General features: G+C 39.3%; 3 protein-coding genes across 8 annotated transcripts in view; all 3 read left to right on the top strand.

Moving 5' to 3' along the window:
- Positions 1-22,062, top strand: part of hs6st3 (heparan sulfate 6-O-sulfotransferase 3) — a 58,656-nt gene extending 36,594 nt beyond the window's left edge. The window contains exon 2 of the mRNA XM_022741381.1: positions 21,300-22,062. Coding sequence (XP_022597102.1) covers positions 21,300-22,062 — 763 coding nt within the window. The remainder of the gene's footprint in view (positions 1-21,299) is intronic.
- An 8,116-nt stretch (positions 22,063-30,178) lies between these two features.
- LOC111218449 (muscleblind-like protein 2a) lies at positions 30,179-49,101 on the top strand. 6 transcript variants are annotated; one of them, XM_022740762.1, is made up of 10 exons: positions 30,179-30,411; positions 34,153-34,845; positions 39,378-39,542; positions 39,656-39,862; positions 39,988-40,239; positions 41,282-41,335; positions 42,141-42,297; positions 43,433-43,468; positions 44,264-44,316; positions 44,933-45,030. In XM_022740762.1, exons 2-10 carry the CDS (start codon positions 34,648-34,650, stop codon positions 44,945-44,947), a joined length of 1,137 nt encoding a protein of 378 aa, XP_022596483.1. In that variant the 5' UTR covers positions 30,179-30,411; positions 34,153-34,647; the 3' UTR covers positions 44,948-45,030. The 6 variants fall into 6 exon arrangements, with proteins under 6 accessions (XP_022596483.1, XP_022596482.1, XP_022596480.1 ...); XM_022740761.1 differs by having other exon boundaries at positions 44,222-44,316; XM_022740759.1 differs by lacking the exon at positions 44,264-44,316 and having other exon boundaries at positions 44,933-49,101.
- Positions 49,102-49,842: 741 nt separating this feature from the next.
- On the top strand, positions 49,843-61,793 carry rap2a (RAP2A, member of RAS oncogene family). Its single transcript, XM_022740765.1, has 2 exons — positions 49,843-50,770; positions 61,511-61,793. The coding sequence occupies exons 1-2, from the start codon at positions 50,457-50,459 to the stop codon at positions 61,746-61,748; spliced, it is 552 nt and encodes a 183-aa protein (XP_022596486.1). The 5' UTR covers positions 49,843-50,456; the 3' UTR covers positions 61,749-61,793.
- Positions 61,794-72,089: the final 10,296 nt, after the last annotated feature.

Here is a 72,089-nt window from a genome sequence, read left to right as displayed (position 1 = left end):
TTAGAGGGTTAAGGGTTATGGGTGTTCTCAGTCTTAGAACTTTGAGTTCATGAAAGGCCTTGTCCTTGGACAAATGAGTCTTATATCCACTTGAGCCGATCACGTTTAGAACCAACAGAACCCATTCTGCTGATAATGCAAGAGAAGTCTTGAGAAAATTGAGCATAATGATTAAAATAGCTCAATCTCACCCCCCAAAAAAATCTCTAGATTGCCCAAACTGAGCCTATTTTATTCTTTCATTGAAGAGACACACAGCAACTTGCAGGCACACACACACACACATACACACACACAAACACACACACACACACACACACACACACATGTCACCATCTTGATCCCCAGCCCTTCTCAGAAAGTCTTAACTGTTGTGAATAATTTATCCGTCTCTATCTGACCCAAATAGCTGTCTATTGTTTGATTAACCTGCTGATCTGATGGACTGAAGAGGAGTTTTCTGCCCGGTGTCTGTAAATACAGGCTGTAGGTTGCTGCTTGGCACAGCTCGGGTGTCTCAGCTTGCACATCCTGCTCACGCAGTGCCAGAAACATCTCAGAGGGCAGCTGGGCACGATGCCACAGCCGAGCTATTGTAGGTTTTGTGTTTCTTCCACTAAGCTTTTCATTTCATTTTTGAGTTATTGTGACACTAATACAATACAGTTTTAATTAATCTGTGGAGCTGAATGCTGAAAAATGTTTTATTAAATGTTTTTAATCTGAGTTAAGTAAGTAAGGAAAAAAAATATATGGTTTTACTCTCTAAGAAAATTCAAAGGAATGATTCACAGATCTGCGTTTCAGCATTTGATTTAATGAATGTGAATCCGCAATCTTATGACAATATGTTTTACAAGCCGATGTTTTCTACAGTTTACTCTTGTTTGACTACAACTCAGTAAAAGCACCTTCTCAAGTCAGTTATTAGCAATGCCTGTTTCACCATGAAAGGTATCTGTTTTTCCTGTAATTGTACATCTATTGGAAGCAAAGTAGGACCCACACTGTCTTTTGCACACAAGATACAGTTCATAGTTAAAGCCATCTTATTACTATCTTAAGTTTTCACGTCACAAAAAGGCCAGGCTTTGAGATGTTGGCTAACTGTATGGAACAAATGTGTTTACATGAGTGGCCTTTGATCATTCTTCATAGGCAGGCCTTTCCAGAGAAGGCTGACAGAAACCGTCACTCTTTGATCACAGCTATGGTTCCTTAAACATGAGAGCAATGATCTCTGATGAATAATTTACTCTCTAGTTATCATATTAGTGATAAAAGCAAATCAAGATATGAACTGTGAGGCAAAACTCTGAGAGTCTGCGCTAGAATTAGAGATAAAGTGGTGGGTATGCAGCTGAGAAGCTTGGAATAGCCCCACTATATCATCGAACACTGTGCTCATTAGACTAATAAGTAGCTGTATCGATGAATACTGAAGAGACCAGGCAGAACTGCTTTGTTGCTCCACTTAGCTCTGACAGCGGGTGACCTCAACCTCTATCTATCTATTTCTATTTATCTGTCTAACATGTAATAAATGGTTTATATCAAACTATAATATAGTTGTACACAGCTATAGGAAATTTTTTAAGTGTTTATTAATATACAGTAATACAGCAATTATACTTTCTTCTTATTACAACAAATTTTTACTACATTGTCATTCATTATCTGTTTAATCACCAGCATCCACTTATGGGTGCCCACAGAAGGAGTTAACAAATACATCAATAAACCACTTATTAAATGTGTATATGCTGATTATGAAAGCTACAGAAAAGTGGTGCAGATTTATCTGTTGATTATTTTTGAATTCATTCTTAAGCCTATTAAATGCCAGAAGATGGTGAAACAACAACATCCCAGGCTAAAAAATGTTTAGTTTAGTTTAGTTTATTATAGGCAAAGAAAAGCTGAACATCTGAGACAATGGAACCAGAGAATATATGTTTGTTTGTGTTTTGCGCTGGTATGTACATATTTTCCTGTTGAGTTTTTGTGTATCATGAAACCCATCTGGGGACGGCTACTGCACACAAGCATAGGCTATGAATGCTGCTGTGGCATTGGTTCATGCTATATTGTCCCTACAGATAAGCATTAAATGAAATAAATTGATGAATAGAATAAGACTCTTGGGTATTTTTTCTTTAAAAAGTGATTCTACTTGTCAATCCATTCATTTTTGGCTATCGACTAATCGACTAGCTCTATAACCCTGAATTAACAATAGAATCAACGTTGTACACCATGAATGTTCACTATATCTTCTCATTATCTATTTATCCTTGATTTTTTCTCCCAACATCCTTTCTTCTCTTGCCCTCCCCTTCTCTCAGTCATGCACTAACACACACACACACACACACACACACACACACACACACACACACTTTCCTCCAATTCCACAGACTCTCGGCAGGGCAGGGATTATAGCCATGGTTAAAACCTTTCCAATGCTGCTGGCGTGATCCTCTGTGCCAAACAGAGACTAAAATGAGCTTCAGAAAGTTAGATAATCTGCCTCATCTACATGACTCTCTCTCTCAGCCACACTAATATTTAAGAGGCACTCACTTTGTAATATTTCAGGTCCCACCTGGCTGGAAATTTTGGTTCAAACACTGAAATGCAGCATTGTTATAAGTCCAGTGTCCAAAGGGGCAGCTTTTGGTATATTTACATATACCAAAAGCAGCCCATTCCCGCATAACATGGAAGAACCAAGCAAAAGTAGAGCCAATTCAGTATTAGGTCATTTAGTGCTGGAAAATGTTTCCACATCAATTTTCCTTCAATTTACCCAACATGGCCGACAGCTAAATTGGCAACCCATTAGAAATGTGCATTAAAGGAAATTAAAACTTTTATATATCATGATTACAGCTACTATACAATTTGGAAGAGCTGCATAAAAAGTGATCACTGAAAGAAGAAGCTATATTGACCATAGTATAATGGAATAACATGAAAATATTTATTAGTAGTATTACAATCTCTTTCTCACAGAGGTCATAAACTCTTTGCCGATGCAGTTCAAATAAAGCCAAGTGCTGCAGACCACCCAGTTTCTTACACTAAAATCATAACGTCATAAAATCAGCGCCAGCTCTTCTGCTCTTGATTAAAGGTATTCATCACAACTTTGTCTGGCTCAATAGGCAGGAACCATAAAAGCACTTCAGATTGTGGAAGTTATTGTAAGAATTATCTGGAGATTGTCCCCGTCAGCTTTATGGATTTAAAGATTATTAACTCTGAGTGTGTACTGGTATAGTTGACTCAGAGAAGCATGTCCATTGTTGAGTTACTTAGTGCAACTACAGTATGTAATGTAATTATTAATATCTCACATTATCTAATGTCAGCCATCAACCAGAAAAAATACATATGTGCAAATCTGGAGCAGTGTCCTTAGTCCAAGTATTTCATGAGCGGGTGCACTGACTTCCTGGAGTCAACGTAAGGTTTCCAAGCAACCAGCGGAGACGTGAGATGTGAGATGTAACGTGTTAATTAGTGAGCTTTAGAAGTGCTAGCAGGCGGATTTTGTTACCTTTGGACAGAGCAAGGCTTTGTCTGTCTTTGTCTGGCTGTTGCTTCAGATTCAACTGACAGACATGAGAGTGGTGTCAGTCTACTCATCTAACTCCACTAATGGTGTTTTGTTTAATTTAACAACGTATCAAATGCTTTTATCCAGCATTTTAGTGTCTTGTAGCACACAATGATTATCATCATTATTACTATTATTACTTTATAGCATGCACATTAACAGTTTTTTATTTGTTCAGTCTTATGGCTCTTATCAGCGTTGTTTCCAGCCACAGCAGACTGCTGTTATAAATGAAAATCCTCTGATAAACCCAAGCTACCTGCTCAGCACCAAACAACAGACAGACAAAAGTATTGACTAGCTACGTAGTAAACATAGCGGAGTATTCCACAGCTAAAGAGCCAAGTATTTTTCTCAGGCATTAAAGAGAGCTAAATGGAGGGGAAAAAAAAAAGGGTGTCTGTGTTGGACTGACATTTACCAGGTGGCCCTTGTGATAGGTTTTATAGTGGAAGGTGAGGTGAAAAGTAACATGCTCGATTGTGGTTAAGCTCACAATTACTGATACAGCTCTGTGTCTGCTGGATGTGTAAATAAGCATCATTAATTTTATATGGTGATAATATTTCAGTGTCGTGGTTGCGGGTTGTTGCACTGTCATCAATGGGCCAAAAACATTAGTTCATGTCGGTTTCGGTTCAGCTTTGACTAAAATAAGCAAGCCTTCATGAGTCAAGTATGTAGCCACGTGAGCAGCTCTGAGAGGTCCTTAGCCGCAGCAGTGCTTAAGGCTGAATGCTAACATCAGCACATTAACACTCTCACTGTGACATAACATGCTGATGTTTAACAGATATAATGTTTATCGCATTTACCATCTTAGTTTAGCATGTGAGCATGTGATAATTAGCGCACAAAGCTGAGGCTGCACTTCACAGGTTCTTTTGAACCAATAGCACATGATGGAAAGTCAGTATCACCAAAGTTACTGTTTTAGAATCCATGCTGAGTAGGACATGGACGTGTGCACCAGATTTCATGGTAATCCATCCCAGGGTTGTGGAGACATTTCACTTGAAAACCAAAAATGTTGGGTGCTGGATGCTAGCTCATCTGGTAGAGCACATACCATTAAGACTGAGTCTTTACTGCAGCCAGGGTTTGAATCTCTCTCTCACTGCATCTATCATAATAAAGGCAAAAAATGCCCCCCAAAATAAGGTTTGGAAAACAATAATGTCAACCTCATGTTGGCGCTAGAGAAAAAGTTAGTCCCTAGGATTTATCCTCTGTGATCCTGTACCAAATATCATGGCAAGCCATCTAATAGTCGTTGACATATTTCATTTTGGGCCAAAGTGAAGAACATACCGACATTTCCGTCCCATAGCCGTGTCTCTAGAGTGGATTGAAACTGCGTGTGTGTAGAGATACAATAACAGTAAACCACCATGTAGAAGTATCACTACATAGTATTTTTTATGTCAGCGCCTGTGGGTGATATTAATAATTCCCCATCCCTCCCTTTTTTCACGCAGGAACCAGAGATTGCTACCTCAGCATTCACAGTGTCTCTCAAACAACCACGGTGATGATGATGGTGATGATGGTCATGGTCATGATGAAAATGAACTTCCATAATGAGGATAAAAAACAATTCATGCTTAATGTGAACGATATTTTTGGGACATTAACTGCATATGGTGAGGGACTAAGTGGATGAAATGCTGTTGAACTGAAGTTGTGTGAGTGGAAATATTGGAGAGACGTAAGACTCTCATGGCAGCATGCAAAGCTCTCAGTGTCTTCAGCTCTGTGTTATGTGATGTGACACGTACTGTGGTTTCCACTGCCAGTCTGTGTACTTGCGCCTCTCCTCTGGCTGTATTATTAATTCAGAGACCACGCGAGTACACGCCTTGTCTCCTCCTCCGCTGTCTGCTGAAGAGATCTTTGAAAGAGAAAGATTAAAAGGAGAGCATAATTAGACAGGAGGATTTCCACTATCATGGTAATTGAAGCCCAGCCGTCATATTACAGTGTCTAATTGGTTTCAAATTATAGCGAGGCAGTTAGGACAGCAGGGAGCCGCTTACCAATGTAAAGGGACATTCAGATTTCTTTTCCAACTTATACTTTATACATATCTTGTACAGTTATTGTGCTGTCTCTTACAGTCATTTTTCCTGTTGAGTATCCACACACCACATTCAGAAGTCCTTTCATGGCAGTAAAGAAGAATCAGAAGAATTAGAAAGTAGCGTATGAGATCTATTATAATTCTAGTACAGTTTTATAGCTGTATCAGCACAGCATTATTGCCACTTAAATCTTTGTTCTCTGGAGCCTGACAAGCAGAGGAGGTCAAACAGGTGCTTGTCCCAGGAGCTGAAATGAGACGACAGATCTCAGTGAAGATACGCAGCCACTCAGATTTGAATGAAGATGGTGCCATCCCATTCCTGAGCTGCATCCTTAGCTGGTACAGGTATATTCACCTTCGCAGAGGATACAGCTTGTTATTAAGGTCTTGCCCCTGGTAAAGATTTTTCCTCTTACATGATGCTACTCTTATATGTTGCCGCTCATTGCAGCAAGGTTACATTTTATGTCTGTGAATCAGGCACCTTTGTGTCAGTCTGCAGGGTGCATGAACATCACAAAGAGCATACAGGCGGAGAGGCATGTGATTACCCAGCTTGCGGGGGTAATTCATATCTGAGCAGTGAGTGTGTGCTGATTTCACCTCTAACGACGTTATATTCTGTTAAAGCATCCAGCTACCTGAGACTTCACTCCACACTCACTGTGTTCAGGTTGTTACGTGGCTCTGGTTATCATCGCTACCATCCTTAAAGTGGTTTCTTGTGTCTCAGCTCGGGGAGGTTGTCCTGTGAGCTGTGCTGCGTAGTAATCTTGACTTCATGAAAACCAAAAGACGAAGGGATAGCTGGTTCAGTCTCAAGGTGTACGCGGTGACACACAGGATTAATGGCAAATGCAGTTTAATGCAACAGGAAATGCGAGCCGAGGAGCTATTTTATCAAAAATAAATCAGGAGAGTAGCTGCTGTTTGTTTTGTTGAAACTCAGATTGTTTTATTATCAGTCAAAAGTAATTACAACTGTGAGCTGATTTCATGCTGCACACAGCTTGATGAGGCCAGCAGCAGCAGCAGCAGCAGCGCCACAGAAAAGTTTGTTACCTGAGAGGTTTGAGGCTGCAGCCTGTTGCCTGCAACTCTTCATCTAACAGCCCGCTGTGACTGCTCTCTCCTTAATGAAAAAATGCCAAAAATGTCTGTTGTCCCATTTTGGAGATGCATTTTTGATTAGCCTGCCCCAGCGACCAATACGCTGTGCCTCCCTGCAACTATTTCACAATAAAAGCCACCACATGTTTATGAGATGACATAAAATTAAAAACAGTAACAGTGGATTACATGCACGTATGATTCCCTGTGAATCATCCCCCTGCGCATGATTGCTGTTTAAATCGTTGGAATCACTCAGCCACGAACAAAGTAAACTACCATACAGAGATAATAACAGAATGTAAATTCAATGAATGACTTTTGTGGAAAAAATGCAAATCATAAATAGTATTAAAAAAATCTGGATTTCTTTTTTAATTATTAGTGCTGACAATTATGTGATGAATGAGCCCTCAATTTCTCCTTTGGACGTGTGACATTGTTATCCTTTGTTTTTGTAGCGTAAAGGAAAGATTGAAATGTTTCTCTTTTAAAGCGCAATTTTTTTTCCCCCTTGTTATCTGCCACTCCTTGCACGAGCACTCTCTGTATGCACACCATGTCAAGTGCTAGCAATGCCAGTTTCCTGACAAGTAAATGAAAGGTCCCATCGTTCTTCTTGTTTCTTCCCAGGTGACACTCACTGTCCCCATTCCGTCACCATCAAAAAGCCGAACAAGATGCCGAGAACCTCAAAAACGGTCCATTATGGGCTGCCAGGGGGAACGCAGACACCATTAAGGAATGGTATCAGTTACAAATAATGCATGTCTCCAGTCTCATTCTCATCTTGTCTGAGAGAAGCGGGACAGCGCAGAGATGCACAGCTGCACCGCAGAGACCTTGCATGCTGAATAACGCACGTGGTCTCACAGACCAAGGACATCTACTCACCAGGGACACAGTGAAGGCAAGAGCTTGCCACATAATCCCAGGTTCAAGCCATTCAACAACTGTATGAACAACCGAAACAAATCTATTGTGCTGATGTTCAAAACACACCACATTTGAATATCTGTATCGTTCTGCTTTGGGAATACAGCGTATACGTAACCTTACAGTTCAAGTGGACTGATAAAGTAGAGTCCCCATCAGTCTCCATCACCTTACCGCTGGTAATATCAATGTCACTTTTCATGACTGCTGAAATTAAAGACCTCAGGGATGGAGGAAGTCATTACCTGGAGAAGTGATTTCTCTTTAAGCATCTTTACTCATAGTGTATGGTGCAGCACTCAGGGGGTTTTTTTTCTTCACCTTTTTTTCACAAGGTTAAGCACATGTCACCTGCTGTAACATCTCTAAAGTGGTAAATGATAGCACTAATCAAGATGAATTATAATCCACCACCAATGCTGCTTGGAAACCAAGCATATTCAGGAAAGTTCTTTTCACAAAGCCTACACTACAATGCGTTATTCCCATGTGATAGATTTTATAGTAAAAGGCGCTGTGAAAGGTAACATGCTGGGTTGTGGGTAATCTCATGATTACTGATACAGTTTGTGAAGATTTTATATGTTATTTGACTAAAACACCTGAATTACATATATTCTGTCACAAGCACAGCTAAAACTGCTTGCAACTATTAATAGCAATTGCAGCAAAATGCAAACTTTTACCAAATACACACAACGTCTGAGTACATCCGTACTTCACAGTATTCTCTTGTCCATTTTCATTCAAACAGTGGTGATACCAGCAGTTCCGCTTTTTTTTTTTTTTATTTTGCGTGACAAGATGTAAGATGTAATCTCAAAACTCCAAAGGCTCACTCTTTTACTGTGAGATGCCATTAAGTTCTGAGGCGGTTATGTCTTTTTAATGAGAGAGCTAAATTGCCTTCATACGCGGTGATTTTTGTGCAAATGAAAGCCTTGCAGACTATGAATGTAAAGTAGACGACTAAATGTTCCTTGGCACATTGTGGGCCACGGGCAACCGCATCAGGATTCACACTGACGACCGCGTGACGAAGCCGAGTGGTATTCTCTACTGGAAAATATTTCAAATGTAAAGAACAAAATGCAGATTCATACCAGCAACACAACAGTGTCATTACAGTTCACGTCGGAAACAGTCATACTCCTACGTAATATCTACACTGCTGTATCCTTTTGATCACGAATGGCTGGTATCCTGCAGAAGATGATTCCTCTGGCGCAAGTAATATCTGCAACATCAGAAACAGCCAGGTTTGTGACAGTGACAGCACAGGATATCACTTGGTTCATATATTTTCTAAGAGCAAATATCCCCAAATCACATCTCTACTTTTTACACTTTCTGTGGTCTGACAGCTGCATCAGTGCTGAGACTAGCAATATCTGTTTCTCCAGCTCAAAATAGCACAATAGGGTCTCACCTCGTGGTAAATGGCCAGTTACGGTGTTCTGGGCAAACAGATCAAAATAATGTTACTTCAAGGTCCACGGATTAGCGGAGGGAGTTTGTTCGGTTGTCATGGAGCTGGCTCAGTTGTCGTCATGTGTCCTACGTGTGGGTCATATGTCACATAACAACAACTGGTGGTATATGGGGGGAGATTACAACCCCTGTTGATCCTCACAAGTCATTTTTTGCAAGTCAAGTCTCAAGTCTTTGAGCTATAGAGTCCAGGTCAAGTCTCTAATGTTTGTAATGAGTATTCCATCATCTCCTGCATTGCCATATATAAGGGATTCAAAGCATGTACTGCATTATCGCCACTCCTTTATCACTATAGGTATGCATGTTAATAAGGGAGGGGATGACATTCAACTCATCAGACATTTCCTTTATGTTAATGTGCCAAAAAAAAAAAAAAAAAAAAGCTCAGTAGAGCGCAGAGCTCTGCCAAGGCCAAAAACCCATCTGGAAACACCATCACACAGGCTTGTGTCGCACAAGAAGGAATCATGTAAACAGAGGATAAATGAATTAGAACAATACATGAAATAGAGCAATCTGCACTTTTTTCACTTTTCTCTGTATAAGTAAGTAGAGCTCAGACTGAACAGTACAGCAGTAAATACAGCACCAAACATATTTTAGTTTTAGTAGTTTTTCTCCCTTCACAAGGTGTTTACTTCAATAGAATTCTGTAGATCTGAGTTAATCACACAGAAGACGAAGCTATTCAACATTATCCCGTTAAATCAACTCACACCAGATTCCTGTTGCCTTCTGCCTACTGCTTATTCTGTAAAACTGGACTCACTGCCAGTTGAGGTCCTAAACTCACTCTGCTGCTCTGATCCTGTCTGTCGCCGCACGGGACCAAACTAATTGTCGTTTGCTGGGGAGGCAGACGTGAGGTGGATGATGGCCACGCAGAGCCACAGTGGGCCGTGCGGCCTGCTCCACTGGGCCGATCATCACGACACATCTCTCTCTCTCTCTTGCTCGCTCCCTCTTCTCTTTCGTCTTTGCCCTTGCAGCCCAACAGCCAGCTCGGCCAACCTGGAATCTTTTCATGCCTTTTGATTAGCCACTCCTCATAATTGCTGTGTGACGTCTTGAGTAATGGCCAAAAAGTGATTTGTGAGGTCACACTGAGTTTGACCTTGGACCTTTGACCACCAAAATCTAATCAGTTTGTCCTTGAATCCAAGTGAATGTTTGTGCTAAATTTGAAGATGTTCCGTCAACGTGTTACTGAGATATCCATGAGAATAGTACGGATGGACGGACGGACGGACGGACGAACAGACAGACAGTCGGAGGGACAGACTGGCCGTCACATAAAAATTCAAAGTCAAAGAAAATGATCCAGGTCTGCCCTAAATTGTAATGTGTTCTTCCCTGGTCCATGGCCCAGCCCTCCACCAAGTTCAGTGCAAATCATCACTTTTTGTATAATCCTGCTGACAAATAAACAGACAGAAATCTGTGAACACATTACTTCCGCAGGGGAGGTAATAAGTTAAAGATGGTTCACCAGTCCCAAATTTCTAGTCGAGGCTCAAGTCTCTTGAGGACGAGTCTCAAGTTAGTAAGTGCTGAAGCCTCGAGTTCCCATCTCTGCCCGAGTCTATCATTAAAGATGTCCTTTGGATGTGAATGTCCTACTCGACATTTCTGCAGCTGTCCCCTGACTCCTGGTTGATGACTTTTGACCTTTTCGAGTTGATGCTGTGACAGCTGGTGCTGACTGTTTCTGGTGTTCATTCAGACTCTTCTCCAAGCTCCTTTTTCACAGATGTAAAAGTCCTGTATTTGGCATTTTACTGAATATTATGCATACGTTTTGTCAGCAAAATACACTTAAAGTATGAGGAGTAAAAGTATTCATTACACAGAATCACCCTTTTAAGAGGCTATATCATCCTACTGTATATATTAAATTACTGGAATATTATAATTATTGATGCATCAATTTATAAGCAGTGTTTTGATGTTGAAGCTAGAGAGATTTTTAACTACTTTACATCCTGTTTGCTTTTATGTTTATTTTGTTTTGTATTTCTGTTATTCGGTTATTTTTAGTATTTTCCTCTGAAATATATTGGAGTTGAAGTTTGAAGTATCATACGGTAAAATGGAAATATTCAAGTTATTTGCTTATTATTTGCTTTTCAGCATCAAAACATGCAAAAAAAAGGATCATTGTACAATTGTTTTTAAGCCATAAGAACCATTATGCTGTATTGCTCAATTCAATTCAATTCAATTTTATTTGTATAGCTCCAAATCATAACATATATTATCTCAAGGCACTTTACAGGGTAAGGTCAAGACCTTACAATGTTTCAGAGAGAAATCCAGCAGTTCCCACAATTATCAAGCACTTAGCAAAAGTGGGGAGGAAAAACTTTCTTCTAACAGTAAGGACCCTCCAACAGAAGCAGACAGTTTATGTGTTAGCAAAGGATCTGGCCCTTCTGGCCCTTCTAAATGAAATAGCATACACTGGGTATAAGTGAACATTAAACAATAGCTGGAATGCTAATATAATAAGAAACTTATTCAGCCATGCTAAATTGTAAGCAGTAAGTTAGTATATTTACTTAAATGTAATATTACAAAATAAAAACATAAAATTAAGTGATGAAATGCAATGTTTGGTCCAAACAGTTTGTTTTTTTTTAACAGAAAATGAGTCATGTTCCAACATTTTGTAGGCAAATATGCAACCCAAGTACAACTTTCTGGCTTGTGCTAATGAACAGTGAATTATGATAATTTGATTCATGTTCAAATTTGACAAGAATTTATATTATAACGTAAATGTCAAGTACATTCTTTATACCAGTCCCACATAAAGCCGCACAAAGGCTTTGTGTAGCAAAATAGACCCTAAAATATGCAGAATCTACTCTTTGTATGCACCAAGCCTACTGAGAGTTTAGTTCACAATACATCTATCTGCCTCCTGTGTTTGTAGCGTTCTTATCATCTCTTCTCGGTCAGTACTGATAAAAGCTGTCACTTGCATAACTTGAACCAGGGGCAAGCTGAGACATGTCGAGCGAGTCTGACTACATAACCCAGTGAGTCATCATACACATTAAGCCACATCTCATATATGAACCTGGCCTGATTTTCTCTCACTCAAGTGATGAAAACCCTGCCTTTACATAAACAGGTTAGATTTGATGTGGCAGTCCCTTCAATTAAAATCTCTATCCTGTCCATGTAGAATGTCTCAGTATATTTTAAAACGCACTTAAGTGAAACCTCCCTCTATAAAGCAGCAGCTCCAAACACTTTATTTTTCTCACTAAATGGGGCATTATAATTAGCTGCTATATAATAGATTAGAAACATTTTTCTAGTCAAGTGTTTTCCTTTCTCCTCTACATGTAATTTCAGTGAGGCAAGCTTACGTGTGTCAAAGTCTAACTGTAAAGAAACCAAGGTTAGTTTTTTTTCAGTGGTATAGGGACGGATACAATATACATTGACGAAGTGGATTCAATAAAACATACATTTTGTAGTAACATATAATTGCCAGAAGGTTTCGCTTTTATTTTCATCATGTCAAATTTCTTACAATACCTGTCAAGGTGTGAAGGGCTTTTCAACTTATAACCTGATGTCCTATCTTTATTGAATGAGAGGAGGAATTAAATGGACAGTTGCCTCTTTATTTAAAGTTATTTGATTTACCATTAAAGAATCAGTTAATGTCACTGTGTTGTTTAAAAGACAACATTAGACATTCGTCAAGCAGTCCCAAACTGAAGAAGCTGTTAATTGGAATATACTGTATTTGTATCTTGTGTAAGTCTTACATAGCATTGTATACTGTGAAATGCAGAGCAAATAAATGTCTTGTTTTATGGTGTTAAGTGAGATGAGTTTTTACGTACTGTGATCTAAAACCGATGAGCAGTTCAATCTGACATTGTTTGTCTGCACTGCAGATCCTGTTAGGTAACACATATTTTTAAATCATTATTTCTTCCTTTCTTTCTCAAGGGGCTGTGAATTCAAACTTCCTCAGAGAGCTGTGTTCTGATTGTTTTGACTGGTACTGCTTTTCCTTAGAATAATAGAAGCAGCACGATGTGTATTAGATGTTGGAAAAAAAACACAATTAGATGTGGGCATACATCATTCTGGAAGGCTTTTCATTTGACCTAATGTCAGAAATGGTTAAAAAAAAAAAAGGAAAAGGTTTGAATAGGAGCAGAGGAGTATATGGAGCCTCACACAGGTTACATGGCCATAATAATCTCTTTCCCTTCAATACTCAGGAACACACTTATGGAGAGATATTAATTAAAGAGGTAATAGTCACTCAGTATTACAGTATGTGTTTCATGATCTGCAAATAAAAAATAGGTTTAAAAATGTACACGATGATTTGTGAGCTACTTATGGTGTTCACAAATGCATTGTCTGTGGTATTTATTCAAGTTGGAATCATTTTATATAAATAAATTCATTCCAACTTGAATAAATATCAGTATTTTACATATATATTTGCTTCTGAAGAGCTTCCTGTGCCTATAAATGCCTAAAAATATGTATTTTTTGCATCTATTTACACATTGTTAGATGTGTGTGCACAGATCACCTGAAGTGTGGATTGGGTTACTTTTGTGTTGAGTTTTAAGACTCTTTTCAAATTCTCCACAAATGCATGTTGCTTTTTCTGTTCACTGTAAAACATCCAGCGTTCCATCACATTCATTTGGAATTTCAAAAGATAGCATAACTCGTCACCCTTTCATTAGATCATATATTTAATTAGCCTCATTCACATTTGTAAATCTTGTAAATCTTGTTGATATTTGTAGAAATTAAACATGCATTTGTCACCATTATTGAGTCCAGTGACTCATACTCTTATTCAGCGAAAAGCCATATGACAGTGTTTTCAGCCTTTACTTCTTAAACATCCACTTAGGTATTGTGTTCCTCTAACATAAAGCTTTACAGATGAGTCGTACAGCAACAGCATGCAGTCATATCTGCTGTAGAACAAATTTCTTCCTCATGATTCAAAACTAGAACACTTTGTCCTTTACATTGACTTTTGTGTTTCAAACCTCTGCATGAAGCCAAGCTTTCAACAACTCTACACTGTAATACATAGTGAATGAGGGGTACTCATGCTCAGTGCATCCATACACCTGTGCATTTTTGAAGTGCTTGCGTTGCAACCCTACAGCTGTTTATTGGTTAAGGGGGAGCACTGGGGCCAGCTCACTGAGAGCTGAGGTAGTTTAGCTGAAGGCAGTGCCACTGGCATAACCACATTCCCATTCAGGCCTGCTGTTGACTGCTAAAAATCAACTGTGATCAAATGTACTGCTCAGATCATGTCTGAGAGACAACACAACCTGATAACTGTCTGTTGGGACTTCTCAGATATGTTTATAATGTTCATCATTCTCTACACTAAACTTAACTTTGTTAATTAAGAAAATGTCATCATTATTTTAACAGAAAATGTAATCTAATCGGCATTATTTTCCCTTCAGAACACATTTCCTGTTGCAGATTTAGAGTATATAAACATAATTTCAAGGAAACAGGGTTATATGAAGTGTATATTTGCACTCAGTAAACCTGTTTTAATACACTGTATGGTCCATGGTCACCATGGTGTTTAATAATGTGTCTTCAGAAGCAGCTTGCAAGAGTTCTTGTTTATTGTTAATTTCAGATCTTAAAATACAAAACTATACCAGACTGAAATTGTTTCTTGAGATAGAATCAAACTCACCATGTTGCCTTCCTGTCTCATCAACACTTATCATTACCATGATTTACCTGAATGAGGAGTCACTCGGAAAAGGCTATAAAACAAAGGAAGGAGAGCGTGTTTATATGCAGTGCCTCAAGTGGAGGGAAGTGAAGACGGGCCATGCACAGCATAACGAGAGATAAACACAAGAGATACAGGGGGAGATTGACGAGTGAAATCAGCAGCGTGATTAATGTGACAACCTTTAAGAAAAGGTTATAGATCCGTAGGGAACACAAATGTCTGTAGGACATGGAGGAGAAGCAGAGTAGAGAAAAGGGCAGGAGTCAAGTAAGGTGCAAAGTTACAGGAATACCCCGTTCTCATGGGGTACTGTACCCTGTACTATGTCTTCAGGAGACTACCCCTGGAAACATTCCTCTAATGATTGGTATGTTTTTCATCTGGAGCGAAGGTACTGAATGTTATAGCAGTGATTTTAACACACTGCCCTATTCCAACATCATTGATTTGAATCACACTGACTCATAATGTGTTGTCAGAAAAGCTGTACTGGGCTTTGTCATAAAAATGTGAGAAAATAAAACATTAAATGAAGGGCAAATTACTGATAGCAGCATTTTTACCAGAACACTTCACAAGTATTTGACTATGTCAATAAATATTCATTAGTTAAAGATCAACAATTTGGTCATAGGTACGAGGCCGCAATCACAGACATGCTGATATTCAGAACAACATCATGATGTTGAGTGTGATATTGCTTTTATACAACAGTTCTACAAGCGCCATATTAGTTGAATAAGCAACAACAGATTATAATTAGTTTGTTTATTTCATCACTTATTTGTTCACGCCAAGACAAATAGTTCCGCAACTGGACTGGTACTGGATTGTTGCTAAGCAACACATAAACATTTTCCTGGCCCGCACAGTGCATACTAGCTTGCTACTTTGTCTACATATTACCTCAGGTGTGCACTGAAGTATCTAGACTTCTTCCCTTCATCCTTTTTCGACAATCATACATAGTTTAATTCAAATGTTATTTCTGGAAATATTTTTTATCTTTGCAAAGTTTGTAACAATCTAAGATAGACACCAACCATTAATGTAACCCTAATTAACGGTTAAGAGAGCACCTGTAAGGCGGAGTGATGTAGTTTAAAGTCCCAGTGCTGTTTTACTCCATATCAGCACTTATGGAATGACTCTCGTCCAATAAAATTACTTGGTCGGAACTAACTGTTGTGTAACTGTGGTTAAGACTGTGGGATGGACATGGACAAAATAAACTATTAGCTGACTAGCTATTGGTTTAAAAACTATAGGTTTGTTTGGTCGACCCATCCACCCATCCCAACCTACTCCAAACACGGACTTTGTCGCACCATACACAAATCAGCCACAACATTAAAACCGGTAACTAATTTTAATGCAGATCTGTATACTGAAGTATGTTACATCACCTTTTGCCAACTGAACTCAGCTCGCTTTAAACCAGTGGGTTAGGGTCAGGATGAGTAAGATGAGCACAGACAAAACAACACCTGCAGAAATCTCCCATGTGAAAGCAACAAAACTGTTCTAACTTCAGCTGAAAATTGTTTTTTAATGTAGAATCTCATTAGCCATAGAATGAAGTTGATTAAGAGTCCCTTTAATGGCTCTATGTTGAGTGAAAAGCAGGGTGCATCATTATAACATAGACTCTCTCCCACCACAGTTCCTGTTTGCTTCTCTGCTGTACTGTACTCCATCAAATAGAGGCAAAAAAAAGAAAGAAAGAAAGAACTGTACATTGCTGAGAGCCTCAAAATGCCAATGGGGAAATAAACAGTATAGAGTATACAGTCGGGAACACAGCAGGAATTTTAAAATGAATATAAAAATCAAAATAATATTAAAACAACAGAAAACAATTAAATAGACATTAAATGTGACAGCTCTTTGTTAGATTTAATGGTGTTAATGCACTGCTCAAATTCTATAGGAAACTCAGACCACACACACACACACACACACACACACACACACACACACACACACACACAGTGTCTATCATATTGCATCCCAAGATCAGTCAGTCCCACTGTTGTACTGGGACATGGTCTGTCTCTACTTATTTACTGCTCACTGTATTTGCCTTTGCTCTAAACAACTTTCTGCACAGCTCAGAGAGAGATATTGTTTTGCTTTTCCCCATTGTCTCGGCCATCCTCAATCACCTGCAACAACATCCAGCTCCCACACATGAATGTCTTAATGAGAGGATTCAGTTCATACACTTCCAAACACCATGTGCTCAGGCTGCAAGTACAATGTCCCTTTTAGCAGCCTGCAATCAGGGGGAAGCAGTGGGCTGAAATCATGTCATTGAGGCTAATTATGGGCAATTAAAAGCCAGTTGCCTGTTGCACTGATATGTACTGGGTATAAAATGCAGTGCAAAGACTTTCCATTTGTGTTGCATGGGTTTAGGGAGTGTTTTAGTGACAATTCAGACTATACAGACACATACTGTTTTTTTTTTGTTTTTTTTTTTGGGGGGGGGGCTGGTGTGGCTCTGTAGCGATGGAAATGTCTCATTAGATGGGTCCACAACTTTGGTCCAGGCTGAAATATCTAACGATATCTAAGGATTGCCATGGAATTTTGTAAAGATGTTCCCAAAGGATGAATCCTAAAATGATTTTGGTGATCCCGTGACTTTTCATCCAGCATCACCATAAAATTGACATTTTTCTTTCTTCACGATGAACTGTAATAAACTGATTCTCTTACTTTTCAGTTAGTGCCATCATCAAGTCAAACATTTTATTTGTCCTGCAAAAATGACATTCCCATCAACATCTGTTGCACATTGTGTTTAGTGCTAATTAGCAGATTTTTGGATGCAAACACTCTAAACTAAGATGGTGAACCTGGTAAACATTATACCAGTTAATCATCAGCATTGTCATCACAATGACAATGCTGATGATTAGTGCAGTGTATGTTAATATGCTGACTTCAGCTCAAAGCCTCACAGAGTTGTTAGTACGACTGTAGGCTAAGCTGTGTCCCAATTCTGTACTAAATACTAACTGTATACAGTATATATTAATACTGCGATAGATTTTATTTTCAGATAGTAGCCTACACAGGAAATAAACTTAAGCCTCCTAAACTGGTGACGTGTGACGTGCAAAGGAAAACAAGCTGTGAATTGGGGACGCTGCTGCAAACGGAACCTAGCAAATCAACAGCAAAGTGTTTTTACTGAACAGTTATCTTTTGTCTGTTGAGGTCTTCCTGGAATTATGTCACTATCCATTACATAGTAGAAAAATAGTGTCTATCAACAGCACACTCAAGAATGAATGATTTTTTTAGTGAGCACACTGACTTTTGAGTGTACCTGTTTGGCAGTTTTCCAGTTTAAACACACTAAAAACCTGCTTAGAATTAGTAAGTAGTATGGATTTGTGATTGGTGCGAGTTGTTTCCTTAATGCTCAAAGTAGCTCTTTAGTTTATAACTGAAAAAAATGTGTCATCTCAAATTGCTGTAATATTGCTTTAATGACATAACTATCAAAAATGTCTTCCATCCATGTATTTATCAAAAGCTAGCCGTATCCATTAACTGCATCTATTTAAATTACACCAAGCTTTAGTATTCCTATCTGCAGCCGCGCATTCATCTGCTCTACTCATCATTCCTTGCTTTAGTTTCCATTTTTATCCATACTTTCGAATTCCTCTTCCATCTCTGTTTAATGACCCCTATTTAGTTTGTGCTCCAGTAAAGACTGGCTGATGTGCTGCTGCTGTAGAGATGAGTATTCTGGGGCAGGATAAGTTGCGATGTGCCTCCTATCCATTATTGATCCATGATTAACTAGAGTTCAGCTGGGTTCTCGACTTCACCACACTAAAATAGGCAGGGAAAAATCTTTGGAAGGGGATGTGGCTCTGTCACAGCGTTGCCATACAAAACAGTACAATATTAGTCTTATCAAAGCTGCTTCCAATGGTATTTGCTGTGGATTTTACAATAACAATAACATTTACTGGAAAACAGCATCACGGTAAACTTCTCACAGTGGTTTTGATAGTGAGTGTGAAATGACTGTAGGGGTGGTATTGATGATAACACAGGCCAGAGGTAAGAGAGGCCTGTTAGCTTGCCCCCTCCCTCTTCGACAGCCATCTGTATCACTCCGGGAAAGCCTCCTCAAGACAGCTCCACGGGCCCGTTGATGCTGATGCATTTTGACACTGATGGTGCACACAACTGACCTTTGGGCTGTCGAGTGCACTCAAACAACACTTGCTGCATGTGTTTATGTCCCAGAGACAGTCTAATGAGGATGTATCTGCAGTCAGCCAACTCCAGGAGCAAGTGCCAGGATACAGCTGCTGCCACCAGGGCTCTAATCACAGCTTCTTGCCTGACTCACACTGGGTAACATTGTCAGTGATGGCATTCTCGCGGCAGTGTTTGGACAAATCTCCAGATAAACTCAAGACATATTTTTGGTACAGACAGATAATATTACTATTTGTGCACAAAAATACACCCAAATATTTTCCTGTTAATGGTGTGTGCTCATCTCAAACCACGTCCATCAATGTGATATCAAAGAAAAGGTTTGATTCATACCATGCATATCATCCTATGCGTGGTTACTGCACTAAACCAGTGTTAAGTTTTGGGTTAAAGTGACTAGACGAGGTTGAGGTTAGAGAAATGCGTAGATCATGGGTAAAAAAAAAAAAAACATTACACACAAATGTTTTCAATTTTCAATTAATATATTAATTGTTTATCTCACACCGAAAAATATCCAAAGGTACCAAATGTGCAATCGCACAACACAAACAAAAGCAGTAAATCCACATATTGGAGAAGCCACAACCAGAGAATATTTAAGTTTTTGCTTGAAAACAGGCCAAAGTGATTAATCAGTCATCAAAACAGCTGGTGATGAATATTCTGTTGATCGACTAATCATTTAATTGACTCTCAGCTCTAAAATTGATTTCCCTCCTCAACTTAACCTCTAATCATTCCCATGATGTAATCACAGTGTTTTATTAGTGGGTCCATACAGCTCATTTTTCAGGACAAGTAAGGACAAAAATTGAACAGGAAGTAAATAAAGTTGGGGCAAAATATTCTACTGAGTGCACAATTTCAGAATCCAACCCTGAAGGACAAGCAAGTATGAGCACAGGGGAGTGTGTTTGTGAAGCTCTTTTATTTCCACTTCTGGGTGAGTCTGTGTGGATGTTTTTGCTGTGTTAAAGCAACTGATGCAGCACTGAGAGCAGCTTTGGAGTCAGTGGGAAATCTCAGTGCCACACTCCACTTTATCTGCCCAGACTGCTCTCTAGGGAAGGGGGGGGTCGCATCATTAAATATTCACATGGCACTCACAGGACTTCATCTTAGGAGAGGTTTACCTGGCTAACACCTGTCCAATCTTTGTTTTCCATCAGAATGCGCTCTGACATACCTGTGGTTCAGCAGAGCGGATCTCTTTGAAGGTCCTCAACCTGGCCATCAAGGGCAGATGTAGCTTCACTCCCGAACAAAATATCAACTTCAGAATCAGACATAAATTATACCCTTGCTGTTATTTGATATTTTTCGGCGTTTTTTGTTCTAGTAATATTGCTATTAATTTTATGGTAGAAACTGCTTCTCCAGCCAAAAAGCTTTATCATATTTAAATGATGAAGTTCAGCTTCCTCGTTTGTCTTCCATGTCCAGTGACTGTTCTTTAGCGATGATTCTCGGCGTATTCACTCCGAGGGGGAGAGGTAATTGTGTGTACATATAAGGATAGTGCTCATTTACCAGTTCTACACTGCCAAAATGCCAGCCAAATGTGTTTTCTCCTGCAAAATGCCCTGCTGCGATTGGCTGACAAAGGATGGGTAGAAGTTTAGCAGATTTGCGTTACAAAAACGAAATCCTCATTATTTTGTATCAGTGACATGTTTGGGATTTAGTTGGGTCATTTGAACTCACTTCCTCTATGTCCAACGGTTATGATCATGGCTTAATTCCCAATTATTGTCCATCATGGCAGGTGGCAGATATCTGTGGGGGAAGAAAACTGTCCTAGCCCAGTTCTGTAAAATCGTTGTTTTGATGTAAGGCTTTAGTTTTCAAGGGCAATATATAGACATTCTATAACAATCTCATTAGTGAGACTTTCAGTTTGCCAATTAGCATTCAACCTTGAAGTTTCATACACAGACAAAAGTCACCATCTGTCAGCACAATGCAGGGCAGCCCTCTGTGATGATGATGTGCTCACAGCTCTCTAACTGTGTTTGTTTTGGCTGCAGGAACTTCTACTACATCACCATGCTGCGCGACCCAGTCTCCCGCTACCTGAGTGAGTGGAAGCACGTCCAGCGTGGAGCCACATGGAAGACAGCCCTCCATATGTGTGATGGACGCTCGCCCACCCAAGACGAGCTGCCCACCTGCTACAGTGGGGACGACTGGTCTGGTGTCACCCTGACAGAGTTCATGAACTGCCCATCCAACCTGGCCAATAACCGCCAGGTCCGTATGCTGGCTGACCTGAGCCTGGTTGGCTGCTACAACCTGTCCTCTATGAACGAGAGCCAGCGTAACCACATCCTTTTGAGCAGCGCCATGAGTAACTTGAAGAACATGGCTTTCTACGGCCTGACTGAGTTTCAACGCAAGACGCAGTACCTGTTTGAGCGGACGTTCAGCCTGCGTTTCATCTCCGCTTTCACGCAGATCAACAGCACGCGAGCTGCCAACGTGGACCTGAGCGAGCCCGTGCGCAGACGCATCGAGGAGCTCAACTTCTTGGACGTGCAGTTGTACGAGTACGCGAAGGACCTGTTCCTCCAGCGTTTCCAGTTCACCCGCCAAAGGGAGCACCAGGAAGTGCGTTTGAAGAGGCGCGAGGAGAGGCGTTGGCTGAGGGAGCAAAGAGAGCAGGGCAGGCCATGGCCGCCCAAACACAGAGTGAGCGGAAATAGAGGCGGGAGAGGAGGTTTCGAGAAAGCGACTGATGGTGACTTCCCCACCACCACTGAGGATTACACAAGCCAAGTGGCCCGCTGGTGAAGCTTTGGTCCCATAAAGAGAGAGGAGTAAGAGAGAGAGCACCTGATGGAGATTCCTCAAAGACTAAAAGAAACATTTCCTTTGACTCTCTCTCTCTCTCTCTCTCTCTCTCTCTCTCGCACACATCATCTGTGTCTCTCTCTCTGTCTCACCATTACTCTGTCTCCTGCATCTATCTTTCTCAGCTTCAGTGTGATCCAAGTGCTCTGCTGTTTCTTTATGAAAACTGCCAAGTCTGTGAGTCTCACAGCAGCTCTGCCTTGGAGTGCCCTTTGGTGTCTTAAATCTTTAAATGCTGTTTATAATTTTTTTTTTGTTTTTTTTGTCATTTAATTTTTGCCTTGGTTGTTTATCATTCGTTGAAAAAGACTGAGATGAAACTGAGGTGAGAGGAGAAAAAAAAAACTAATCAAAAGGAGCTGCCATAGACTGCATTTCTTTTAATTTTGGCATTCACTGCAAAACTAAAGAATGTCATTGAAGTCATTGTCATTGTTGCAACTGATAGAAGGATGTAGTTGTAGAAGAACCCATGGTTGCATGTCACACATCCACATTATACTTACAATTGAGGATAATTATTTCCAAAAGATATACAGTACTGTAAACCAAAGTGAATAAAGAACACAATATATCTATTTGTTTTCATTTCATGCCAATGAAACCCTCTCCAAGGACAATGTCGTATGCATGCAGTACCCATTTTGAAGCCAAATTATAGACAGATGCTGATATTTTGGTTGGAGTGCAATATATACAGTATTGTTTTCTAAGTGCAATACCTTGCAGATTTTAACACCTTTCCCAAAGACAACATTGTCACAAAGCCAGTCACAGTCACAAAGGGGACGTCCTGCTGAACAAAATAACCTCGGTCTTTCCCTATACTGTCAGTAGAACATTGTGTTTTTTTTTTTTGTTTGTTTTTTTTTTTATATGAGAAATGGAAACAAGTAGTCTGCAATGAAAAAAGCATATTTTGTGCGTAATTCATTTTTGAAGTAGTGGGATGCAGATAAAAAAAAAGTTGGTAAATAGTACAGGTGATGAAATGTGTCAGTGTGGCTGGTGTGTGGCTTGACTGTAAATGAGATGATCAGCATTCAGTTCTCATGCCCCTCCCCGTCACACTGGCTGCTTTTACATGTTTGTAGAGCTGACGGCCACTCCACTGTGGCCAGCGAGAGGGCTCTAATGCCAGCAGAGTGCCAGCCCTACAAAGACCAGCCTCAAAGCAGATAGTTGTGAAATAAAACATGCCCGTCATTTCTCCTGCCCGATAGCTTCCAGTCCCTCCAATCCAATCAGCACGCCTATCCGTGAGGATGACAGAGGGCTTGCTTTTATCTGGTTAAATAAGCGTCAGTGATGTGTTTTATGCCTCTTATCTCATATTCACTCAAAATCCCTGCTTATCAAATTAAATGTTCACTAAATGTCAACACTGAAGTCATATAGCTGCTGCTGCTGCTGCTGCTGCTGCTGCTCCAACGGTTATTTCTCATGTTTCTTCTCTGATTGCAGTTACTTATAAAATACCTCAGATGGAACAGTTTTGTTTCATTTTAAAGAATAAGCCGTGTTTTGTCTTGTTTGAGTGATTCATCCACTGGTACAGTGAATGAGTTGAATGAATACAGGATTGATTGAGCAGTATTGGTGCATTTAGGTCTGCATGAGTTCAGTGAGTGTGTGGATGGATGGGGGCAGAACAAAGACAAGGTGTATAGCACGTTGATAACACTTCATCAAGTGTTTCAAGTGATGCTATCAGTTAGAGCTCTGAGTACTGAGTCATTCTGTGTTTAAATACGAAATATGTTCATGTAGCCATTTGTAATGTAGCAGTCAAACAGCATGTTGACAGCATCTGATTTAACTCCAAATGTGTAAATTGGGATACATAGTATTACTGTGAACTTTTGTTATAATTTTTTATGCTACTTCATTCTTGTAATGCAGTACCTTTCAAAGGGAAATATTGTACTTTAAGTTTCACTACATTTATTTGACAATAGTTGTTGGTTACATGCAGCATTTAATTGCTGGTTATATGCTGATGTATCATTAACAATAACCAATTATATTAAATACATTTTATATGTTCTTCTTAATGAGAATCTCTATGTTTGAGAATAATAATAATAATAATAATACTTTTAACCCTCAAAAAGCTATACATCATCAGGACTGTGTGGGTGTCCCAACTGTACCGATACAACAACACGCTCTGTTACAAGGAAAAGACATATTATTGTATATGACATTATTAGATGTTCAAGCAGCATTTTATTGTTATAGCTGGTCGAAGTGAAGCTAGATTTCACCGCTAACAGCTTCCTGAAATCTGACACATAGAAGAGAGTTAGGAATCACAAACCAAAAACATTGGCAACCACTGGTTTAATCTCACCAATGTGTTGTATTTTATCAACATATTATGTGTTTTATGTACAATCTTAGTCTGTAAAGTAACCACTAATATCTCTGTCAAATAAATGTAGTCAGGTAAAAAGTAAAATCCCCCTGAAATGTAGCGAGTAGGAGAAGCAGAATAAAGTGGCATAAAATACAAATACAAAGTGGAAGTACCTCAAAATGCAACTTACATACAGTACTTAAGTAAATGTACTTAGTTACTTTCAACCACTGGATTTAATTGGCAGTTGCCTAGCCAGAAGGCGACGAAACAGACCCATCATTATTATATTATTCGTAACACTTGTGCTTTTCCTACTAGTGAAAATGTCTGTCCATTGTTATATTGTTCCTTTTACTCAGACAAAAAAAAAATCTGTGAACTTCTATAATCACATATAACCTACACTGTTTTGCATTTACTGCTAATTCTATTGCTACTTGAACACGGAACTTTTCATTTTAAAATGGAAATTGCCAAAAGGCCGTTTATTTTGGAAATTTCTTTTAATAAACCGACATGCTTCACTGCTGTGTGACAAGCTGTAGGAATTACAATGTTCCCCAGTGACAGATGGCATAAGCACTGCATGAGCAGTAGAAGTGCCGTACAGCTATTAATGAAACACTAATGAAACACTTCTTCTAGTGTTGTAAATGTGCTATTACCCAAGTTTTATATATGTGTGTATGCGTGTGTGTGTGTGTGTATGTGTGTGTGTGCGCGTGTGTGTGATCACTGAATTATTGTAGACTAAATTAAACTCATTAACTGTGCATTCATTGCCTCAGCATAATCAACAATGTGTAAATAGAAACTTACTTTTGAAAGGGTGGGATCTCATCAAATCATGAATAAGAGGTTCCAGAGGTTAGGGTCTATTTCCCAGTTACACTGTCACTTTCTGTCTATGATTTATCTGTATCAGCCCTCTCTGCCTACTCCATGTCTGAACTACTGAAAAATAATAAATAAAATGAGAGTGTGCTGTTGAAATTTAGGCTTATTATTTCTGCGATTTCTAAATGTTTGCTTCAGCAAAGCTGCTTCCGAAAAGTCTTTCCAACAATGTCCAAGTTAAAGAAGTGAAAACTCTCAGATTATGGTGTAAATAAAGTGAAAGCCAACATGGATTTTCACTTGAAATTAAACTGCCATTCCCAGAAGAGTGTGACATGCCACTTTGTTAAAGGAGCTTTTCAATGAACTTGTACTGCCACCTCATGAAAGCGCATTTCTCTGTGAAACTGATTGATCTGTATTTATTTGTTTATTTATATGATTTTAACTGTTGCTAAAGAATGGCTTTGCCTGATGGAAAATATTACCAACACCTCAGTGATAATGGAAGAGAGCTTTCTTAGTGTAAGAATTTCTATGTACATGTTAAAAGTCTTGTGATGAAATGAACAGTCGAAAAGCCTTTTGGCGTGTAATATTTAATCAGCCATCTTTCTTGTTAGACCTGAAAAAAAGAGTGAATTCTGCATAAGATATCAGAAATAAATGCATTGAATGGTCATGACATCATGCCGCCTGTTGCCTTTATTTTCTCAGTCTAGATATTTACTGTGTAGACAGTTCATTGTAAAAAGCAAATGCACACATGCTGTACTAGATTTTGTTGACATATAGTTAAGATAGATCTATCTGCTATATCCGCTTATCAGGGTGTGGGAGGCTGGAATCTTTCCCAGCATACATTGGGAAAGCCACGGGAAGGATACCAGTCTATCGCTAAATCTGGTAAATATTGCACTAATATTACACCTTTTTACTGCTTGATTACTGTATGTTGACTGTAATTTACTAACATCTGTCAACCAATTAAAAGAAAAACTGTCAAACATTGTCTTCTCACAGTATGGAGACAGAACATATTGCTATTAGTGCTCTGCTGATACTTTTTCATCTTGCAAAATGTCAAGATGGAATTATACAGAATGTAAGTTCAGACTCAGAAAAAAACAGTTCTACTAACTGTGCACAGTGCATATTCATCTGAATATTTTTAATTTATTCTAAAGTAACAATGCAAGCATATGGTGGTTGTATATATATATATATATACAGTATATATATATCACACTGTCTTGATACATCCACTTATTTTAATTGATTTCAACTCAAATACTAGCAGACATTTACTCTGATAGCCTAGATAATGATTTGTTAAGAGAAGATAATATGCAGCAACAAATTTAGTGTATATTAGCAAAACTTTTCATATAGGTACTGTATATGGTACTACCTGAAAAGAAGTGAAATGCAGTAAACTGATTATGTTACTGTTATGAGATCACAGATTCAGTGTTAATTAGTGCCATAATATTACAAGAAAAGTACATTTACCCCTCTTCACCATTAAACCAAAGTGCCTCAGTGCTTATATTGAGATAACCTTGTGTTTTCCAAGACACACTTTACATTACAGCTCTGTATCCACTGGCATACACAACCTTCTGCTTCCTCTCAGGTTGTACAGTATGGATGGCTAGCTCAGCATTTCAGCCAACGACTGCAGCAAGTCATTTCCTCCCAGATGGTATGACTGTATTATCTTCCATGTTTAACCGTAGGATGTGTGTAATAACTTGATTTTAAAAAAAAAAGAAAGAAAGAAAGAAAGAAAAAAAACAGTATTGCTTGAAGACAGTGCTCTACTTTCTGAGATTTTATTGTCAGCACAAAATCTGGTGCCTCTTAGCAAACACTGGTACACAGAAGGAAAATAAGTTTTAAAACATTTAGTATGAACACATCATTAACAGCAGTGATTGCATATTCCAACACTACACTTTATTCAAATACTTCAGCTGCGTTTTTATTGTTCAATACCATAATAAAACAAAATGACACAAAAAAAACAAAAAAAAAAACACTGAATCAGATCTATCATTATATTTGAATGACCAATAATGTTAGCACAATTCTGCCCTGCAAAAAACACTGTATGCTTGATGCTTGATATGATAACAGGGTTTGAAAACAAACTGTATCCTTGGTGTGAAAATAAATTATATTTTGACGAAAATAAAAATATTTGCTGTGATTTTGATTCTACTAAAGTTCCCATTCACATTCATTTTGTCTCTCTGAGCCAGGCTGGGCTGGTCCATGAAAACTAGTCATCTACCACTGTAGAGATGGTCAGATCAGAGAATAGTACAAGCAGGACTAAATGGAATGAATACTGAGGTGTATTGATTCTCATTTTTAACATGCAGGTCATCTATTTACCTACAATGTATACCCTTGGTGAGTGCAAGATGTGATACAGCTTGCATGACAAACCTAACACCTCACTGATGGGTTTCTGAGGCCAACCATCTCCCTCATGTTGAGCCTCGTGGATCCTAAACTATGTGAGAATATATTTTAGAGAAGACTGACATCTACTGGCCATAAGATGATATTGCTACTTTTTACATGGATTGTCTCACCTAATTATTCAACTGACTATCAGTTCCTATAATGAACACATAAGACTTCAAAAGTTTTGTATATGACTGCAGGAATAAATAGAAATAAATGAAGTAGAAAATAGCCTGCCACTTATATAAACATGTATATTTCTCAGACACACAAAAAACAGATCGCCTTCAATTAATTTGCAATTTTCTATCACTAGATGGGAGCGTTGCTCTCAACAATTAATTATGGTGAGCAAAAGTTCCAGAATTTTAAATAATTCTTCTGGAGTTATAGTTTTTATAATTACAAATAGGAAAATGTTTAAAAGCAATATAGGCAAAAAGTTCACGTCATAAATGGTTAGTGTTATCTGACTTTCCATGTATGGAGTGATTAAGTAATGCACAGGATTAATGTTCCCTAAAGGAGTTTTTTTATCAAAACGCAACTGGACTTTGATTATTTGTAATAATCAAAAGTTGATTATTTGATTTTTTGACTTTGATTATTTGTAATAATCAAAAGTCCAGTTGCGTTTTGATAAAAAAAACTCCTTTAGGATACCATGACCTGGACAAATGAGAATATACACAGGAGGATTAATGTTGATAGTTGTGGGTGACTAATCATCCAAACTTAAGTCGAAATTAAGATTTTGAAGATTTAGAGAAATATGTGTGTCTTCTAATAAAAAATAATCCAAATTGTGACAGCAACCAAAGCCACACAGATGTGAAATGATGCCACATAATATCAAATGGAGTGCAAATATCAAAATATGTGAACAACAAACAGTATTCAGGTGAAAGAAATGAAAGCATGGATTGCTGCATTCTTTTTGTTGTTATATCTGACTCTCTCTGACAGTGACATTTCCCCCAAAGGGAACAATATGGTGACCTTTCTATGTGGCACTTGATGCCACATCTCCAGTTAGTTGAAGAGATCTGTCAGTGTGACAGATCAGAGAAAGCTGCCATCCCAAATAGCCATGGGAAACATAAAAAAGAGAATCAATAAATTAGTCATAACTGGTGAATGTGTATGTAAATGTGTGTTAAATGAGCTCTAACAGAGGCTAAATAATTTCATGACAAGTAATGGAATGGATAAAATGTAATGGTTGCCACCGTTGTGGGTTTTTTTTATTTCTAAAAAAAAAAGTAATAACATTATTCACATTTTTAATTATATGCTAGCTGCTGAGCACAGATGTCACAACACTGTTTAATTACTAAAATTAATCTACTAAATGACTAATTAACTAAATTTTCCCTAAATAAATTCAGACATGCTGCTTAAAGCATTCAAATTTTTTTGTATATTGTTTTCACATTCATAGAGCCTGACCACCACTGTCACAGTATGAAATTACAGGCAGCTGATCTTTGGGATTGTTTCGTGTTCTGATAATGTGGTGCTATCTATAAATACTTTCCTTGTACCAATTTGCTACAAAATGAATGATAAGGGGAAAAAACAGCTAGCCATACAACTGAGGCACAGTACTCTAGTCTAACACAAACCAGAAAAGACAGAATGTCCATGTAAGTGGCTCTAACATAATGGTATTTTTATCTTCATTGCAGAGGTATATTATTAAACATGATAGCAAAATCTCACCTCCCTTTCCTCCCTTTCATCCTGTCTTATTTTACCTGGTTAGCATCCCTCTTATTTGACCTTGAGCAGACCTAAGAGGCTTGGCTATTGTTAGCGCAGTTGATTCTTATAGGCCTACTCATTTTAAAAGTTTGTTTATTCTTACAAAGTCTTCCATTATCATTAATTCTTAACACGGATACAAAACTCTTTAGGCCACATGGGCTATTTTATTATTTATAATACAAATGATTTGGCAGAATTTTTACTTCACACTATCTTTGGTAAATACTGTTACATTTCGTTATTTTGATGTTTATATGTGAAAGCGTGTTGTCATTAAACTAATCCAGAAAATCTCACATGGTTTTATTGCTGTTCCCTTGGTAACAAGCAAACCCTTGCCCTTTTAGCCTACTGGCATTCGTGTGGATCGTACCACTTTGCATCCGTAGGGGGGGGGGATGTTATGAGATAGAATTATAGAATGACCCCTTTTTTTGACAATAACTCAAACCTTCACATCAATTTAATGCATATGATATGAGTATGTAAGTATATCATATATAATTTGATATATATTACATATCTTTGTCCTATATTAAATCATTGACAGTCGAAGGATAGTCAGCGCACCCCGTGAAACCCCCTCATCACATCAAACTGACGGTCGTACAGTAAGCTGGTAGAAGCTTGTTGCTTAAATCTGTGCAGTGCCAGAAAGTAAAGAAGAAACGACGTCGGGCACGCAGACAGAATAACAAGCTTTAATTCTGCGAACAGAGTAAGAGCAAAATGGGTTGTTGAACTGACGTCTCGGGAACACTTGTCACCTTGTTTTCGTTAGTTCAGTTGAGCTGCCGTGTCGTCTCCCCTAGCTGGTGCGTGATCGCCGTATCCTCCGGGATGATGAGGTAAGCAGGTACACTCCTCGGCTAACAGTGAGGCTAACATAAGCTAATAAATGTTAATGTGGACGTACTGTAAAATGTTAGCTTATGACAGCGGCTCACTTAGCTTGCTAGCTATGTGGTTGTGAATAGCTAGCTAAAGTAGCCGGAGATGAGAAAGCAAAACAGAGACAAAACCAGCCCTTCGAAGTAACAAACTATGCAAGCAAGATAATATGATGCTATACTTGGAGGTTAGGTGACTGTCGCAGTTTATAAGCATTGGTGGAGGAAGTATTAAGTATCTTTTATCTTAAGAAAAAGTACTACTACCCCACTGCAAAAATACTCCATTACAAGTAAAAGTATTGTATCAAAAGTGAAAGTACTCCAAGAAGAAAAATGCCCCCCCGTGACTGGTGTATTATTAATTAGGTTATTTTAACCATGTGCACGTGTAAACAGCATGTAAATGTTATATTTGATTGAGGTGGAGTTTTTTTACTTAGTTATTTTATGTTTAACTGCGACTAATGATTATTTTTGTTATGGATTACGTGAAAGATTAATCAGTTGATTTGTTTGGCTTGTAAAAAGTCAGAAAGTGAGAAATGCCATCACAATTACCCAGAGCCCAAAGTGACAGCCCTCACAGTGCCTTTTTTGTCCAACTAATAGTTCAAACCTCAAAATCTCTTTAAAAAAATAAAATGACCAAAAAGAAAGGCAGCAAATCCTTACATTTGTGAGGCTTAAATCATGAAATAATTCAAAATAACATTATCTTGCAGTATTGATAGATAGACAACCCTGCACAAACCCTACCTTAGCACTTTTCTAAAGTTTAGCACCATCATATCTATAAATTCTTTGAAACCCCTTCAGTGTGTACATCTTCTCATTCTGCCTCCTGTGAAATACACTGCATATTGTTCAAATACTGGAATATGCTTTCCGCCTATACTCAAAATGCTTTACTTCACTATCACACATCATAAGATCTGCAGCAAGAAGCTGTCCTCTATGCTGAATTTAGAAAAATACTCATATTTAAAACATCAGCACTAATAATATCATGATGGAAATGTCAGAGTGAACTTATATGTTACTACAACATCTTTCTCCATTTCAGTATCAAATTTTGTTTGTAAATAAAGTGTCAACTCCCAGCAGTGTTTTTCTCTAAGCTGTGCAGCCAGCTTTCACACAGTATAGCAGATTCTGGTTTTCTATTGGCTAATGTCTGACTGGGAGGGTCTTCCCGGAGGCCGGCACCCAGGCAGGAAGGGGGTGGCTGGAAACATAGCTGGAAACGTTTCAGCCAGAGTTGGACAGACAGTCTGTTTTTACTGTTGTGAAAAGAAAATCTTTGGTCCCTGAATCTTCTGGAAAGAGGGGGGATAAAAACAGTTGTTGTTGTCAACATCTTCACAAATTAGCTTCTCAAAAGTTGTAGCTCTATCCTAGATTCTCGGTCTGGGACAGAAGTTCTTTCATGCTGCATGACGCGAGAGGTAGGTTTTCTTGCTCTGTTTCCTGACTTGTGCCTAAAGGAATTTGCTGCAGTATGCCGTGGGATAGCATGCAGTAAGGCTCAGAGGCTGTTACAGTGGAAGATCTGGGTTACCAACAGCAGTTTTTATTCTAAAGCTGTGCCTTTTGGGTTTTTGTGTATTCGTAGGCCTTGTTAATTACTCTCAGTGGAACAACTTTTGAGCTCGCACACAGATTTATTCAACTCATGGGTTAATCACCTTTTCTGCATGCTCAGCAACTTCCTGTGTGTTTTACCACTTGGTGTACAGGTCAGACTATTCTATCCTGTGTTTAACTCCCAACACTGTGTGTGTTTAAGCTTTGTCTTGCTTCCCTATTCGGGTTAGCCTCAACATATCTGCCTAGTAATTTGGCACCAAGTGTTGATGTCATTGTGCTAGCAAGTGGAGAGTAGCAGTGTATTTGAAAGTAGACTGTAGAGAAATAATTAATACAATGAAAGGTATGATCAAAATAAAATGTAGTTTTGATTGGCAATCTGTTTTGGTGAATGCTGATCAACAAAAGTTGTTACGAATGTAGCATAACCCAGATCTTATGGTTTTATGGATTTGAGCTTGTGTACTGTTATAGATTTATTGATTACAATGACACCACCCAGCTACACATCCCCAGCTAGCACAACAATTGTGGCTTTGTATTTCTAACATTCTAATATTTCTACTGAAGAAACATGGCCTGGAGAAATCTTTTACATTTTATATTAGCCTTTATATTAGACCCCGTGTCACGTGTATCGTTACACAACAACCATCACTACTTTTATAAAGTTTGGAATGGTCAGTCAAAATATTGAGCATCTGTATTCTTTGCTAATTAACCACTGTTAACAACATTAGGCTGGAAAAAGACAGGTTTTTAACTGAATTTAACAATGCAGTGGATGCTTTTCACACAAAATTATGAGGAAGAAGTATCCAGTTTGTGGCTAAACTGACTTTGTTACTGTTTGTTTTTGGTTTCTTTAATGAGATGTATAACACTGTATGATCAACGTTCTGCTGATTCATTTATGTATCTTGTGGTGTTTAAAGTTTAACTGTGTCAGTCTGGCAATATTAATATTCAGTTTAATTTTAGACTTTATAGAGGGGACAGAATATTGGCTTTTGACAAAAATGTATCACTCTCAAGGAAAATTCAAGCAGATGTAAGGTGGTCTCTCTTCACGTTCCCTTGTCACTGATAAATAACTTATTAAATCTTGTATTGTCACTGTCTATACACTGTACAGTGAATTGTGGGGATCTAACAATATGATTTTTTGCATCTGGCATGTGTCTTGTGTCTGGCATGCTTTGCTGGCAAACAGTAGGAATTTCTAATATCTTACCAGTATGAAGGGCAAGGGGGCTTCCAAGTTCTTATCCATGCTCTTTTTTTTTTTTTTTTTTTGTTGAAGCGCTTGCATTGAGTCCCTTGCTGTGCAACACAGTGGTCTCACTGAAATGAATGAGGAGACTTTGACACAGGCTATTGTTAGTCTCGAAGACACAGAATGTTAGTTTGGCAGCTTGTTCATCAAGCTATAATACAGCTTCGGCCTAAAATTTCTGTCTTCTTTAAACTGTTTTAAATTTCTATCATTTCAGCAGTCTTGGTTTGTTATTGTTGTTACCATTGGTGTTTTGATTGTCAAGTCTTGTCGATATTATTTTCATTATGATGAAGTTTTCAGATGTTTTGTTTTGTGCAACCAACAGTAGAAAACCCAAAGACATTCAGTTACAATGATATAAAAGAGACAAAAGCAGCAAATCCTCACATTTGAGAAGCTTAAACCAGAGAAGTTTTTACTTAAATAAATTAAATGATTATCAAAAAACTTGCCAATTCATTTTCTGTCAATCAGCATTAATCAAGTATTTGTTGCAACTCTAGTCTCTTTAATTAGGAAATTACTGAATTTAGAGGCACTAATAATTTATTGGACAGGATTGTTTCAAACTACAATGGCTGGTTGCTTTCCAAAAGGCATTTGGCTTGTCTCCTGAGAGTCTGACAAGACTACATATAGCTTTACTAATTACACAAAGTCACATTTGATATTGTTTGATGCTGTTTGCTTTCTGCTGTAAACTGCAAAAAAACAGATGACTCTAGAGAATGAGCTGTCTCTAGAAAAAATAAGACATTACATTGCATGCCATGATAATAATGTGTATTTGAATACAATGTCAGTAATATACATGTGTTTTTGTCTTTCAGATCACCAATAGAAAGTGCCTTTGAGAAGATTTCCCCGACTTGAAGTTGGTCCGTGTACATTGGTCTGTATCTGCTTTCTTTAAGGCCAGACTCAAGCACCAACACAGCATACCTCAGCTGCAAGCCCTTCACCACCACTTTGTACAATATCACCACCTAAATCAATGCTAAAATAGACCCACAATATAAGAGAATAGGAGGATGGAGACGAATGACCTGAGAATGACTACAGTGACAAGCCTGCATTAACTTTCCCCCACTTGTCTGATATTTATGGACACCATCAGTTGTGGAATATACAATTGAACTTGACCTAGAAAAAAAAACATCTACAGTTGTTTCCCATTGATGAGTGATTTCTCAGCCATCTGATCTTTCTGTTCCAGCTGATGGAGGACTTACCAGGTTGTCTTAAAAGAGGACTTTGTACATACAGTCAACCTACAGATTTTAGTGTATGAGGCACAGAACAATAATATTGACTTTTAAAATTTAATGTATGATTTAAAACCTTTGGACATGGCATTGAACATTTCTTCAGTAAGAGACACAAAATGGCTGACACTGGAAGTCTGTCGACAGTTTCAGCGAGGAAACTGTTCTCGTAGGGACGAGGAATGCAAATTTGCTCATCCACCGAAGAGCTGCCAAGTTGAAAATGGTAGAGTTATTGCCTGCTTTGACTCACTGAAGGTAAGAAATATTGCACACACTATTATCTGCAACAGCTTAATGACCCTTTAGTGAATGTAAGAACATTTTGCCCATGTAAAAAGGAGTACGAAACTACAAAAATCCCATGAAATGAAAAAGTGTCCCTGAGTGAATGGTTTTTCTATTGTGTTATGCCAGATATAAGTAAAAAAAAAAAATCCTGTTTCACATTATTATTTTACAACCCTTTTTGCTTTCCTTGAAAGGTTTTTAAATTGTTGAAATTGCTCAAATTGTTGGTTCTGTTCAAAAGAATATGATTGCCAGTTTTAAGGTCATGTAGCTAGCTCATCCCGTCAAATACAATTATAAACCTGTAGGTCTACCAGTCTTTCTCCTCCTCTTCCTCCACATGTACAGTGGGATCCCATTCAAGCCCCATTCAAGTAGTGTTAAACTACTTGAAAGTCTGATTTCAGACTCAATATTTGATATTTACTAATATTTGTTTAGGTAGAAACAAAGTCTGGGATGTGATATAGAAACAGAGTAAAATATCAGTCAGATATTACTCTTACCACTTATCTTTTTTAAGATTAAATCTGGCAGCCAGTCGGATTTCAGCCAGTTTATTCTCCTGTTTGCTCTGTTGCCCTGTGTGAGGCCAGGGTTGACTTAATCCACTCTCACACATTCACTATCACACCACAATACAGCTTTGCCCCCAGGATTATTCTCATGTTGAGTCATCGTCTTATCTCCTCACTGTAGGCAGTTTATACACAGATTGTCTGTGCCCTGGTGGTCAAGGGCCTGAAAGTATTAACACAAAGTAGCAGCCTTATTCTTTTATCTAAAAACAACATTAATTGTTCATCTTGAATATTGTTAAGTAGGTTATTGAGGAGAAGTAATGAGCTTAGACTTAAGGGTCAGTAACCAGTCATTACAGACGTTAATAATGGGAAGTGTCAGATGAATGTGATACCAATTTTTACCTCTAAAACTACCTTTTGTGATGAGAAACTCAAACTCCCTCAGAAAACAGCAACAGGGTTGATTAATATTTTTAGCCGTTTGAGCTAACTGTATCTATGAATTGATCAAAACTGCGCCACAGATCTTTATCATTTTTCTTTCTCAACTCACCTCCTTCTAATAGAAGGATTGTTATCGGCTACAAGTTGTTTTAGATGAGTAACCTGTTTTTACTGTCTTGAATGAAGTTAACTAACTTTAGCTTAGAGATAGTTTAAAGATCTCAAAATGCTTTGAAATCGGCTAGACCCATATTAGCTCATAGCAGATTTATCTGTGCCAGTGTACAGTGGGGTCAGAAAGTTACACGGTTCACTGTCTGTCATTATTATGCCTAATGTCTAACACCCCTTCACAGTAGAAACTGGGTAACTTTCCTGTGTAATGAAACAGCTTTGCTCCAGTTTGTTCTTTCGTGACGGTGAAACTATCTGACATTATGTCATGCTGATGAACAACAACAAATATAACCATTTCTTGTTTTGCTTGAAAGTTGTAACCATAATGAGATTCACTACAGACATTTTTAGGTCAGACATCTGCAGTATGTTACTGCTTAGTGATACCATGCACTGCATTGATTTGGAATTTAACCCTGATAAATTTAGTTAATACTGTACATGAGATAATTCTGAAGAAAAATCCTTTTTTCACTTTTATTATAAGGTGTTGGATCAGCAATCTGTATTATTTGAGTCTCTACATTTAATGACCTGAATCAGTTTTACTGACAAAATATTTCCCTGTGCATCCCTGATTTTGAAATATACAGCTTAAACTCTTTAATGAAAGAACTGTATCTCAGAATTATTTTCATTATTGATACATCTGCCAAATATTTATTTATTTAATCAATTAATTGTTTAGTCCATCAAATGCCATTAAACAGTGAAAAATGTCTGTCACTGTTTACTAAAGCCCAAGATAATATCACATTTCCAGTTCTATTTGACCAATAGTCCAAAAGATACTGAATTTATAACCACATAAGACAAATGAAAGCAGCAGATCTTCACAAATTACAAGCTGGAACTGGAGAGCATTTGGCATTTTTACTCTAAAAGTGCTAAATGATAATAATCAATTATCAAAAATAGATTCACTAGAGACTACCTTAATTTTGGCGCATTTTTATAAATAAACAATTAGAGGTAAACAATAGAACAATTATAACTGATAGAGATGTTGATTTTTCTAGAGGAACCAAGTGAATGAATATCAACCTTTGTTTTATACTATTTTGAGGACACAGGAATTAATCTGGTGTGAGGATGGAAAGAAGAGGTCAGCAAGAAAATCTGTAGCTGTTGCAGTCATGTGATGATGTCACAGCTCTTCTTTATGAATAGGCTTTTGTCTAAGGAGTTATTAAATATCTGTTACCGACATCTCTGCTACTGTCCTGTCAGCTCAGCTGATACTAACTGCTATTCACACTCAGTCTTTATTTATAAAAACACAAATATAGCTAGCTGCCTAAATTGTGCTTTTTAAACAAATGTTGTTTTCCTCTTACTTAGCTGTTTTGGCTTCTCCACTGATGGGATGTTATTGCCATGTGATTTCTTAAAGTCACAGTTCTCTAGCCATTCACCAATGACTCCTAACAGAGTTAACTTTATTATACCAAAGAATGTGCACATGCTTTGGTGTTGTAATTAGTCTCTCATGACTTCAAACAAAGTCTGTTGAGAAGGGAAGGCACAAGTGAAGGATGTCAGCCGCTCATCTCTTACTCTGTAAAGACAGTATTTTTTAGCTCAGACAAGCTTCCTGTGGCTTTTTCTCATGAGTGTTTTTATAGTGAAGACAAGTGAGCGAACCTGCTCATCAATCAGCAGTGCAAGCAGTAAACTTCAGTAGTAGCAGGGATTGTTGTGGAGATTTCTTTTAGTCAGAACCACATCTATGCAACCTATATCTCTTGGACCCTTTTCAGACCTAGCATTAACATCTGTCTCAGGTGATCTGATCACAAGTGGAAAATTGTAAGTACAGGTCTGAATGCACCAAGGATGCATTGAGGACCCATTTTAGGTCTGATCACTCAGACCACATCTGGAGGTGGTCTGAGCCACGTGTGGCTGCATTCTTTTAGCAGTGTGAACATAAATATGTCGTGGGCCACATAAAAGGGCCGCTTACTGACCTGATGTCCTCTGCTACAATTTGATTTTTCCCGCCATAATTCATAATGAACCGAAAATATTTTACTATTTCAAATGGATAGAGCTGTGCACAGTGCATTGATTCGCTCACTTGTTTGCCCTGTTTTCTTTCTCTCTTTCTCTCTCTCTCTCTCTCTGTCTCTCTCTCTGCCTCCCTCCCTCTCTCTCTATCTCTCTCTCCCTTGCACAAACACATTGACAACAGATCTGACTGTCATACTTGGACTGGCTAAAAACAACAGCGTATATGTTTATTTGCATATAGAGTAGGGAAGTGAGATCCGATCACAAGTGGTCATTCGAGACGCATGTGGAGACGCATTTTATGCCAGGTGTGACCTGATGTACTTAGAGCTGTCCACTTGTGATTGGATCAGCCAAGATGCATGTTAATGCCAGGTCTGAACAGGGCCTTAGAAGTCCTCACAAAACTGTCCTCTCTAAACTGGAAAGAAGCTAAATACTGTTAAAGCATAGAGGTTAGTAGTGTATATACCATAAGTTATTTCTGTTGGCGCTGTTTTACAATATTTCATAAAGAGTAATGAAACACTGATGACCAATAAAGCTACATTGAATGTAATTGAATATATAATTTGAATGGATTTGAATATTTAGGACAGAGGAAGTTGACCTCTCATAAGGTTAATACAGATGCCTGACTAGCAGAAACAATGTGGTATGCTCATTTTGAAGTTTTAAAAAGAGATAGTAATACTCAAGCTTAATAATCTGACTGTTTGAACTATAAGGCAAACCACCACTATGCTCACGGCTGGGAAGCTCAGGGATGTCTCATGTAGCCAGTCAGCTTGGTCTTAACTTCTCTCATAACAGCTACAGTGTAATCGTAAAGAGAGCACTGTAGAATCAATAACTGACTTGTCTTCATCTCAATCATACCCTTTACAGCTCAGTATATTACATTTATACTGGATCACTCTGCAGCAAACCGTTTATGTCCAAAGCTACTGTTCACTGCCAATATAAAAAATGGTGTTTCCTTTATGTAGCATGGTAAAAAGTATAGTTGTGGAGGTCGAGGTGAGAGTTGCGTATTGTATCCAACTGTTACGAGATTTCTCATTTCTCAAAATGGCAGTTTTATCCATTTAAAAGTAACCATTATTTTGTAACAGTTCTCATATTAAAATCCTTTCGGACAATGTAACAGTACTTTGATAAAAGCAAGACTTAAGTTAATACACTTTTAATGTCATGGCCGTGACATTTATTTTCCTAATCAATTATGTTGATAAAAAGTTTTTTTTCCTCAGTTTCAAAAAATAACTGTAACACTTCAAGATAACGATTACTGGACTGTGATCTTGAGGGTTCTGCTTTTTTTAATTTCTCTGAATACAGGGCCGATGCTCAAGAGAAAACTGCAAGTATCTTCATCCACCTTCGCACTTAAAAACCCAGTTGGAGATAAATGGGCGCAACAATCTCATCCAGCAGAAGACTGCGGCAGCCGTACTCGCCCAACAGATGCAGCTTGTGATCCCTGGACCCAGCCTGCAGCCTGTGGTAAGGTCCTCATCATGAATCCTACCCATTAGTATTATGTGTAATATGAAGGTGCTTGTCTCATTTGTATAATATAACACCTTCCCTCAAAGTCAGCTTTTTCTGTTACACAGGGACTTGGCACAAATACTGGTCTTGGTTATGGCTCATACATGACACCCTTGAGCCATGGAATGAGCCTTGTTCCCTCAGACATCCTCCCTAGCACCCAAGTTCTTGTTCCTGGGAGCCCACCTGTCACGGTCCAGAGTTCCTCCTCTTCTTCTTCTTCTTCCTCTTCTTCTCCCTCACAGAAGCTGCAACGTACAGACAAACTAGAGGTAATCATTCGCCGCAAGGAGTGATTTCACATAAATAAGATACCAGTACTTATGCAGACCCACATAATCTGGCCAAATGCTGAGAGCTGAATTAATCTTGCTGTCTTTATAATTGCTCCTTTCAGGTTTGTCGTGAATTTCAGCGGGGAAACTGTTCAAGAGGGGAGACAGATTGCCGCTTTGCTCACCCCAGTGACAGTCCAATGATTGACACCACTGATAACACTGTCACTGTTTGCATGGACTATATCAAGAGCCGCTGCTCCAGGGAGAAGTGCAAGTATTTTCACCCACCTGCACACTTGCAGGCCAAAATCAAATCCAGTCAACAAGTCAATCAGACAGCCATCACAGCCCAGGCCGCAGCTGCAGCCGTGGTAAGACACAGCCTTTATCCTTCTGACAACTGAAAAATTTTCTAGTTTGCAAAATATACATGATCAGAAAACACATTATCTTGTTAATAAAATGGAGGTGGTTGGTGTCACAGTGTTTGCCATTAAATGCCTAAATATGTAGCACTATCATTTGTAATGGCACATTTAATGTAGTGGTATAGTATATGCCCCCATGTCCCCTGATTTTATACTGAAGCCATGTGTCAGTATTGTGCTCATTTGCCATCCATATACCATCTGCATCTTTTTTCATGTATGTAATTTTTTTTATAGTTACTTAGATCATATTTTTGTTGCATGCATTTCAGGTTGTATTTTAAGCACACAAAAGTGAAAAACATAACTATACCTAAAAACAACTGTTTAGAGTTACACATAGAGGAGGCACCTGCCAGTCCACTCAAAAAATGAGTGTGGGTGTAGTAAATGGAGCTCCACACTCTGTGGTTTATGACACTAGATTCATGTGTTTTTTTCAACTGGTGATGTTGCTTTTGGCTAGCTCTCATAAAACCAAGTCATCCTTCATTCAACATTAAAAGATTCTGTGCTTGCTGTCCATTACATTATTCTTTTATGTGTATAATCAGTGTATCTATTACAAAATTACATTGTGTGCATAGTTTCACTGATTGCATCAAAGTAGTGGTAGTGTTTTGATCATAATGAAAAACTCTGATCAAGTAATAATAACAAGGTGATCAATATACAATATAAAGGATGTACAGGATTGTACCATATCATTGTAAATCTTGGTTGCCAAAGCTACTGATTATGCTGAACTACTAATTCAGGAATCTTAAGTCAGTGTTTCCTTCAATCAGTTCTTTTGGTTACTGTGCATGCATATTGTGTTTTATGTGGTATACTACATTCAGATTATTTTGTTTTGTTTTCCCCTTCTCACCTATCCACAATGCTGTCCCCCATGATGCACCTCTGCTTGCTGTTACCTGTATGTTAATACGCTTGAATCCCATTGGCCCACTGCCATCATGTGCTCGCTGCCTGCTATTAAAAGACTCAGTCGACTGCCAAAGCAATGAAGCGACCCCTCGAGGCAACTGTAGACCTGGTATTTTCACCTTTTGCTTTGCATGTAGCTATTAATTGTACTGTAAAAACTTTTAATTTTTGTCACTGTGGCTTCTTCAAGTTTCATATAGTGTTTGTGTACACAGTTAACATCAGTATCTTCAAGTGCTTAAAGGAGCTATTTGTAAGTTTTACTTTTGCTTACATAGCCAACGTTAGCATTAACAGCTGTTTAATTATCAGTCTAGAAGAAATGTTGGGAGCGCCGTGTCAAACTTCATTTCTTTACTCGCCAAGAGCTGTCTCCAGTCATAGAAAGCAACGCCAGTGTTGACAGTTGTTTTGCTTCTATTTCTATCACTTCTTCTACTGGTTAGCATGCTAACCAGCTAACCCTAGCCCAGTTGACCTGTCTCATCGCTTTCCTATACCGAGTCACTGTAGTGCCCAGTCTGCCCTGAAGAAGGAGTGCTGCTTAGAGGGCATATGATAACTTCTTGTATTGTAAACACATTGACACCTGAGGCTCTTGGAAAGCGACTATCACCACCACCCACTACTGGCAAGCAAACATGCTCAGCAGCAAAGAAAACTTACAAATAGCCCCTTTAAGTTTACAGATATTTGTTAAATATTGATGAATACATTATTCCATTCATATCTGTATTCTACAACTGTGCTTGATTTTTTTTTTTCCATCATGTGATAACAGTCACCTTTATTGTGTATTTGTGTAGTTGTAGTCGTGAATACTAAATATTAAGAATGTGTAAAATGCAGCTGAACAGAGAGAGGGTAAAGCTGGGAGGTTTTAGTGTTTTATGTTTTCCCCTGTCACTTTTCAGGCCTTTCCCCACAGCGTCCTACAACCCCTACCAAAGAGACAAGCTCTTGAGAAGAGCAGCTGGACCAGCTCTCTCCTCAGTCCCAGTTTTTTGCACTACCAACAGGCTCTGGCCAATGCACAGCTGCAGCAGCCCACTGCAGCGTTTTATCCCACAGGTAATCTTTAAACTTGTTATGTATTCAAAGCTAAACTGGCACTTTATACAACCTTCCATGTAAAAGTAGTTAAATCACTTAACAACTTGGCAGCTGCCTGTGTTACAGAATGACACTGCTCATGGAATGAAATGATTCAAATGAAATATCTCTTAATCCTGATCCTAAAGAGTTTGACCGCAGACCTTTTTCACAGCAGACATTTTGAATTCTCATAGTCAAAAAGCACAGTTGTTACTCATATTATTAACAATGCATCTGCTCTACAGTCACTCATCTACACAAAATATATAGGATCAGATGCTTGGTGAATACTCACAGGGCAGCGCTTATTAGTGAACAGCTGTGGTTGACGAGGTAACATTAACTCACTTGCCTGGCTAATCAGTCACAATAGCCCAGAGACAGCTCTCTTCTGTTATTTACTTTCCCCTGAGATTTTGTTCACCATTACACACCATTTCATTGAATAAAATTTTACTAAATAGAGAAATGAGCTCTTTGAACAAAGAAGCTGACTAACAGTCAGTTAGCCAACTCATTAGTAAGCTAGTTTGGTTGCCAAAGGGACAAAAACTTAACACAAAAGACATATTTGTACTATTGACTCCTGTCTCTTAACTGTCTGCAAACCCTTCCCCTTTTGTGGAACATTTTTTACTCTGACAGAAGAGGTTAAGTAAAAGTGAATGGTGCAACACAGCTGCTGCTACCTGCTATGGCAAACAACAAATGCCTGTAAAATGTCTGGTGTGAAATAAGCTCTTTTTGCATTCTGAAATATTTCTTAGACACTACATGGAAGTGATCAGTTGCATTTCCAGCAAAATTCTCTTCTTTCCTGTGGCTTCTAGGAAAGTGGAGGTGGAAAAATACAAATGTGTTCAGTTTTTTAGCCTTAAATGTAGAGATGTGTCTCCTTGCTTTGCATTTACAAATAGCTGTAGTATGTTACTCAGCTTGATTTAGCCAGCAATTTTCTGAAAACATTACTGTATTAACTCTATGGGCATTTTTTAGTGTACATTCACTAAACTAAAAATGTAATAATCTGGGCTCACTCTAGTTCTTATCGTTTTCACATGTGTCAGTCACACTAAAATACACCTTCTCTTTCCATTTGATAATCACACAGGTTCTGTCTTCTGCATGACTCCTGCTAACAACATTGGTAGGTGCCTTCCTTAATTTCTATACACTATGTCTCATAAACAATGGAGAACACAGGTGAAATGTAATTACTGTGTTTGTGTAAGACATTTTCGTTGTTACACCATAGGAAAGCAAAAGCTTGAATATGGTTCCAACTATTAGGAATCCACATTACATAACTTTTTCTCTAAAGATATTTTTAATCACCTTACATATTTGTGTGTTTGTTTTGATCACCAAGCCTTTTATATATACTTGCTTTTAACATTATTCCAAATAGCCAAAGCATAGTATACAAATATAAGCATTTTGGTGGATTTTGTTTGTAGAAGTGCCATGCATCATGGATTAGGAAATTTGATCAGCATCCCTGAGATTCACTTCAGTGTTTTTTATACTCTTAAATGCTTTTTATAATTAAAACTCCTTAAATATAATTTAAAACCACTTTTATTGTGTCTGCTACTGTTGCTGTACATGCTGTCTCTTTTGGGATGTCAAATTATTGACAGATTTCCTAATTTTATCTCTTATCAGCCGTCCTTTTGTGAACTCCCCTGCTGTCTCGCTTTGCTGTGTGATCGTATGCCATCTGCTGGTCTAACCTAATGATGGCTTGCTGCTAATTTCATTTTATATTTGCTTGGCAAGAGGGAGAGAGAGAGTGAGAGAGAGAGAGAGAGAGAGAGAGAGAGAGAGAAAAACATTGCTATGGTTACCATAATGCTCCACCTCCCTTTTCATTGCTTTCATGGTTCCCTTCCTGAAAAAGTCCCCATGATGTACAGTGCTACGCCTGCTACTGTCTCTGCAGCAACTACTCCCGCCACAAGTGTCCCCTACGCAGCAACAGCAACAGCCAATCAGGTTTGCTCCTTTTTAAAGCTTTCTGTCATAAATCCTTGAGCTCTGAGGAAGTGCTTCATCTTTAAATCAGGGGAGTTGCTTTGTCAGCGTAGAATTGCCCTGCTTGCATTGCCTATCATTAAGCTTCATTTACCTGTAGACCTTCAGTAGAACTACTAGGCTGCATCTCACCCCTTTCCCTTATGACAAACAACACTTGTACAGAGGTCTTCCATCTGCAAACAGTGGTTTTGCACATATTCTTTATTGCATGTTTTTTGCTTTGTTTGGTGTCAGTGTCTGTTTCATTACTCAGTATGCAGTTCTAATGTTAAGGGAGGAATAAATTATTGCAACAAAATAGTAGTTGGTCTTCAAAAACAATATTATCCTCCTACTGGTGGATCCATTTGTGCACCTGAGCGTTACCCAAACCTCAGAGGAATTTGAAGGCCATTATCACAAGCTTAAGATGTTCAGGTATTAATTCCATTTAGTCTTATCATTTTTGTATCTATTATAACAGTAAAATTTGATGAGCAATTGATGATCTTTGTCATGTAACGAAACGCATTTGTCCCAAGTATATATTTATTGTGTGAAACTACTAAGTGACTGTCTTTTGCCTCTGAAACAGATCATCCTCAAGTAACCACCAGAAACAGGAGTCAGTGCCATGTTGCTGCTGTTAAGGGTCCCAAACAGCCGCTCTGTAAATACTCTGTTAACCCCACACAACACATACAAGCTGCATGCTAATAACATCACTGATGGAAAATGTGTAGACATTACTTTTATCTATAAAAATAAATTACATAACTCAATTACTAGGATTATACTGTCTTAGAGAAATAACACAGAAGATTATTGTATGTACATGCCTTTGCAACTGAGTTAACATACATCCTCAGTAATGTGCAAAACATCCTGGTTTCTATTTCCAAAACCCAATTCTGACACGATCTGAGGTGCATTTACCTTCTGAATGAGCGGAAATGCAGTCTGACTCAAATTCGAATATTGGAGCCTCATAAATAAAAATTAACCTTTCTGAATAAATTCAACCATGAAACATGTTGAAATCAGACAGAAATGTATTTTACTGACAATTGTAAGAGATCACGACACACCTAATCTGAGATCAGTTTTCAGTGTGTAGACAGAACATGTTAATGCCATGTGTAAAGTGGTCGTATATTATTATCAACATAATATTGAGCAACAAACTATTTTTTCCTTCTTGAATGTCTTATATAATCTAAGAAAGTTTTTTTCACATTAATGATTGTTTATCTAGTGCCGGATTTAATTATTTTAATATAACTCGTGAAAGCACTTATTTTAACTTTAAACTCCACATTGTAAAAATGTAACGTGACAGCAGGGTTATGGAAGTTCTGGGGTAGTCAATCTGGGTTCTTTGCCCTGTTATCCCCAGAAAACAGGATCAGTGCTCCACCTCCTGGTGTGCCTTTGCATTGCGTATACTGTGCATTATGTTTGTTGGCACAAAATTCTATAAAACCTATTTTCTACAGATACTTTCTCTCTTGAAGGTAGTAAAGCAACAGTGATTCAAACTGTTCATTTTCCCCTCTTCTTTTGGATTATTGGTCCAGGTGATGTTTGACTTGTTGATGTATCCATGTGATGGTTTTCAATTCTGGGGCAGATTTCACAAAGATAGACTTTGACTTTGGCTTAGATCAAACCTATAATAGTCAGACTTCAGACAGATATCCAAATTCATCCATTGAGCAAAGCTCTCTACTTCTTGTCTGTATGAAGTAGGACTAATGTACTATTAACTCCGGGTGTATTTACAAACTAGAAAACATGGCTGACTGAGTAACTATATCAAACTGCTCAGCAGAAAATGTTTGCCTGCTTAAAGAATTTGTCAGTTACAGGACATTTTACTGGAAATATTCAGTGAAGAGTATAACAATACAAACACCTCTTTATTATTATAAAATGTCAATGCAGTGCAGACCTGTAGCAGATCTGAGATGCTGCGGCTTTTAATGTGGCTAACTCATCAGTCAGACTCAGGATACTCTCTTGGGGCAAACAAAATGAAGATGTCCTCATTGCTGTATATTTTCAACAGATTACTGCAGTCACTAAAAACTCTTCTTCTTATCATTAAACAGTCCACAACATTATTTGCAAACCACAAATGATGAGCCATATTTTTTCAGACATATTGTCTGATGAAAAACAACTACAGTGTAGAGTCTTATGTAAAGCAGAATTTGGCCAAAAGTCAAAGATCTCTGTACGCACTTACCTTCAGGTACATTACCATTAGCTATCGAAAGAAGTAAAGTTAATGTCTGACAAATGTATCATCACTGCAATGGTATTTTTGGTGTCTTGGAAGTTATGTGGGCTGGGCACCACATGCATGTGCATGACACCAAATATAATTCACTAATTGGCCTAACACTACAAACCAGTCTAAATTATCTTTGGGAAACCAGCCCCTGGTTCAACTTGAAGATACTGTATAGCAAACCACATTTTTAGGAAGAGCCTCCACAGTCATTATAATGAACTCAATAAAAGGGTATTGGAATACTACTACTCATAACTAAAGTTCTTGTGATACTATAAAGTTCGAGTTGAGTAGTGTGTGCACTGCTAGTCTTGATGTTAAAGTCAGTTGTCAGTACTGTATTATTTGAATGTTACAAGTGCCTAAAGAATTGTGCATGCAATTACATCTAAGCATATTTAAAAGGCTTTGTGGGAAAAATCATTCAATTAAATCGACTCAACTCACATTTAGAAAGAAATGTTTAGCAATGCCATGTCAGTGCATTAGTATGTTGTGTTCGCCTGTTTAGATTTAGTCTTATAATTAATTTTCATTCATGTGACATTCACTCACATTTGTATGTACTATGTATAAGAATGAATATCCAGTTTAATTTTATTTCGTTTCACATTTAAGATGATAAAGTAGTTTCCGATGATGTCTCCTAATTAGTTAAATGCGCAGTAAAATACTATATGTAGTAAAATAGAATATAAGGAATTAGACTTTTTGGTGCAGTTGTGTATGATTGATACCACAATATGCAATTACCTGACTGTGTTTAAAACGGGCAGAGTGGGCATTGTGTCTGGTTAAGTGAAAAACAAAACTGATGTTTAACATATGTAATGTTCTCTTGAACATCTTTTTATATAAGTTTTAGTTCCCTGTTTTGCAGTGTGTGAAAACATCAACCTTTTCCTTTAATGTTTCTGTCTGTCTTTTCAAGTGACTGGTATGTTTTTAAATTGTGTGTCCACATGTGTGTGATTAACTCAGACAATCCACCAAGAGATGTTGCATTTGTTAACATTTTCATTATGTATTTTCATTGTGAAAATTTTTACACATTATTGGATGGAATATATGGAGTATACTTGGATATTTTACTTGTTTAAACTTTAGCTACGAACACGTTTAAAGTTCTCAATATTCTCTTCTATTTTATGATGAATGTAATTTATTAAACTGACTTTAGCTCTGTTGGAGGTTCCTCAAAGGGCCTTCATCTGTTGTTTTTAGCCTATGAAAAGCCGCCTGTGTCGAGGGATCAAATGTTGGAGCAAAGAGAAGCTTAAAACATTTCATCCTTGCTACTGCCTTGTCAGCTGTAAGGGACAACAAACCTCTGTATGAGCAAGGCCATAGAATTGCTTTTTATGTACAAAAGTGCATTGTACAGCCCACATTTAACAAAAAAGTAATTAATGGTTTGCCATGTTACTGTTTTGATTTGTTGCTGAGGCAACCTGAAGTTGCAGTGACTAAAATTTGTATTTTTGTAGGTGATATAAATAGTTTTTCCTCCTCACAATAACACATTAGACTATACTTTCAGATATTTGACTTTATTACACCATGGTGAAAACACTAAGTGATACAGTGCATAAAAATAATGTTTTAATCTGAATTTTGTGTTTTACATAGTTTCCACTGCATGTCAACATCTTGCAAAAAAATATAATCCACCACACAGTGAGCTAAATTTTCAGAAGTCACTTGATGGTTCAGCGGCTGTATAAAACTTCATTATTTTTTTGTTTATATGATTGCTTTCAAAGTTTAGGTTGCTATTAAATAGATGATACGGTTCCCTAATTTATTATACCTGCAAATAAAAGGCATATTTCTGAATGTTTGTTTCACCTTTTGGCAAAAAGCTTGAATGTCAAGAAAACGCCTGCACATGGAGCTTGTTTGACATTTTGATTCACCCAGTCAAAAACAAATGGACAGTAAGAATGTTTGGTCTGACTGACTGACGGAAACATTTCTCTTAAGCACTTTCTCAAAGGTCAGTCGACTGAGAAGACATGCTTTTTGTGAACTTTGCCTTATCTTTGATCTAATCCTAAGTTTGCATTTGTTCAGTAATTGTGAATTCAGTATCTAATAACTAAAACTAATTTCCCTCAATCATTTTGTGAAATTGTTACAGCATGAATTTTTAGTTTACGGCCAAAATGACAGACTGTAAAACAAACTGAAACACTACCCTGAAACGCATGATGATGATGAGACTGACTAACTTGTTATTATAAATGGTTATATTAAAATTACAAGACTTCTGATGAAGCTGTATCAGTGCCATTTGGTTCCATTCTGGTCTGAATATAAACTTTCCCTTTTGCTTTTTTTTTCTTTTGAAACGTGAAATAATTTTATTTGTGCATAATTAAACATTTCATGTGGATAGTTTTGTTCCTGTAAATTCTAAATTGTGTAATATCTAATATTGCAAATAAATAAATGTCAAATAAATGCCATTCTGTGAGCTCTGTTGTTTTATTTTGTAATGTACATTTATTTTGTACTTATTCGGCACAAAAACTCAATCTGAATCAAATAAAATAATTTCACAAATAAAATAATTTCGCTAAATTTTTAAAGTTTAATCATTTCTACTAGAGGTAGGTCCAGCTGGATTGGTCGCATACCCATAAAAGACAAATCAGACAGGCAGATCATGTTTTTCTTTTTAAAATGCTCCATACATTTGGATAAATGATCTATTTCAGGTCGTGTGCTGGGCAGTTTCATTTTAAGTTTTCATCAACTGAAAGTAAAATTTCCAGAGGGCAAACAGACGCAGTTAATGTCTGGGTTATCAATAAAAAATATTCTGTTACACGGTTAAGCAGTTTTTATCCAGCATTCTCACATTTGGACAGCAGCAACAAAATGCAGCGTTACCATAGCAACAGCATCCGGCGCATTATCCTCCTCTTGGATACGCATCCTCGAGTCGCCTCTGTGATTGGACGAGCTCTCTTTGGATGTCACTGGGGCAACCGAATGATGGGAATTTTAACACATGAACGGAAATGTGGCCGCTGAATTTTAGTGGCTGCCTCCGTGCGTCCCCCATTCAGGCACAAGTGAGGTGTATGGAGAGCGGAGGCAGCCATTGGACCGCTCGCACATCCGTCTGACGGAGGGAGGGGTCCGTATGCTTTTTTTTTATTTTTTATTTTTTTTTTACCCTCTCAGTACGGGAGCCGAGCGGGGACCGGCTGGTTACGCAGCGGCCGTGGGTCTCCACCCGAGAGTATGGCGGCTAGGATTGCACCGGAGAGCGGGGGAGAGACGGAGACATGCCAGCGATGGTGAAAAAGAAACAAAGAGACGCAAGTTCTTTAATCAAGTGTCGAAATAGTTTTAGTTTGTGCAGATTTTCCGCGGCGGCTTCCTGCTTCAAAATCTGCGCCTGCAGTTCATTCTAGGGGCTGAACCCAGCGTTTTTCCAGTGTCCTCGATGGAGCAAGTTTGTTTTTTTCTGATGCACAGACAGGGGTGAGCTAAGCAGATGAAAACCCGCACGGTCCACATCATCGGCCGATATTTTCTTCCTCCCCTGTGCACAATTTGGACAGTTGCAGTCCTCGGATGCTCGTATAGCTGTCAGTGTCTGGCCTGCATGGGGGAATTTCTACAATGAAATCCATCTTGGGGCACCGAGTCTTTGTGCTCTGCCATAGCTGAGCAGCGGCGAGCAAGACTATATTATTGACAACCCGTTCAAAATGGGACACGAATGGTGAATGTGATTCGTGCGGGAACATTTTGAGTTCATTTCAATGACGCGCGGAGATTGATACCTTACGACTTGATTTAATCCACGATGCGCGAGTATAAAGTGGTGGTCCTGGGCAGCGGTGGGGTCGGGAAATCCGCCCTCACTGTGCAGTTTGTCACCGGGACGTTCATTGAGAAGTACGACCCGACCATAGAGGATTTTTACCGCAAGGAGATCGAGGTGGACTCCTCACCCTCGGTACTGGAAATCCTTGACACCGCTGGTACCGAGCAGTTCGCCTCCATGCGGGACCTTTACATCAAAAACGGTCAAGGATTCATACTGGTCTACAGCCTTGTCAACCAGCAAAGCTTCCAGGACATAAAGCCGATGAGGGATCAGATCATAAGAGTGAAAAGGTTGGTGAAATGATGCGCAGGAAACCGATAATGTCCAAATAGTTTAAGTATTGATGTTGGAGATTATTCTTCACGCATATTGTGCTGGCTTTACGGGCCCTGTATAGTTGAAGGATGGTCATAGGCCTGGTCTGAGAACTGTGCTTGGATGGAGATGCTGTGCATCTTCAGGGCAGACTACAGAACAACACCACATGCCTGTTCTATTTTGGTGTACCAGGTCTCACCCACAATGCTTGTTGGTAGGCAAATGTCCTTGCACTGCAGTCCCAGCATCTCTAAAACTAATCATTTGTGATTTCTAGGGTATCCTCATCTCTTCACTGTTTCTGCAGACTTCTTAATGTTTCAGTCTAGACAGTTGCATCTTAGGAGTGACAGCTCTTAACAGCACCAGCAGTGCTGACCCATCCTATCCATAAGCACTGTGAAGTGAAGACCAGTCTGTCTTCCAGTCATAACATGCTAGATGCTCCCTGTGATCTGCCAAGCTGCAGCTTTGCAGCTCTGAATGTCTACTGTGCCGGATGCTGCAACCTCAGTGAAACACCCAGCCAGGGATACCCAGGATTCAGTGCAACAGAGGCTCTGCAGAGAGCTTCAAGGAGGCACAGCTCAAAAATACTGTAGGGGTTGGGGAAAGCACGCTGGCGTGAGCCCGGCTTCTGCGGTGGAGAGGCCGTGTTTTTAATTAACAAGCTGCACAAGCTCTTTAGGAAGAGCGACACAATTGAAAGTGTGAGATTGTCTGATGTCTGAGTGCTGTTACACGGATGATCCTGATATGAGGTCACCAGAGTGAGCTGCTGATTGATACATGGAAGAGGTTAGCTGAGGCTGTGTGGTTGTGCCATCATGTTATTGGTGTTTCTTAGCCTGGGGCCAATGTACTGTGCAGGCATACGGTACCGTATGTTCACCTGGTGAAATGAGATGTTTTAATAAAAGCCTAAATACACAATGGCATAGATGCTGCTGACCAGATAATTATTGGTGTATTGGCTGTGAGTGTGTGGGTTCATCAGTCATGGTGGGTGTCATTGGATGTGCTAGAGTCAATGTAGAGAGGCCCATAGGCTCTGGAGAGACAGAGCAGGCTAATGATGAAACATATTAAAATCAGCTTACAGCTCAGACTGTTTACTGATATAGCTAATTACTTTAAATAAGGCCCAGCATAAGGACAGTGAAGTTGTATCATGCGGTGTTGTGTTTCTTTATTGTGACAGTGCTGTTACATCCTGTCACCTTAAGATAAAACGTATTCATCTTAAAGAGGTTTACTTTTGTTTGTTGCCTTTAGTTTTTTTTTTTTTTTTTCACATGCACCTTACAAACAGTCCTATAAATCTGTGGATGAAAGAATCAGGTCAACATGTTTCCCCCATATGAGTTGGGAATGTGGAGAGGTAGGTACAGTCTACGCTGTGTTTGTGTCTGTGTTTTGATGTGTGTGTGGTGTGTATATGTGTGTGTTTGTGTGTGTGTGTGTGTGTGTGTGTGTGTGTGTGTGCGTGCGTGCGTGAATGTAAATGTGTACATGTGTGCTCACACAGCAGATGCAGCCAGGCTGTTCCGTGATTTCACACTGAACACTGAGTCTGGTGCTGAGCTCTAATGTCACAGCAGAATTTATTTTCTGTAGCAAAAGCATCACACTTCTCATGCTACTCCTACATAGTAGTTAATTTCAGAGTCCTGTGCTTTGTGTGGACTTGGTTGAAACTTGAGTTTGTGTTGGAAACAGTGGGGTTTCTTTAAAAACGTCAGGTCATGGATAGTCTTTGATTCAGTTATAAAACGCTGACCCACATTCGGTATGCTGTTCTCCCTTACTGGAGTTTTTGAATGGAAGTACACATATTTTCTTTTGGTTATTTCGAGAATTTCTGTTCATCTGTGCAGTAATTAGTTTCAAAGAAGAGCTGAATCAAAGAATTTCTAAGAGCTGACGTTTAGAGACCTCAGCATCTTCCCTCTAACATTAACACAGTTGACCTTACTCACTGCGAGCCTTGCAACATGAAACATTTAATTGACGGTTTATGTTTAAGATCAGGAGAGGCTTGCTTTATTCTGCTGTTTGTTCAGGGCTTTTTTAAACACACAGACACACGTTTTCTGCTTATAAAAGCTTCTGTTGACTGTGGTTATATAAGATCACTTCTGGTTCCTGAGAAGCTGTAAATGTACACTGTATGGTAAAGTCAACACATACTGCTACACGGATACAAACAAAAAAGTAGTTGCTAAATGTGTTTCCTTTTTCAATTAATATGGTTTTATAGGCACAGGAGGAAAACCACATGATGTGACTGGAGATCGGAAGGATACAGATCATGTAATTCTATACTTTCTATAATCATCAAAGATCAACGCAGGAGATTTAAACACAACCCTCTACCATCAGAGTCAGTCATAGTTTCTTTGGTTGCTACAAATAAATGGCAACAAATGAATCAAATAATCTTGTGATTATATCAAGGAAATTAATTTGGTAACTACAACGTTGTCAGTGAATGCTTTTGTCTTGGTTTCTAAGTGTTTATTTATTATTTGATCAGAGAGCGGATGATTTAAACACATTTTTGTTAATCAAAGTCAAAGCTGTATGATTGTTGGTTTAAGTCGGTATATACAGTATTTCAGAAGTTTGCCATATTTTTTTAAACACAAAAAGGTCCCTATATAAACACAAGTTTAAAAACCAAAACACATGGATTCACATGTTTTCGTCAGTATTGAAAAAGTTTAAATGTAACTCAACATTAGAATTGTATTTGATTCTGGGTCCTCTTGTTTCGTGTTGTGTTTACTCTGCGGGTTAAACAGCGAAACGTCTGAATGAAAAAGAGCAAAGCTTTAAGTTTTAGGTTTCTTATTTTTCACCAGTTTTCAAGAATTAAACTATGAGGAATCCATAACAGAAGTGGAAAAGATAACTATTTATGTGCATGCTGTGGGCCTCAGTAGCCCATAATTCAATGTAGCATCAAGACACGTTGTGTTTTAAATTTTAACAAGTGACAATTCTGACGTTTTCCTCACAGAGAAAAAACTGGCACAGTCTTGCCATCACTCCCTTGAAACACACAGCTGAAACACAACAAGTTCAGGCATGTTCTGTGGGGCTTGTTGAAAGGTATTGTGGGAAATGTAGGAAATCATTCAATGCAGACAAGAGAAGCATGAGACATCAGAAAGACACAGGAGTCACAAATGACCACTTGCAGTGACTGAAAATCCCAGAATAGTGATGAAGCGCAGATGATAGCTCTTAAAAAAGGGGGTGGAATTCTCCTTTAATGTTTTCGGTCCAAAGCTTTAGCAGTTACAAGTCTTTGATACTGTATTTGTAAAATGGGATTTCGTTGTGTAAAACCTCAGCAGTCAAACTGCTCCCGTACCTCACACTGCTGTCACTGCTTCTCTTGCCTGTTTGTCCCTCCCAGCTGCCAAAACACTGGTGACCCGTCACGACCATATCGGCATTCGCTCAGGTCAGAGCCACTGCTGTGCGTCGCTCTCACTCTGAACCCTGTCAGCATCTATCAGTGCCTGCTGTTAGTGGCACCGTCGGGCTTCAGCACAGAGGCCATGGGTGCACATGATTACACCCTGGCCTGCCTGTGTCTGCTGGGGACCTCATCACTCCTCACTCCAGCTGCAAGTTTAACCGCACACCAGGGATATGTTGTAATTGGTGACTTAATAGAGCATTTCAATAGAAGTACTATGGTCAGAGGTTGGAGAAGAAGAAACAGGTGAAATAGGGTATCATACACTTTATACTGCCATCCTGCAGTGGTCTGGTGTCTTTGGTCTACTTATTTTTAATTCACACACTCATTTCAACCTTGTGATAAAGCTAACAAACTGTGGAGATACCATTCCAGGGCTTGTTCGTGTGCCAAGTGGCTGAAGGGATTAAGATCAATAACTGTAGGAGCAGCAGTCTCCCAGTTCGCCCAGAAAGATCCTCTTTCATCCTTGTTATTGTCTGTTGTGAAAACTGGGTGAAAGAGCTGAGTTAAAGTTCAGTGGTTGTTACTTAAGAGGGGACTTGGCTTTAGAAATTATATGTTAAAGGCCCTACACAGTGCTGGGTCAGAGGAGGAACTGTTTTAAGAGTCATTCACTTATGGACGGTGGGGCTACAGTTACAGCGGATACTAGGTGCAGGGGTGTAATTACTGAGAGCAACTTCTGTAAATTTACCCCAATAAACGGGTCACACATAGCTCTAGGGATTGCAATGTGGGTCACTTGACTGGCCGGTCCACCACTCTAGTGGACTGGCCAATATCTCAATAACTATTGGATGGATTGTGCTAAGAATTGGTACGTACGTGGTTCCCAGTACTACTGACTTTTCCACTAGCGCCACCTCTATTCCATAGGTGTGTGTTTGTGTTTCAGTGCGGAAATGTATAAGTTACATGTAGCTGTCACATTACAGCTTGACAAGAGCCCATGTGTCGCATAAAGTCCGGTTCTGTACTGCGCCGCAAAGCTACTCACAGAGGTTAAAGATGATGTCAAACAGTGCTTGCTAGTTGGTGACAAAATGTCAATTCTTAGAAACCCATTACAAACTGAAATGGATTTTTAAGCTGTTTCCATGGATAATGACAAGGGAGAAAAAAAACAACAAACAATTATAAAAACAGCTAGGCCACCAGCTGTGTAGGCATAAGTGGTTTATAGCTTTTTTGTTATTTAAGTCATACAGTGAGTATTTATACAAAAAAAAAAAAAAATTCCCAGAAGAGTCAAAAACAGGCAGCTAATAAGCTCTCCAGTTTTGTGCAGCCTAATCCAGCTCACCAAGCACTTCATTAGGAACACCTGTACACCTGCTTATTCATGCGTTTACTATACTTTATTATAACAATTGTTCAGACTGTGAAGATGTGGAGGAGAAAAAAAAGAAAAAGGAGAAAACTGAAGTTACATGTTTTAGGCCTATTTCATTTTTGTAAAACTAAGCACTTTATTTTAAGATGCACATTTTTTCAAAATGTACTTATTACAACCCCTTATTTTCCTTGAAATGAGAAAGTAACTTAAAAGTCATCTCAAACTGATTTCGTGAACATGACAGTGAGTTCAGTGAACTTCAGTGGCCTTCCAAGTCAGCAGATCTGAATCCAGTACAGCTCGTTTGGGATGTGGTAGAATGGGAGCTCTGCAGCTGACAGACCTGCAGAGATGGTGTGATGCAATCGTGTCAACGTGGAGGAGAATCTCAAAGGAGCGTTTCCAACATCTTGTGAAATCATCGAGGCTGTTCTGAGAGCAAAACTACCGAGTATGATCTTCCTAAAAAGTGCTTGGTGAGTGTATATGCTGTAAGTTGGTCATCGAACACTGACAACAAATTGACACATCGTACTTTATGGTGGTGTAATTTGATTTCTAAAGTTGCATGTTGATTTTTTGTTTTTCCTCCCTGACATTAGGCTGGTAAGTCTAGTGTCAACACTGGAATCATTTCCTCAGTGTAAAGCATCAGACTTCAGCAGAGAATGTACAACGTGTCACTTGTGCCATATTCTGCTATAAAACTTATGGATGAGTCTGTGAACTATTCAAAGCTTCCTTCTCTCCTTTATTACCTCTCTCTTATGGAAAGGCAATCTGAACACATTTTTTTTTTTTTTTGATTGAATGGCACTTTGATTTTCAGATTTTCAGCCTTCCACTTTGTACAGTAAGAGGAGGAATTTGTTTCAGACGGCATAATTACCCCCAGGGAGCTCGTAGTCTGCTCCATTATTGCTGCAATACATCAGATCCAAGGATGACTGTAGAGTCTGTCGAGTTCCGTACGCATTTATCTTGTCCATTTTGACGTTTCTTGGCCAGTGTCTTTACCATCTGTGAATAACATCAGATTTTGAAGGTAACAGGAAGCAGAGAATTAGTTTTCATAACCTTCAGAGAATCCAAAAGAGACTCTCGTGATATTGTCTTTTTTTTCTTTTCAACGATTACTTTCAAAAGCAGAAATCTGCATGTGGTTGTCGTGGCATGTTTACAAAAGACTCTTTAGAAATCTGTTTCTGATTAAGTCTTTGTTTGTCCTGATTTTGTGCTAAAAAGAGAGGAGGCTTATTGCTTCTCTCTGACTCAGCTGAATTCTCTCCACTGTCTAAACCGAAGACCCTCCTCAAAAGAGCCGTTGGGAGGAGGCCCGGCACGCGGCCCGTTTCCTCCCTCCTCCTGACGGTGTTGTCTCGAGTCAGATCCAGAGACTCTTGGGCAGCCAGGTTCCACCGTCCGTCAGCAAGGCCAGTGTGAGTTGATGCATCATGCATTATAGATAAGGTGTGTCTGGGGCGAGCTCACATGGGTGTTTGCAGTCAGAGTGCTCCAGTGCGGGCGCCGTCAGGCTCACAAGCTGAAGGCTAAAGCATGACATGTTGTTTGTGCTGTTTGTGTCGCAGCAGAAACACAACCGGACTCAGTTATTCATTTGTCTTTTGAGGCTCGTGTCTAAACCATGCAACCAGCTCTGTGTGTGTTCTGCGTTACGGACGAGCCTCGCTTCCTCGCAGCGGCTACTGTCGGGTCCAGACACAGTGTGGCCGACACCCTTTATCCTGAGGTCCTGGGAGCCTCGGTATCCGTGGCAGCCACCATCTCACACCTCTTGGGACCGCCGGTTTCCTCCTCTGTTATTATGACTATATATAGACCCTCTCCTTTGGTACCAGATGTCTTTGTGCTGTGCTCCTGTTATGATGAGGCCTAAATGAGCTGTTTAACTTGCATACAGCGGACCAAGTCAAATCCACCACTATGGTTAAAAGAAGTAAAAAAGAAAACATGCAACACACTTTGATGTTTGGCACGACTCTTCTGGACTGACTTTTCTTGAATTCCTCCTGCTGTGTGGGACATCCGTGATAATTCCAGCTAGTTTGTTATATTTGCTGTCTGAGGTTTGATGTGTAGGAAGCTCTTGTAACAGCAGCACTGCTTTACATGACACCAGTGGACTGAGAATCTGTATCCATTTACATCTTGTCTGGGTGTAACACCTTAAAACAGAAGATACAATTTGATAATAATTACTGTTATATAGAGCTGAAACAAGTTGTCAATTAACTGATTAGTCAGTTAACAGAAAATGAATCGGCAACTTTGGTTCCAGCTTCGCAATCGTGACTGGTTTTCTAGTTTTTGCATTGTTGGTTCATACAAACAAAATATTGCAGGATGTCGTTGCGCACTTTTTTCTCTTTACTGGTATTGTACAGACCAAATGATTAATTGATGTTATATTATTGTTATATTATTGACAATAATGAGAGTTTGCTTCTAATTCTCATTTTAAAGCCTTGAATCCATACACAGAGCTCAGTTACCAACCATGTTAAACTGTGCTTTTTCTGGAACAGGAAACAACTGGGGCAAGAAAGTGAGAGCTGGGATGAAACAGCAAGTGATAGCAGATAATATATATAAGATAGTTAGGTGGCCACAGGCCTCCGAGAGAGATCTAAAGTGGGAGATTTGAGATAAAACCACAGCCTGGGGCAAAAAAGGAGACACCCAAATGGTCCCATTACCCCAACTAAATGCTGAGCCCCCTGTGGCTTCTCCTAAATGAATGCAGCTGTAAAAGCAAAAGGTCTGCCTTTCAATCTGCTTGCCAATGTCTGTGTTTGGGGTTCTTTTTCAGTGAAGGTGGAAAGGGAATACAAGGTTCCAGGCAAAAATTGCCTACCACCAGCTAGAAGTGGTCCAAAATAGCCGTCAGGAAAATCACGGCCTTGCTGTTTTTATAGACACCAGGAATGCAGTGAATGAGACCTGGGCGCTCTGTGCTGTAGTTTCTCATTCAAGCTGCCTCCGAGCTCGAAGAAGAGGAACACACCAACCAACCTCTGCGATCATCTCTTAAATCCTGGTAGTTCCTCTCGGCTGGTGAGCCGATCCTGGGAACAGGACAGGATAGAGATTAAAGTTCACTCTGGATAATGTATTCATGACTAGATCAAAGTTGGCTTCTTATTCTCGGCAGGTTTAAGCTTATTTAATGCTGAAACCTGCAGCCCCCTGGCCTCTGAGAGAAGCTCAGGCTGCCCGACTTGGAAAAGTATCACATTTACTGCTCCTGCAGTTGCCCTATCTCTCCTGCATTAGTAATTTCCTTGTATACCTGTTACCATGGCAATCAAGGACGAGGATGATTTTTTTCCTCTATAAATAATTTAGAAGCTTGTATATTTCGTCGAGCGAGGGCAGCATTTTAAAACCCTAATGATGTTGGTGGTTGTGCAGGTGTATGACTCTGGTCGGATGTTGCTCAGTGTTGCAGTCAGAGACATTTAAACTCAGTTCAAACAACGGGTCCAGCAAATGGAAAGCGCTCCCTTGCTAGCCTCATGCAGCTAAGGATGAAAGAAATAACCTGTTGTTTACCAAAGGACGTGAATACGCATGATCTGCTATCTCTGTGATGTTTTTGATCTTCGTTATCTCTTCTGATGTGTACAAACAGGCTCAGAGGCCCGCCATGTTTCCCCAATCTCAAAACCGATGCAGTGATTATTATCGGTGAAACTGCGTCACAGCCGTTCCTCTTTATAATTATAGAGCAGTAGCCTATTTAGTTAAACTGACCGTCTCCTCTGGCTGCCGACAAAGTAGTCCAGTTCCACAGTGACATGTTGTGCCCCAGCGACATGGCAGGGAGTTCGGAGCTCAAAAGATTACGAGAACTTCCTATCCTCAGGGGTCAGAGCTATACTACTCATTTCCTGTTCTCCGCTGGGTCAGGCTTTACGCTTACATACATGAGGCAGGGTGGGCGGCGTGAAGGTTTCAGCATTTAGCGCCTCACAGCGAGAAGGTGCTGCCCTGGTTCTTAATGTGAAAAGCTTCCTCCCACAGTCAAAGACCATGTGTACACCAAAGTAGAACCATTAAAAAAAAACAAAAAAAACCCATCATTTTCTTTCCATCCACCCACAGTAAACCCACATTTTGCGCCCAGCTGAGCTTTTTGAAAATACTTTACCAAGTGAGTGATTTTGCAGCAGCCAGACTGATGTTGTAGTGTGGAGAAGCAAAAGAAAGTACTCTCTTCAAAAACAACTGACATTTGATTTTCAACCTTTGCCAAGAACAAATATTTGACCTCCACCTTTCTCTGTGATCACATTTTTTTTTTTTAAATTCTCATCCCTCATCCCAGATTTCCACTGAAAAAATAAACGCCAGAATTCTTTTAATGAAACGGTTCTATTTAAGTTGATTTTCAAACATATCGCTTCCTGCGGAAGAAGAGCAGTGTTAACTGCATTTTTAACAATACTCATTGTAAGTACTTAAAACGAGAACAGCCCAGAAAGTGAAAGTGACAAGACGAGTGAGAGGGAGACAGATGGTGGGCAGAAAACAAATGAGTTCCTGAGCGTGTGGTACTTCAAAGTAAAATATACTCAGTGGTGTTTTTAAACTGATATTTTCATCCACATTTTTGTATTGAGTTTTTTCGCGGCGTGGCATGGCTCTAGAGGTGGCAATTTTATACGAACATTGATTTAAAAAAAAAACACTTCATATGATGCCATCACTGAAAACAGCCAGCAAAATATGTCAGAGAGACATGACAGTTTACATGTCATGAAAAGTGCTATGTAAACCTAAGAAGGAAAGGTGCAGACTTGATTTACTTGCAATTAAATGTGCCATGAAATTAAAATTGCCTGTCCTTGCTAAGACTGACTTTGTATATCTGTCAAAACTTAATTCAATCACACTCTTCACTAGAATTTGGCTGTAATACAACATTGGGAAGTGCCAACTGCCATTAAACCAAAAGAAGAAGAAAAAGATGCATGTTTTTCTGTTCTGGCGCTTCAGTATGGTTTGCAAACTAAAGTGAACCATCTGAAAACACAAATTACAGCCAGAAAATGTCTAAAAGTTCGATGTCATTTTCATCTTTATTTGTTTTGTTTAAATCATGATGATGAGATTAGGGCTGGATGAGAATGTAATACTTCTATCATTAGCTCTGGAATAAATATAAAATACATTTAAAAATTTAGGATTAAGATATTTTTATTTTTTATTATGGGATTTGTTTTTAACTGTAAACATACTGTACATATATGTTAAGGTGTGTGTGTGTGTGTGTGTGTGTGTGTGTGTGTGTGTGTGTGTGTGTGTGTGTGTGTGTGTGTGTTTATTTATGCCTGCATGTGAGTACTTAGTAATTGTCACATTATTAATTTCATCTATATTACTCAGATTCAGTGTGAATGTGTGTCCTGTGATAGATCAGTGACCCAGTCAGGTTGCTTCCCTGCCTTTTGCCTAATTCTGCCTGACTCCCTTGAACGGGGAGAAGCAATTAATGAATGAGGCCAGATTGTCCATTGTTGCCATTGAAAGAAAGGCTGTTTGAATGACTGTTTTAAAGGGTCATATTTCAGTAGTGTGCTACACAGAGAGAAAATTTATGGATTATGGATAATTAAATAATGACATTAAGTAAAGGATTTTCTCATCCAAAGTGTAAAGGTTTATTCAGTTGTGCAATTAAAAGCCTTTTGAAGCATAAAGCATCTGTTATTACCAAGTTCTGAAAGGGTAATTGCCTGTTAAACTGTAAGTTCAGGAAAAATGCTAGGGCTCAACAAACGCACTGATTGCCTCCGTACAGCTCGTCAGCATCAGTTTTTTGCCGAGTCTTATTCGTGCGTCTGTGTCTGTCCTCAGGTACGAGAAGGTTCCTGTGATCCTGGTGGGGAACAAGGTGGACCTGGAGAGCGAGCGGGAGGTATCGTCCAGTGAAGGCCAGGCCCTGGCCGAGGAGTGGGGCTGCCCGTTCATGGAGACATCAGCCAAGAGCAAAACCATGGTAGACGAACTGTTCGCTGAGATCGTTCGGCAGATGGACTACGCCGCCCAGCCAGACAAGGATGACCCCTGCTGCTCTTCTTGCAATATACAATAGCCCCGGGGGCCTCCAGGAACAGGCCAGGCAAAAAAAAAAAAAAAAGTCTACTTTCGACTCACAGCAGAGAGATACACACTCGGACACACACACACACACACACACACACAAACACACACACATGCACATGCCAATTAAACGGAAGATAAATTCATGGTTGAACGCAATGGATGTTAACTCTATGGAGCATAAAATCTGCAGTGACATGATTATTAATAACGACATGTGAGTAATGAATACGTTTTGAATGAGGAATGCCAGGAATTTGCTGCAAGAGAAATTGACAAATGACAAAAAGGAACGTGCCCTCGCCTTATGTTACTCTCTTTTGTTGTTTGTTTTCATCCTCTCATCAGCAAAGAATCACAGATCAGGATCACTACTCTTTAGGTTGTTAAACAATCTGATATAAATGAGTAAAAAAAAAGTTTTCTCCTGGTTTTGTCTGTTTCGCACAAAACACAGAGATGCATTTTTTTATTATTATTATTATTATTATTATTATTATTACCCTGACTCGGTTGCAAGTAGCTACTGTACACTAACCCAATAACATATTTCTGGGATCCAGTTGTTTCAAACACTGAGGAGTATTTTATTTGCAGTATGTACACTTTTTTTCTCCCAGCTTTGTCTGTGTAGTGGTCAGTGGGAGGTTTTTCATCACAGGGCTGAACCAAAGAGGTGACCTGAAAGCACCTCTATTATATATATATATATAAAATTTCAGCTGTTAAAAAAAGGAATGGAGAGAAAACGGTGGATAAGTCAGTGTCTTTTCTTCAAACATTTGGTGCAGTCATCTCTTTCCTATTTTCTCATTTTTGAGATATAATGGTAAACATAGCAGAGTCACATATTGTGTGATGTTTTGTTTTCCTCCCGAGGGAAGACTGACGGCAGATCGCTGAGTGGTAGTATAACTAACTGTTTCATCCTGATGGGACAAACAGTTCATCTTTTCAGTGTTTGAATATCTCTACAGACGATCTCTCGAAACTCTTTTCAGGAATGGGTGACATTTAAAGTGAAGATGCTAACATTTGTCATACTTTGCATTTTTCTTTTTCTCTCCTCTGGTATCAATATGAAATGGGGTGCTCAAGCGTTTCAACATCCTGATCCCATTCTTTATGTGCTCAGAGTATTCAAATCCATAGTAACAAATAGTAACGACGAAGGCGATGATACTAAGAATAATAAATGGTAGTGTAAATATTTTGTATTGAAAGTGCCAGCTCCTATGAAGACACTGACTCAACACATGTGGAATTGTCAACTGTATGCATGGCTAGTAAACAAAAAAAGGACTCTTATTGTTTGAGATTAATATAGGCTGTGGAAATGTGCAAACCAAACACATACACGTCTGGATCTGGACATTGTCTCAACTGTACATCTATGTTGCCACGGGAACCAGACTCTCCCCGTGTAACCATTTTCATTGTTGATTTTATATTTTTTTATGTGACCATTTACTCTTTATTCCCTCTCTGAATGGTGACACTGTTACATTTGACACCTAAACAATAAAAGTGCGTTCAACACTCAACTGAGGCTACCAAGCTTGAGTGAAATGAAAGTGAATGGACTGACACGCTCATCATTCCTCTGTTGTGTAACCAAACTGCTTCTTTTTACGTTTGTGCTTGTACTCTACATGATAACTATGTGAACATTTCTTTTATATTTCACAGAGGCCGCTTGAACACTCTCGTATAAAGCAGATGTTTTCAAAGTCTGACACCGTAGACAACCCACCCCCACCCCCCCGAGTAAATTGCCTGTTAGCTGATAAATTGGCACCATTAAAAGTATGTGGAGTTAGCGGTTAGCAGTTCCTGTTTATGATGTACCCCCTGATGTACAGACAACTATCGGTGGATTACTTTGATACTGAAGAAAACTTAAAAATGTGATGATGCTCAGGCAAGTTCTGGACTTATAATGAGCGTCTTTTTCTTATTTTATTTATGGGCGTTTATTTATGGATGGACAACAGAGATAATGATATCCTCGGGGAGTGTGGTCCCACTGAATCTAACAATATGTGAATCGACAACGGTTTGAAAACCCTCTGCTTTACACGATGAGTGTGTGCCACAAACACCTTGACACCACTTGGCCTTATTTCCTCACCAGCTGAAAAGCAACACAAACTCGTGTTGAGATGACTACCGCTGCGGGTGAGGATGACCTTGCACCCACCCTCCACTCTGATGCTGCACTGCCTCCCTGGGTCCCATAGACGCAGCTAATCCACATGCGGTCCGTTACATCTTCCTGGCAGCTCGGCATGCTTTGTTGGTGGTTCCAAGCGTTGATGACATTGACGCTGCCATGTAAGTTGGTGCAAGTTGACTTACAAAAATAGAATAAAAGTTCATGCCCCTCACCATCACTACTGCAATTTCTGTTTCAACTGAGTGAGGCTGAATGAAAGAAGTGAAACAAAATATAAATTCAGTCTGATTATCAGGCTGTTCAGGCAACTTAGTAAAGCAATCTTTGACAGGGCAAACCAAGACTTCGGTCAGCCATAGAGAGTGTCGATCAAACTCTAAAACCTCATCCAAAACATCATTCACATTTGTAACTATGCTAAAAACTCGAAATACAGCCTCAGAAACTCAACTGTATGTATTGTGGCTCACTTCATATGTCTTGATAAGAACTGTAGTCTTTTGAAAAGCAATCAAACGTTGTCTAACATCTCCCATCATCCCCAGCTAAACGTCGCAGCTCAACAGAAGAGGCCAGTGCATGAGGTAGCTGAAAGGGTCAGTTCAGAAATGTCTGTACTAACAGCAGGGCAGAGAGGACTGAAGGCTGTCGAAGTTTTTAGACAGCATCACAACTTTAGCTCAGATCTTCATCGTCATCAACTGCACCAAACTCCCCCTCAGTTATTCACCACCAAGCACTTTGCCCAGGTCCCTTCCAACTTGCGACCAGCCAGCTTGTGGTTTGAACAATGTCGAACAAGAGCATGGTCCTGTTTTCCCCCAATGGGTGTCATTTTGTTGTTCAAGCCAAAGAGAGAGAGACGGCGATTCTTTATGGGAGCCAGCTCTCTCCCTCTCTCCCACGGCTCGACGTGAGAGCGATGGAGCCGTCGTGCTGCTTACTGCGGTTCTGACGTTGAAGATAACTGAGGAGAGCTTCCTCTTGAGCTTGGTAGCCCCAGGCGGCACTGTCTTCTTCACTAACACACAGTTCTTTTGGTGGTTTGCAGGAATTTCAGACTCAAGAAAGACGTCCAAACATAGTCACTGCTGCACATGCATTATTCCAGCTCGACTCAGCCAAGGTATACTGCTGTTTGGTTTCACTGGGTCTGATGGTGGCTGCTTCAGCTGCGGGTTCTTTAAAGCCCTGGCGTGGTCTGAAAATGTCAGTACCCTTGTCACTGTCGGTGGCTATGTGTGGCGCTGGCTTAAATAAAAGTGTCACACGGCTCTGTCCAACGCACCAGTTCTTGTCTTTTCCCTCTAATAATAAGAAGTAACTCTACGGTCTGATCCTGTTTTTCAGCCTGATGTCATTGAATTACTGATTAAATTGACGCCAACTGACATTTCTGCCTTGTTTGCCCTTCCCCCTCTTTAGTTAAGGAGGAGAGGGGTTGTGTGCTTTCTGTTATGATTGTGCTCAAACCAACTCTGTGTTACATACTTCTAATCAACTATTTGTTCGGATCTCTTTTTCTCTAGCATTTCAGGCAACAGGGAATGGTCTGTCCAAAGCTTGTGCTAAAGATAACCAAACTGTTTTTTTAGCATTCAGCGACCACAGATCCTATGAGGCTTTTAAAGCTCTACTTTGGCTGAGACTCATGGGAGAGGCCGACAAAATAACAGTCGTTTTTATCTCTGTTAAAATGTCAGTCTTCTCAAATTTTACTGTCCAGTACAGTAGAAGCTACCAATTTAGCTTAGAACATGGACAAAAACTCTTGTTAATTTCTTTTTTGTTTCTCCAGAAAGACACTTAGGGACAAAAATCCACTGAGAAAATAAATTGTGAGGCAGAGGTCAGAGCCTAGTTTGGAAAGGGGGATGGTACGACTTTGGCACCGCAACATGACTTTAAGACCAGAAGCATGGAGCATTTCTGATGAAGAGCAAAGACACTTTGCTTTATGTCCCAGTATTTGGCATTTATAGTCTAGAATGTAGCTGTAAGCAGACATTAGTGTATAGTAATGTATTTGTTAACAGCTATAATTCCTCATTTGGACACCCCTAAGTGGAGGCTGGTGTACAAACAGCTATTGGATGACAGTATAGTAAAACACAGTTGTGATAATATAAAATATGCCTTCATAGAAGAAATGACAATTGCTACATTACATTACATTAGAAAGCAATGCAGCGTTACCACTGTCTTAAACTCTAACTAGACACAGTACACATAAAGTCTACGGACGTTACAGTTTCCTGATTTTTGAATGAAAACTTCCGTCTCAGTTCGAAATTAAAAACTGCATAGTAAACAGAACGTGTATTAAGTTTCAATAAGCCTGATGTTCTGTAGCTAAGCAGTGTACAGACCTGTCATGGCACCTGAATACACAAAAACACATTTTTATGAGTGGGAGAGGAACAAATCCATTATGATTCATCATGAATCATCCCAAAAGACTAAATGGTTCTGCAGTGGAATTATAGATAAGGACACTGACTATGCAGATAAATAGTATTACTTGATATATGGAGCTACTTGCTTGAATCTGGTAAATGCCTTTGAGCTTCATAAAAAAGTATTTAAATGTGAATTGTAAACTCTTTTAAAGCAGAAATCCTCTTCACAGCAGTGTGATTCAGTCAGATGCTGGGGAAGTGCAGGCGATGTGAGAAAAATTAAAGATGAAGAACGTGCTTACCGCACATCAAATAACTCTGGACCAACTTAAAGCTAGGTGATGTTTATTTTATTTTATTTATCATCTGAAAGGGAGATGAAAATTTCAATTTCAAAGTGTACATTTTTCATTAACCTCCTACGAGAATATCAGGCTTTTGTTTGAGACAGTCTGTCTTTAGAGATACCTTCATCTTTGAACTTTCCCCAGCTGTAATTCAAAGTTAGATCACAGCATCTGATGAAACACAGAATAAACCATAACGCTGGCTTTTAACAGAGAATTTGAGATTGCAGTTTTCTAAAATAAATTAAAATGTGCTATCCAGAGTATCATAACATGAAACAGGTTCTAAAAGAAATGATAGAATCTAATACTCAGTAGTAAAATAAAGTATATTTATAACATGTAACATGGATTTGGAGTTTATCCCTCGTGTCGGGGAGGCAGAGGAACCAAAAATTAGATTTGAAGCTAAAATGGTTTTAGGGGATGATTAGATATATACAGACTTTGGTCTCATTTTCTCCTTGGTTTGCCCCCTGACTAATTCTGGAGGAATGGCCTGTTGGGGGAAACACCAGTTAATAGATCTGGGGAAGTGTGTGCCAACATCTCCTCTGAGGCACTTGTCAGCATCCACCTCCAGCCACCTGATGTAAGCGAGTTAGTACAGAGCGAGTCTGTGTGGCCTGTCTTGCTTTGCCGAGGTGCTTTATCCACCCTGATGAGGCAGGGCAGACGTGTGAAGGACCTGATGGTGTGAGGTCTCAGTGGGGTTCATTAGGAACCAGGATCCCTTTGGCATCACTCGGTCTTCAGCAGCTTCATTTGTGTTTGTAGTAAATGTGGTATAATATCCCTGTTGTCCAGTGACAGAGGTTTAATTAGAATGAATGCTTCACAGGAATCAGCCTAATAGTTGCTGCGCAGCTTTATCTCTTGGATTAGTGTTTTTAAAAATGCCTTTGTGCACTGCAGCGTCCATTTTTCCACAAGTCCTTGCAGAGTGGAAGCAAGAATGACTTTCAAGGAATGCTAGGCAGCACAGTGAGACGTTGAATTCTCAGCAGGGAACAGACTGGAAAATAAAAATAAAAATCAGCTCAAAAACAACCCCCAGAGTTTCACAGCGTAGGTGTATGAATTAAATAGGTGCTGACTCACTGCTACCTGTTCTCAGCTCTGTAAAGCCAGGGGCTCAGAGGCACAGACATTGCAGCTGTGACACAGCACACCATGTTTGTTCCAGCTGAGAGCCTCTACATCAGTATGTCAAATGTCAAGATGAAAGGGGGGAGCTGCATGAGTCACGCCACCGCCACCACACACACCCACACACCCACACCGCTCCCAGACTGCAGCACAGACCCCTGAGGTATCCGTGTGGGATGCAGCAGCAGTCCATGACAAAAAGGCCATGTCTGCCCTGTGCACTTTTACTCCAGGAGACATGAGTTCATGAGGCTGTTACCCTGAGGAGTAGAGGAACGCCCTGCCAGTCCAGCAGTTTTGAGGATGAAGGAGATTCCAATGCACAGACCACACAAAGGAGTCTTTAAATTGCTTTAATCCTTTCATTGATCAGTGGAGCATTAAAGTCTCAATGTGGGCCAGGCGGGGGCTGAAATGTGTGGAAAAAGGTTTTTGTACCTTCGCAGCACAGAGCAAATGTGGAAATCAATAGGCTGAAATGTAAGCAGGAGAATTTCTGCATTTAGAGCAAACGTTTTCATGCATTAGGTCATCACGGTTTAGGTATCGTCACTGCCCTGATAATTCCCATGTGTCTGCCTGCGTGGTTTTTCTAGGATGTGCTCGTGACTGAGCACGGCGAAAGATTATTTATTGCTTGTGCTGTACCTTAGCTGGAAGTCACCACCGCTGAAGAGAGCCAAGCTGTTATCAGCCCACACTCGCTACCCCCCTCTGATGTTTCATGCCTTTTTCATATTGGAAACAATGTTGATGTGCAGGAGGGAGAAGATGGAACAAACAAGACGAGCTAGGACTGTCAAAGGGCCTAATAACATAGGTGTCATGGCAACCAGATGGCAACACATGAGTTGTTGATTTCACAGTCTAATTTGCAGCTGTAACAGAGGACTGTGTGTGTGTGTTCACTGGTTGTGGTTTCTCCCCTTTCATTGGGGTGGCAGCGGCTAACTCAGTACCTCAGTGCACTCTGATCTTATGCACAAGTTAAGTACAAGTTGTAGCCAACTATAGCGACTAGCTGCTTACTTCTAAGTTAACCAGCTATTGGTGTTAGCTTTATATTTAGTAGAGTTTGTGAAAAAATGTTTTAATTATGTTAAATTTTTATTATAGTGGCATTGCTATGTTTCCTTAAGTTAATAATCTGAATACTTCTTCCACCACTAATGGCAATGATAATATTGGTAATTTTAGTTTATTCATATAGCACTTATTAAAATCAACAAACACTTGATACACATATGTTTCACTTTTCAGTTATTTGGTACACCTAGCTAAAACCAATGCAGTCTAACAGCATGGTGCTGAACAGTGTTGCATTATATAAAGAGGTGTGTCTGTTGTTTAACCTACACTTACTGATCTGAATAGGGTGGACAACATATTCACCTGTCAATATAATGCATTTCAGTTCACAAGACTACATCCATCACACAGTTGAATCAGCACCTCTGTAAAATAGTTTCAACACAGACAAACTGCAGAGCTGTTGTATTATTATTGCATTGAAAAGGGAACAGGAAATACCCCATACAATATGATGCAATATAATCATGCAATTCATCTGTGCTCTAAGTGAAATTGTAAGGAATGTTTATGTTATTGTGTGTTCATCAGTGACCCCCCCCCCCCCCACACACACACACACACACACACACACACAGACATACATACACACACACACACACTTTGTGGTTTTTGTAAAATGTTGTGATTTTTCCAAGTTTCAAGGGGTCAAACTGTGTCCTTGGTGAAGTTGTACTGCAAATCCCTACTCGATTGTTTCCCAAACTTCAAAGAAAATCCCTGAGGGAGGGAGCATCGCTGACAGGGAGTAACTCACAGTTTGATGTGAAATGTCTCTGATGGATATTTCTGTTTTGTTGCACTTACTTCTTGACAATGGTGGTGAAATTGTTCTCGCAGACTCTAGGGCCCAAAGCTGTACCATCTGTCTCTATTATGTAGTCATCAGAAGTTATAAATTGAAATACTAATTAGATGGATTTATAGAACAGCTGAAGGATTTTGTGTATTCCTGCATGTGGGATCAGACAAAATATACTGCCAGGCTGACAACATTTTTCTAAGTTAATGTAAACAGAGAGAAAAAAAAAAAACACATGGCAGTGTGCCTCCACTGATGACTGTTTTCATCTAACTGAGCTATAAATACAGTAGTATGTCACAAACACAACCAAATATACATCTTACAAAATCTTTTTCTTTTATGGGCATGTGATTACAGTCGGGCAGAGAATCTCCACTGTGTATTTCCCTGGAGGATATTATTTCAAGCCTAACTCATTCAAACAGAAACATTGCAGTAATAGAAATCAGTGTAATCCTGCTGCCTTTATACATCATTCAGTGACGGTGAGAAGAGCAGTTTGTCTTTCCCTGTTCTCTCTCTTTTTTTTCTGTCTTTTTTTAATAGAGCATGTGATGAGGCTCCCCCCTGCTGGTTTCCTTCTCTCAAGGAGGAGGAGAGCTCGGCAGGAGCTCCACGATGCTGATGTCTAAAGGGAGGAAGTTTGATTCCTGAGACTTTTCCTGGCATTTTAGTACAAAACAGATTCTCTCTTTCTGCTCAATCAGCTGTAACACCCCCCACCACCACCTATTCACCTTAACTTGCACAATTCCAGGGACTTCTGAGTTCACCCCAGTTCTTCTTCTGGAAAGACACCAAGATGTAAAATGTCTCGAGACAGGCATTATATTATAACATATTATCATTGCACCTGTTTGCAGTACTGATTAATCTAAAGCATATAAAACATGAATGGTTGACTCACTAATTTGCATTGAAATATTTCAGCATGAGATCAATAGGCTAAATTATAAAAGCATAATGATTGTGCTATTTAGTCCGTGAATATCTCTCCAGTGATACATTTGTAACTCTTTAAGAAGTTAATAAATTTGATATTTTGTGCTTGTGTTTTGGAGATGTCAAGTGTTGATCTCATTTAAGACTTTGAAATTCTGTGATTCACATCCCAAGAGAAAACGGCCTTATGGGAACTATAGGAGCAAAGAATGCACTCTCACTCAAAGACTGTTAAAGGCTAATCAGGAATGTGATTCAACCAACATAAAAATCAACACAAATGTTGCTGATTTCAGTAGATTCCTGCTTTGTATAATTGTTATTTATATACATATAGCCCATTTCTCTCCCTCTCTCTCTCTCTCTCTCTCTCTCTCTCTCTCTCTCTCACACACACACACACACACACACACACACACACACACACACACACACACAGTTTCTTCCCTGTCTTTATCAAAGCAGCTATTGTAATAAAATATAAGCAACTGGGGCATTTGCAAATGCAGTTCAAACAGAGCAGGCAGCATCATTTTAAGTGAGCCAAACCTCGTAGCACAGGCAATTAGACTGTAGTTAATGCACTACATACTCAGCTGTGTGTGTGTGTGTGTGTGTGTGTGTGTGTGTGTGTGTGTGTGTGTGTGTGTGTGGGCGTGGGGTCCAGACCCACTCCAGACTGACTGGAACAGTGGGGGTTGGAGAAATGTAAAAGTCTTGCTCCAGCTCTAATGACCTGGTATTCCAAGTTAGCGGGAAAACAGTGACAGGGCAGCAGGGCAGGAGATGCAGCTGCTGCTGCTGCAGAGATTAAAATAGAAACTGAATCTCATTTCCATCTTCCATCCCTTTTTAAGGCGAATACACCCTCAGGAAAAGATATTGTGTGGAAATAAAAATCTGTTTCAGGTGGTTGTCAGGTATTGAATAGGCCACTGGATGATTTTTTGCAAACTTGTCAAGCAATATATATTTTTGGATAAACTGGACTTCACCTGCTACATCTGTTTTTCAGTTGTTCCTTCAGCCCCTGGTACTTCTCGTGCTGATGTTACTGTCAGCTGGGACTGCCACATCTGTCACAACTGCCCTCTTCTGCTCCTTGTCAACCACCACAATATCTGGTTGCTTGTCATTCAGCAACTTGAAGTCCCACAGGATCTTAGCTCTGTTGTTCTCAGCCTCTATACTGGGACTTGGGAATTTCCGATCCATACTTGGCACAGTCTACACCTTGGATCCTCTCTGCTGTTGCTGACCCCTGCCTCTATGGATCGGGTGCTCAGGGCCCATTCTTTGTGCTGCCATGATGAGAGCCTCTGTGAAGTCCTTCAGGCTGGCCTTTTTCTAGCCAGTGGTAAAATTCCTGGCTTCTCAGCACCTGCCTTACCCTCTGGAGATACTTGTAGCCGTCCTGTATGTCTGC

The sequence above is a fragment of the Seriola dumerili genome, unplaced genomic scaffold (assembly GCF_002260705.1).
Source record: "Seriola dumerili isolate Sdu_G_001 unplaced genomic scaffold, Sdu_1.0 BDQW01000052.1, whole genome shotgun sequence".
In the NCBI taxonomy this organism is placed as follows: Eukaryota; Metazoa; Chordata; class Actinopteri; order Carangiformes; family Carangidae; genus Seriola; species Seriola dumerili.
This window is presented reverse-complemented; position numbering and strand designations above follow the sequence as displayed.

What these genes read in the sequence shown, in the direction of transcription:
- LOC111218449 (XM_022740759.1), top strand. Translation starts at nt 34,648, where the DNA reads ATGTATGATTTAAAACCTTTGGACATGGCATTGAACATTTCTTCAGTA. An exon ending in AACGTACAGACAAACTAGAG is followed by an intron (nt 39,863 to 39,987) that starts GTAATCATTCGC and finishes TGCTCCTTTCAG; the next exon opens with GTTTGTCGTGAATTTCAGCG. An exon ending in TCGAGGCAACTGTAGACCTG is followed by an intron (nt 41,336 to 42,140) that starts GTATTTTCACCT and finishes GTCACTTTTCAG; the next exon opens with GCCTTTCCCCACAGCGTCCT.
- rap2a (XM_022740765.1), top strand. Translation starts at nt 50,457, where the DNA reads ATGCGCGAGTATAAAGTGGTGGTCCTGGGCAGCGGTGGGGTCGGGAAA. An exon ending in CAGATCATAAGAGTGAAAAG is followed by an intron (nt 50,771 to 61,510) that starts GTTGGTGAAATG and finishes GTCTGTCCTCAG; the next exon opens with GTACGAGAAGGTTCCTGTGA.